This window comes from Cibotium barometz, chromosome 41 (genome assembly GCF_041138505.1).
Source record: "Cibotium barometz isolate CiBa-2024 chromosome 41, ASM4113850v1, whole genome shotgun sequence".
Classification (NCBI taxonomy): domain Eukaryota; kingdom Viridiplantae; phylum Streptophyta; class Polypodiopsida; order Cyatheales; family Cibotiaceae; genus Cibotium; species Cibotium barometz.
In genome coordinates this window covers 9,277,803-9,349,891 of record NC_141086.1, presented here as the reverse complement: position 1 = coordinate 9,349,891, position 72,089 = coordinate 9,277,803, and the positions used below count along the sequence as shown (strand labels likewise).

Here is a 72,089-nt window from a genome sequence, read left to right as displayed (position 1 = left end):
TGGATATGGAGATGGGAGTGTGGATGTATGAACATGAAAATGGATATATGCATGAAGATGTATATGCATAGATGTAAATGTGGATGTAGATGTGGATGTATAGATGTGAATGGATGTGGATGTATAGATGTGAATGGAAATGTGGATGTGGATGTATGTGAATGTGAATGTAGATGTGGATGTATGTGAATGTGAATGTAGATGTGAATGTGGAATGTGGATGTATAGATGTGGATGTATGGGAATGTGGATGTGGATGTATGTGAATGTGAATGTAGATGTGGATGTATTGATGTGAATGTGGAATGTGGATGTGGATGTATGTATGTATGTGGATGTAGATGTGGATGTATGGATGTGTATGTATGAATGTGGATATGGGATGTGGATGTATAAATGAGGATGTGAAAATGGAGGTAAGCATGTAGATGTGGATGCATGGATGTGGATGTGGATGTGGATGTGGATGTGGATGTGGATATGGATGTGTATGTATGAATGTGGATATGGGATGTGGATGTATAAATGAGGATGTGAAAATGGAGGTAAGCATGTAGATGTGGATGCATGGATGTGAATGTGGATGTGGATATGGATGTGTATGTATGAATGTGGATGTGGATGTGGATGTATAAATGAGGATGTGAATGTGGATGTGAATGTGAATGTGGATGTGAATGTGGATGTATGGATGTGGATATGGATGTGTATGTATGAATGTGGATATGGGATGTGGATGTATAAATGAGGATGTGAAAATGGATGTATCCATGTAAATGTGGATGTATGAATGTGAATGTGAATTAATGTGTCGTCGATATGACGAAATGGATGAGAATGAGTACACATTGAATGGAATGTGGAATAAGTAATGTGGACTAAGGAGGGATAATGTGGAAAGACGAGAGTTTGATTTAGAAACTGTATTTTGTGACTGTTTGTAAATGACTGTTTTATGTCAAGAATGCTGGGGAAGCATTTTGACCATCTTGTGGATTAAGGTCATGAAGACCTAACTGTTAAAGTTGCAACTGCTGACGGAGAGTCAATGGAGGACGTCTCGCGTAGCAAGGTCGACCGAGGTCTTGACCAGCCTCGGTTCGATTTAAATGGTGAGCTTCCGGTACGGTGGATGAGGGACCAAGGAAGCGGCCTATGAGTGAAGCGCTAGGTCACCTGCGAAGGATCCTAGAGGGTGCTGACCATACGGTGCTCGGGCTCTGGGTCGCCCAGGATACCCACGCGTGCGTCGAGGAAGATATTGGAACAAGGAGTAAGAGTTGTTTTGTGAAACCGGGCATGGATCTGGTTGACTGACCTTGCTGGTCCTCAACGGATGAGTCCATGGCTCTTTTATATGGATCTGTTGGTTGATCTTGCTGATCTTCAACGAGAGTCCATCTTGATAAGTGATTATATTGCCGAGTATTATGGGCTAGGAACTATGGAAACGGCCTCTGTGTGGACAGGTGGTGAGCGTTCTAGTTGCCAATGATGCCATAGATACTCTGATGAAGGAATGATGGGAAATTATGAATCAACTGGATAAATTGGGAGATTGTGATCAGTGGTACTATGGTTTCATTAAAGGATTGTTTTAAAGTTAGCTGATGCTAAGAAAAAGGCAATTTTCATATTGGGTGTGTAAGTGGTGTGGCTAGTTTTATGTTTGCATGAACTTCCGGCTAGGGGGCCTTGGAACTCTTTTCCTTGGTACCCGGGACAAAACCTAACCAAATTCCAAATTGGATCCCATCACTACAGTGGTTGGGCGGTTGGCTAACCCATGGGATCGGATGGGGTTAGGCTGGACTGATGGATCCGTAAATCGAGACTCAAACTTTTGTTTTTACGATAGATAAAATAAATCCCGGACAGTAACTGTTCTATGGATAGGAATCAACGGCTGTGCCTCTTGAATGGGGAAAAAAGCGTTGATCCCAATGATCCAAGTGCAAGTTTCTTCCTTAATCTGACCATGTATCTTATAGATGCAATTGGATCAGCTCGAACAGAAATGTTCTTGACTACGTTAGAGTAAAAAGTTATCCAGGTGGAATCGCCCGTACTTTCCGGTAAAGGAAGTTTTTCCGGGTTCGGTTTTGGAACAACCGACGGATTAGTCTCTTATCCGGATATCCGTGGGTGAGGCCCCGAATGTGGGACCCCTGTCCCGCGCGAGAAGTGCTACTTCCGCTGCCAGTATCGTGAATCCGTTGCTCGGTGGGAACAGGGATCTCACAGAGATCCCTGTTCCCACCGAGCAACGGATTCACGATACTGGCAGCGGAAGTAGCACTTCTCGCGCGGGACAGGGGTCCCACATTCGGGGCCTCACCCACGGATATCCGGATAAGAGACTAATCCGTCGGTTGTTCCAAAACCGAACCCGGAAAAACTTCCTTTACCGGAAAGTACGGGCGATTCCACCTGGATAACTTTTTACTCTAACGTAGTCAAGAACATTTCTGTTCGAGCTGATCCAATTGCATCTATAAGATACATGGTCAGATTAAGGAAGAAACTTGCACTTGGATCATTGGGATCAACGCTTTTTTCCCCATTCAAGAGGCACAGCCGTTGATTCCTATCCATAGAACAGTTACTGTCCGGGATTTATTTTATCTATCGTAAAAACAAAAGTTTGAGTCTCGATTTACGGATCCATCAGTCCAGCCTAACCCCATCCGATCCCATGGGTTAGCCAACCGCCCAACCACTGTAGTGATGGGATCCAATTTGGAATTTGGTTAGGTTTTGTCCCGGGTACCAAGGAAAAGAGTTCCAAGGCCCCCTAGCCGGAAGTTCATGCAAACATAAAACTAGCCACACCACTTACACACCCAATATGAAAATTGCCTTTTTCTTAGCATCAGCTAACTTTAAAACAATCCTTTAATGAAACCATAGTACCACTGATCACAATCTCCCAATTTATCCAGTTGATTCATAATTTCCCATCATTCCTTCATCAGAGTATTTATGGCATCATTGGCAACTAGAACGCTCACCACCTGTCCACACAGGGGCCTTTTCAATAGTTCCTAGCCCATAATACTCGGCAATATAATCACTTATAAAAATCAAGATGGACTCTCGTTGAAGATCAGCAAGATCAACCAACAGATCCATATAAAGAGCCATGGACTCATCCATTGAAGACCAGCAAGGTCAATCAACCAGATCCATGCCCGGTTTCACAAAACAACTCTTCCTCCTTGTTCCAATATCTTCCTCGACGCACGCGTGGGTATCCTAGGCGACCCAGAGCCCGAGCACCGTATGGTCAGCACCCTCTAGGATCCTTCGCAGGTGACCTAGCGCTTCACTCATAGGCCGCTTCCTTGGTCCCTCATCCACCGTACCGGAAGCTCACCATTTTAATCGAACCGAGGCTGGTCAAGACCTCGGCCGACCTTGCTACGCGAGACGTCCTCCATTGACTCTCCGTCAGCAGTTGCAACTTTATCAGTTAGGTCTCCACGACCTTAATCACAAGACGGTCAAAATGCTTTCCCAACATTCTTGACATAAAACAGCCATTTACAAACAGCATTTACAAACAGTTTACAAATACAATTTCTATATTAACTCTAATTTTTCCACATTATCCCTCATATAATCCACATTACTTATTCCTCATTCCATTTATATGTGTACTCATCCAATCACATCATTTTCCATCTCTTCACTTCAGATTCCTTCACATCACATATCATATATTCACATCCATACATCCACATCCACATCCACATTCACATCCATACATCCACATCTACACGCTTACCTCCATTTTCACATCCTCATTTATACATCCACATCCCATATCCACATTCATACATACACATCCATATATCCACATCTACATCCACATACATACATACATCCACATCCACATTCCACATTCACATCTATACATCCACATCTACATTCACATTCACATACATCCACATCCACATTCCCATACATCCACATTCCACATTCACATCTACATTCACATTCACATACATGCATCCACATCTACATGCTTACCTCCATTTTCACATCCTCATTTATACATCCACATCCCATATCCACATTCATACATACACATCCATACATCCACATCTACATCCACATACATACATACATCCACATCCACATTCCACATTCACATCTATACATCCACATCTACATTCACATTCACATACATCCACATCCACATTTTCATACATCCACATCTATACATCCACATTCCACATTCACATCTACATTCACATTCACATACATCCACATCTACATTCACATTCACATACATCCACATCCACATTCCACATTCACATCTATACATCCACATCTACATCCACATTCACATACATCCACATCCACATTTCCATTCACATCTATACATCCACATCCATTCACATCTATACATCCACATCTACATCCACATTTACATCTATGCATATACATCTTCATGCATATATCCATTTTCATGTTCATACATCCACACTCCCATCTCCATATCCACACATCCACATACATACATCCATTTTCACATTCCCATTTATATAACCCCATATACTTTCACATCTAATCTTTTACATCACATCCATTCTCGCCCTATCACAACCCATATACATCTTATCCTATCACATACACTTCTTACCTCATCCCCCCATACACATCTTAATTCATCTTATCACATCCTAACTTATTTCATAAGCATCTTATCACCTCTTATCACACCTCTTATCACATCCTATCACTTTCCATACGCATCTTATCAATTCTTATCACATTTCATACACCTCTTATCACATCTTATGACATTTCATATTTTTTTTTTTAAAAGAGAATTCTTTTATTTGATATAAGATTTCTCTACACATTTATTTATACATAAATTCCATTTAAGGAGACTAACACTTTCGAAATTAAAATCAATCTTTTATGCATCTTCTTATGCATGATTTCAATTTGGTAGGAAATTATACTTTTAGAATAAAAGAATTTCTCTTATGCATCTAAGTTAAGCATAAAATCCATTTATGAGGAAAATCATACTTTTAGTATAAAAAGAATATCTTTTATGCATACCTATATGCATGAAATCCAATATGATAAAAGTAACACTTTTGATATAAAAATTTTTCCTTTATGCATACTTCTATGCATGAAAATTAAAAATGATAAAAGTAACACTTTTGATATAAAAATTTTCCTTTATGCATACTTCTATGCATGAAAATTAAAAATGATAAAAGTAACACTTTTGATATAAAAATTTTCTTTTATGCATACTTTTATGTATGAAATAAAAATGATAAAAGTAACACTTTTGATATAAAAATTTATCCATTATGCATACTTCTATGCATGAAAATAAAAATGGTAAAAATAACACTTTTGATATAAAAATTTATCATTATGCATACTCTTATGCATGAAATAAAAATGGTAAAAATAACACTTTTGATATAAAAATTTATCCATTATGCATACTTCTATGCATGAAATAAAAATGGTAAAAATAACACTTTTGATATAAAAATTTATCCATTATGCATACTTCTATGCATGAAATAAAAATGGTAAAAATAACACTTTTGATATAAAAACTTATCCTTTATGCATGATATTAAAATTCAATTTCTCCATGATTGTAATGAAATTCTTTCAATTAATCTAGGATGACAATTCCTAGAATATGGTAGGAAGTCCTCTTTTTATGCTTTGAATGAGATTATTTTATGCATAATTTTTATAAAAATTTTGCCATAGCTCCGCTGCTATGACTGATAAATCTCAATTTTTCTAAGGGATAATGCTTATCATTAAGGAAATAATTAAAATAATCTCTAATTGGATTATTAATCCATAATGGATTGAATCATTAATATACATAAACTAAAAGCGTAGAAAAAAGCCATTAATTTGGCCTCAAGCATAGCTTAATCTGGGGTTAAGGAAAGGCTTTATGAAAAGCTTGATTTGGATTGAGAATGGGTCATGAGTATGACCATTTCTTGAGTGAGAGAGAGAATTTACATAAAAATCATTAGAATTTAAACATAAATGAAAATTAACTTCAATAGCATTATGTAACTCTTCACTACTATTCAAACTTCAATAGCATTTAAAAAAAAACCATACCAATTAAACTTCTCAAGCTTGAGAGGGGTTGAGAAGAGAGAAACATTGAGAAATTATAGAAAGATCAATATTCACTAATTACCTTACAACTTGCTTGATTCTTTGTTCACGGTAGAGGCCCCCAACCAATCAATTGGTTAAGTATGTTGATGGAGCCACTAATGGGAATTGAAGAAAGAGGGAAGCTCCAAAAACTAGTGAATTATTAAATGAATTCACAGTTCTTGGCTTAGGTGGAGTAGAGTAACGATGCATAAACACTATCTATTTTTCAACAAGGGGGAGGCTTCTATTTATAGGAAAAATTGAGCTCCTAACCAAACAAACTGATTCTAGAATTTTCTAAATCAGTTTGGTCAATATTTGACCATTTTTAGGTCAGTTAAGCTAACTTTTTGGAACTAGACTTAAATGAGGAGAGAGGAGAGATGAAATATCTCAATTTTTATGAGTTTAAAACTCATTCAAGCATGTGAAATATGCACCTCCTTTAAAGAACTCTCTTTCCTTACATATGTGTCATAATGGAATCATTTTAATATTGCTCATAGTTTTTTTACTAATAAATCTTGTACATTTTCAACTCTTCATCTTATGTGAAATATGCACATCCTTTAAAGAACTCCCCTTCCTTACATATGTGTCATAATGGAATCATTTTAATATTGCTCATAGTTTTTTACTAATAAACCTTGTACATTTTCAACTCTTCACCTTATGTGAGCATTTACTCATTTTTGGGTATCTTCTTTTTTTCAAATTGGATTTATCTACTCCCTACACATGGATTGATGCTATTGGCCCATAGGAACCTTAATTGGACCATAGTCTAAAGATTTCTGAAAATCTAGACCCTTAGACTAAGGTTCTTTATACCTATTTCCAATTAATTCCAATTGCACATTCGAAAATTCTTTTTGAATTTCTGTTTCAAGGGAACTCATCTGAATTATAAGAGATATTTTTCTATCCAAAAATATTCAAAATCTGAATATTCTCTCTCTAGAATATTTTCTCTCTCTAGGCTAAAATAGTTAGAAACAAGGTCTTTATATTTCTGAAGAGGGGTTGATTACAGGGGAAGATACTAGACATCAAAAAGGGGTTGGGAGAGGAATCTTACATTCTACCCCACTTAAAAAACGCGAGATGTCCTCATCTCGCAGGTGGAGTATGATTTCTTTCATCACATCTTCTTCTTCTTCAATCACATTCAACTTTACGCCTTGGAAGTGGACGGTCAATTTTTCTCTGGTATTCTGCTGGAGTATGGATGACTTGAGAAGTGTTTGTTAAGTCCTTGGTTTTTCAATTGCAGTAAAGATCTGCCCTTCTTTCCTCTTCTACTTCTTCTGAAATTGTGACTGCTCTGGCTGCTGCTGCAGTCTGAGGTGGAATTCTTTCTCTTTGGTTGCCCCTGTTCTGGAAAGGAGTTCTAAGGTTATTCTGGGTAGAGGTAGATGGTTGATTTGGAGTTCTTCTGGGGTTACCCTGGCTTGGGTGAGACGGACCCTGATTAGACTGGTATGAAGGAATTGGTCTCTGAATTCGGGGTCCTAGACTTCTCTGTCCCCTTGACATGGCAGGAGTTGGGCAGTCTTTTAACTGATGACCAAAACCTTGGCATCCAAAACACCGGTTCTCACTTCTGGGTTCATTGTTCTGCATCCTTAAAATAGATGGTCCTCCTGAGAAAGTATTTTGGGGGAAGGATCTTCCTTCACTTTGGAATCTTCCTGCATCTTGATTCTGAAACGGTCCTTGCTGCCTCTTTGGAGGTGGAAAGTTTGAAGTACCTTCCTGGGCTTGGAATCTTTTAAAGTTAGAGGGTGCAGGTTTTGGCGGGACCTTTACTACAAAGGCTTTGGCAAAATCCTTTGCCATTTTTACTGCTTCAGCCATGGACACTGGTTTGGCATTTTTGACCAGTGTGTCCAAAGGTTCGTTCATTGCCCGAATGAACCTGGCCATGAGATGTTCTTCATCTAGAGGTGGTGAGTATTTGAGTAGAAGAGCAAAGGCTTGGTGATATTCTTCAATGGTTTTGTTCTCCTGCTTTAGTTCTAAAAATTCATTCATTTTGGTTTCCAAAAATCCAGGGGGACAGAATCTCTTTCTCAAATAGGTTTTTAGGTCATTCCAAGATTGGGTATTTCTATTTAGACGGTTGGTGTCACAGTCGATGGATATTCTATGTTCCAAAATGATGTGTCCTAGAATCAATCCATGTTAAACCCAAAAATGGTAATTTTTAGAGGGTTCAAAGAGATTTGATATAACCCACATCTCTCTAATACCTTTTGTAAGAACCAAAAATGTTCTCTCCATTTTAAATTGATGCAACATTTATCCATGAAGACTTCAAGGATTTAATAAAGATTGCTATTCGGAAGCTTGTGGCTTGGAAGTGGGAGATCAAACATAATTGGCCAGATTACCATCAAGAAAGGAAAAAGGGAACCCACATCTCTCTAATACCTTTTGTAAGAACCAAAAATGTTCTCTCCATTTTAAATTGATGCAACATTTATCCATGAAGACTTCAAGGATTTAATAAAGGTTGCTATTCGGAAGCTTGTGGCTCGGAAGTGGGAGATCAAACATAATTGGAAAACTGGCCAGATTACCATCAAGAAAGGAAAAAGGGAAGTCAAAGTGTCAATGTGGTAGTCAAGGATGAGTCAATTCTAGCTAGCAGATCCCTGAGGATGATGAGGAAGAGAAGACCCTAAGGAAGAACCTAGGCTTGGTCTCTCATTATTTAAGTGGATGCAAAACGTATCATCCTGAGGTATGATTCAAAAATTTGAATCATACCTGAGGATGATGAGGAAGAGAAGACCCTAAGGGAGAACCTAGGCTTGGTCTCTCATTGAGTGGATGCAAAACGTATCATTATTTAAGTGGTCTCTCATTATTTAAGTGGTCTCTCATTATTTAAGTGGATGCAAAACATATCATCCTGAGGTATGATTCAAAAATTTGAAAGTACAACCAAAAAAGATGCTACGTGCTCAAGAAAGTCAAGAAGAAATAACTGAAGAAGAAACACAAGACACTAGAGAATGGCATAAGGAGCCATCTGAGTAAGACCATATAACCCACATCTCTCTAATACCTTTTGTAAGAACCAAAAATGTTCTCTCCATTTTAAATTGATGCAACATTTATCCATGAAGACTTCAAGGATTTAATAAAGATTGTTATTCGAAAGCTTGTGGCTCAGAAGTGGGAGATCAAGCATAATTGGAAAACTGGCCAGATTACCATCAAGAAAGGAAAAAGGGAAGTCAAAGTGTCAATGTGGTAGTCAAGGATGAGTCAAATCTAGCTAGCAGATCTCTGAGGATGATGAGGAAGAGAAGACCCTAAGGGAGAACCTAGGCTTGGTCTCTCATTATTTAAGTGGATGTAAAACGTATCATCCTGAGGTATGATTCAAAAATTTGAAAGTATAACCAAAAAAGATGCTACGTGCTCAAGAAAGTCAAGAAGAAATAACTGAAGAAGAAACACAAGACACTAGAGAATGGCATAAGGAGCCATCAGAGTAAGACCATATAACCCACATCTCTCTAATACCTTTTGTAAGAACCAAAAATGTTCTCTCCATTTTAAATTGATGCAACATTTATCCATGAAGACTTCAAGGTTTTAATAAAGATTGCTATTCGGAAGCTCGTGGCTCGGAAGTGGGAGATCAAGCATAATTGGAAAACTGGCCAAATTACCATCAAGAAAGGAAAAAGGGAAGTCAAAGTGTCAATGTGGTAGTCAAGGATGAGTCAATTCTAGCTAGCAGATCTCTAAGGATGATGAGGAAGAGAAGACCCTAAGGGAGAACCTAGCTTGAAGTGGATCCAAAACGTATCATCCTGAGGTATGATTCAAAAATTTGAAAGTACAACCAAAAAAGATGCTACGTGCTCAAGAAAGTCAAGAAGAAATAACTGAAGAAGAAACACAAGACACTAGAGAATGGCATAAGGAGCCATCAGAGTAAGACCATATAACCCACATCTCTCTAATACCTTTTGTACGAACCAAAAATGTTCTCTCCATTTTAAATTGATGCAACATTTATCCATGAAGACTTCAAGGATTTTTTATAAAGATTGCTATTCAGAAGCTTGTGGCTCGGAAGTGGGAGATCAAGCATAATTGGAAAACTGGCCAGATTACCATAATTGGAAAACTGGCCAGATTACCATCAAGAAAGGAAAAAGGGAAGTCAAAGTGTCAATGTGGTAGTCAAGGATGAGTCAAATCTAGCTAGCAGATCTCTGAGGATGATGAGGAAGAGAAGACCCTAAGGGAGAACCTAGGCTTGGTCTCTCATTATTTAAGTGGATGTAAAACGTATCATCCTAAGGTATGATTCAAAAATTTGAAAGTACAACCAAAAAAGATGCTACGTGCTCAAGAAAGTCAAGAAGAAATAACTAAAGAAGAAACACAAGACACTAGAGAATGGCATAAGGAGCCATCGGAGTAAGACCAAACCATTCTTGCATTCAAATAGTAGGAAGAAAAGGGGAATAGGCACAATGTCAAAGTGTAAGAAGATACGCTGATAGAGATCAACTTGGGTGATGATTTAGGAGCCATGCATGGTCAGAGTTATTGTAGAGACAGAGCCAACACATGAACTGCAAAGTTGTCGACTTAATATAAGAATGTGTTTGCATGGAGCTACATAGACATAAAAGGAATTTACCCAAGCTTCATTAGAATAAGATCAATCTAAAAGAAGATGCAATTCCTATTAAGCAAAGCATATACATGATAAATCCAAACTATGTAAAGTAGGAAGAAATAGATATGTTGCTAAAGTTGGATTCATCTATCATGTAGACAAAATAGACGATGAAATTTATGAAACCCTAATCAATGGCTATGGAAGCTAACCCTAATCACGTTGATTAAGTTAATTTAATCCTATGAAGGATGAAGCCTAATTATAAACATAATGATGATCCAATTAAACTAATAAAGCTTGACTCAAGTTTAGTTAGGCTATAAGATAGAAACTTGTACTCATAGTAAGACTTGAGAGTAGCTTGTGTTCATTGCTTGAAAATGACCTCTTTTATATGAGGGAGGCACACCTCTTACATATGTTTTCATGTGGGATAATGTCCAAGTATGATGTAGCTGCATGCTCCTGATCTTGGTCCTCTACTCATGCCTTGCCCTCAATGGCACCCTAAATCTCAACACCCCCCCTTGGTGTCATGATGTATAGGCTATTGCAAGGTGGTTGGATGTGAGTTACAAAAGATCCTCACTCCTTCATGTGACACGCTACTTAAGGTAATCAAGTGTGGTATTACAATATGTCATCACCCCCTGGGTCCATAAGTTGCTACTCTCAGGTGGTCATGTGTGATAAAAAACAAAAGACTAGGTCTACCATTTGGTGACCTTTTATAATTATGGGCTAAGGTGGTGAAGCTTTTCGATGTAGCTTTGGTTTTAGAAGAGATGCTCGTTTTAGGGGTCTTCTCTTTTTGCTGATGAAGACACCACGTAGTTGGCTTCTTGGTTCTTCAAGTCTTCATTCCTCTTCTTTGTCTCTCGAGTTTTTTTGCTGTGTCCACATTTGGGCTCGTGTTTGAGTCTGCACTCGCTTTTGAAGTGTCCTTTCATTCCGTAGTGGTAGCATTCTTTTGTGCCCTTGTTGGTGTGTAGAGTGCTTCCCTTGTGTTCCATTGTTTAGCTGCTTCTCTTCTTCAAGTAGGGATGAAAAATACAACCCTCTATTGATTCAGGTAAATTCTTTAGAGTGGTCACTAGTGCACCATATTCCTCAGGCATACTTTTTAGGAGTATGGCAAGTGCATCCTTTTCACCTATCTTTGCATTAATGCCATCTAACTGGATTATCATGCTTTTCATTTTGCTCATGAACTGTGCTAGTGACTCATGAAATTCCATCTCTAAGCCATAAAATTCTATTTTCAAATGGATTTCTTGATTTTTGGCCTTGAAACCAAATATTAAATTAAACTCATCCCATGCTTGTTTTGCTGTGGTTTTAGAATTAATGTGCTGAATGAGGTTCATGTCCAAGTGCAATCCAATTAATGATAGTGCTTGTTTACCTATTTTAGTCCAATCCTCAGTTGGATTAGCAAGTATAGTCTCCTTAATTAATGATAGTGCTTGTTTACCTATTTTAGTCCAATCCTCAGTTGGATTAGCAAGTATAGTCTCCTTAATTAATGATAGTGCTTGTTTACCTATTTTAGTCCAATCCTCAGTTGGATTAGCTTTTTGTGCATGAAAAGATACTTTATTTGTGTGGCCAGGTGTGAAACCCTTCCCCAAAGAACTTCTCAACATTTGTGATAATGCCTAACATCATTACAAAGATCTTATTGGAGTTTGACTCTCAGCAGTGTGTAATTGCTTAACAATTTAGCAATGTAGTGAGTGTAAACACATGTAATGAAGTGATTTGAATGCGTGTGATTTGAATGCATGTGAGTATTTGCAAGTGCCAAATACAATCCCCTCTTATAAGTTACAGCATCAATGTCTACTCAAAATAGCTAATTGAATGCTAATTACCTTGATTATGTCTTAATTATAGTGATTAGTAGGGCTAATTTTTTGTAGGATTAAATTGATCTTAAAGAAAGAAATTTTGATGGGGATTTTTGCATAGCCCTCTTTCCCTTGATGACGGGAAGTGTTACACTTAAGATCTCTAGCTTAAATCAGCACTAGGATCCCAGATTTACTCCAAAATTGACGATTGATTTTTTGATGAATATGACTCAATAAGTGCACTCAAATAAGCCTCCAGAGGAGTACAACTCCATGAAACTTCGCATGACTCTCCATAAGTTTCACCCAACAATGGCCATCATGTCCTTGCTCCATTCCTTACATTGGAGAGGCTGAAGGATCACGTACATTCAACAACTCAAAAGCCACGTTATCATTATAGATTTGAGGAATCTCTTCTACTTTCTCAATATGTGTGCTTACTAATAACATTCTACGAAGAACACTAACATGAGATTCCTTAGACAATAAGTATTTGACCACACTCTTTTGAAACGGTGTACTTGTGGGAGAATCTCCTATTGTAAGATCAATAATGACTTCTTTTGGGGTGCTTCCTGTAGTGTTGCTTGACTCTCCTATTATTGGAATAACAAGGTATTCTGTTGTTATATCTTTATCAAAGATATAACATGGTTTCTCTCCAACGGTTCTACACAATCATCTTGTGGTTTGATTGCAAAAGCTTTCAATCTAGAGTGAGGACATAGAGTGAGGACATAATATTCTATTAAAATCATTAGCTTTAGTAATATAAAAACGACCCTGTACAGTTATAACAATAGGATCACTCTCCAAACCTCCCACAAAAATGTGAAAAGAAGTGTTCTCTATGGCAAGAAAAGCTCTTAGAAAACCAGCTCACAAACACACAACAAACTAATGACAATGAATTCAAGATATAGACACTAATTCTATACATATTAAATTTATTAAAAAATTATACTCATTTCTAAAAAATAATAATCATTCTAACAAACATAAAAACATTCTTCAATCATTATAAATAATGTCATTAATACACAAAATATAAAATTTATTTTCAATAATTATACTATATAATAAATGCTTACATAACTAACTCTCCTTTAATGATTATTCCATAACTAACTCCTATATAATGATTATTTTAGAACTAACTCCCATATAATGATTGCGTAACCTTTATATGTCTTTTGTGATTCCAATTGAAGCTATAACCTTACTGCTATTCCTTTTTATGATTCCATCCATTTTTATTTGAAGTAAAGAGTACATCCTTGTATGGTTCTTAAGCCATTGATTTCAACCCAAGTAAAGATGTGCTTGGAAAGAGTGGGTAGTCTAGGCATTGCTTGGAAAGAGCGGGTAGTTTAGGCATATGCTTGAAAAAAGTGGGTCTGTCCATCCTGCACAAAGTTCCATAACTTGCTGTGAAAGGCACAACTTCCTAGCACAAGAGAATGCTTATGCAATGTGACATGAGAACAATGCTCCTCCATCATCCCATGGAGTTGATACTGGACAATAACATCATACGTGTGATTGATAAATTAATTAATCGTATGTGTGTGTGTGAGAGAGAGATGTATTAAAGTGTCCCATGACCCCCCACCCTCACTAAGAGGGAAGATCACCCTTAGTGAAAGTCCCTACCCTTAATAAGGGCCCTCATTAAGATGACGACGATCGCCCTTAGTGAGGGTCGGTGGTGGCACACTGTGAGACCCCCACCAACTAAGGCGATAGTTGGTGGATTATATATATACAAACAGGGCTTGTCTTGGCTTGAGATGTGGATCACACGCTTTGTTGTGGTGGTGTCTTTCCCCGGATCCCCTCACCTTCGGATTCAAGGGTGCGGGCAGCACCTCTACCAACTGCAGTGGCCCTCCGCCTGACCTACCTCCTTAGCTTTGCTACGGCTTGGCCACATCGCTCTGGGTGACCTTCATCGAAGGCATCATCATGTTCAAGTAGGTCTCCTGGATTTTTTTTCTCACTTTTTGGAATGTTTAAGTTCTCCTTTCTTGTTCTAATTCATGTATCAGCCACGTGCTTGGCACTTGAGAAAGACGGCATGAAAAGAGAGGAGGGGCACGCTGTGGTGACGTGGAGTAAAGGTAAAGAGTAATGGAGGCATGTGAAAAGCAGTGAGATGGAAGGCTGGGAAGGGTAAGTTGCAAGGATGGTGTAGGGAAAGGGGGGCGGTCCTCCTTTCCCTGGAGGAGGGAAAGGCAACCAGGGAAAGGAGGGAAAGGCAACAGCTATCCTTTTTCAGCCGCCATGGCCCGGAGAGGGGGGAGAGATAGCGACAGGAGGTGCTCGAGAATTTTGCCACATCAGTGTTCCTAGAAAGGCAGCAATGCTTACTGGATTGATAGCGATAGGAGATGCTCGAGAACTTTAACACATCCCTGGGAATTCATTGTGCATTGTTGAGTTGTCGTGATCTCATGCACGTTCTGGCACGTGCACATTTTCTTGAGTGTGACGTGGACATGCTTCTCCACATTGGCCAGCTCAGCCGTCGAGTACGTGGATGAATTTATGTGCCCGTAAGGACTATTGTGCCAAATCTTTGTAATATTGTCCAAACGCCCAATGAGTAGTCTATTGTGGACATAGTTATTGGATTATTGTGTGAACACACCTAGTTGGACATTATTATTAGGGTTCGTAGAGTTGGTAGCCAACTCACCAACATTAGACATTATAAATAGGAGTCTAGGCTTTAGCCATATTCATTCACATTGATCATCATTGAGTCATTGACAACTCAGGAGCAGTGCTACCATTAAGTATCTCTATTAAGCATTGTATACATTTCATGTTAGCAATACATGGTAGATTAGGTGATCTCTTTCTATTATGTATTGAGCATGAAGAAGGAGCCGTTGAACATGGGTTTAAGTCTTTGATTAGGTGCTATCGCAATCAATCAATTCATAAACACACTTCCGCAAGCACCCATGTTACATTGGTATGAATGGTAGAAAGGCTGCAATTTTTTTTCTCTCATAAGTGTGTGGAGATTCATTGCAAAGAACTCCATCATATTTGCTTTTTCACTCAAGTTTATGTTTTTTTTCCATCAAGGCTGCATTTTGCGAATTCCTTATGAGATAGCTCTTGTGTGTGTAAGGGGCGCTCAGCCAAAGGGCAAGAAAGAGGGCCAAACGTACCAAATGGAGGAAGCTGATTTTGGAGGATGAGCCCATGGAGCAGACACTACCAAGCTTGGAGGTAATCCAGGCAAATGGAGAACCACCCATCCCGGAGTCTATTTTCGTGGCGGAGAACAAAGAGGAGTGAGTAAATGAAGTTCGGATTTCTCTCTCGAAATCCATTGAGGAGAAGGATGAGATGAGCAATTTTGCCATGGTGTCTACCATAGTAACTGAGCATCCAGAGGTAGAGGGGCTGGTTCGAGTGTTCGCAGTTCTTGGGGAGGGAATGGCGTAGACATCATTGGAGACAACAGGTCTAGTAGCCATGCTATTGGGTTTAAGACTTGTGTGTGGAGCAGAGTGTGAGTTCGCTAGAAGATCTGTACCGGGGTGGAGCAGTGGAGCATTAGTTGCATGTGTGCACCAAATTAAGCAGAAGGGGATGTCACGGGTACACTCTCGCGAGTGTAAGGTGGACATGCTTCTACCCATTGGCCAGCTCAGAGATCGAGTAAGTGGTGAGATTTATGTGTTTGTAAGGGCTATTGAGCCAGATCTTTGTAATATTGTCCTGGTGCCCAATGAGAAGCCCAGTGTGGACATAGTTATTGGATTATTGTGTGAACACACCTAGTTAGACATTATTATTAGGGTTGGTAGCTAACTCGCCAACATTAGATACTAAAAGTGGGAGTCTAGGTTTTAGCCATATTCATTCATTGATTATCATTGAGTCATTGAGAACTCAAGAGTAGTGCTACCAATTTGAGTATCTCTATTCAACATTGTATACATTTCATGTCTGTAATACATGGTAGATTAGGTGATCTCTCTCTATTATGTATTGAGCATGAAGAAGAAGCAGTTTGAACATGAGTTTAGGTCTTTGACTAGGCGCAAATCGCACTCAATCAATTCATAAACACGATTTCGCAAGGACCTGTGTTACATTGGATCAAGAACATCAGGTATTTGATGGTAGAAAGGTTGCAAATTTTCTCTCTCGTAAGGGCCTGGAGATCCATCGCGAAGAACCACATCACATTTGCATTTTCACTCAGGTTTGCGTTTGTTTTCATCAAGGCCGCATTTTGTAAATTCCTTACTAGATAGCTCTTGTGTGTGCAAGGGGCTTTCAGCTAAAGGGCAAGAAAGAGGGCCAAACACACCAAGTAGAGGGTGGGGATAGAGCACACAAGCATGGTAGTCTGTGGGTGCTTCAAGCACAGCCAGACGAGAGTGAAAGAAGGCCCATCGGGGGGGTCCGGTGGTAGACACTCAAAGACCAGATTTGGGAGAGCATAAGGGTGGCCAGATTCGAAAAACAAAACGCAGCATAGCAAGCTACAGGACAACACACTGAAGGGAGTGAGATTTGGCAATCATTCATTCACATCCTGATTCACAACACATCACATCACATCTCATCCTTTCACATCCCATATCATTGTGTTTTTTCATTGCTTTCACTTTTTTTCAGGGTATATGTGGCTTTCTTGCTCGAGCCAATTGACTACACCCACTCTTCTTCCATCACATAAGGATAAAACCTTTGCCTAGTCCTTGACCGCAAAGGTGTGTTTATTTTCTTCAAGTACATCTGTGGCAGGCATATATCATAGTTTCTACTATTGATGTCGGAGAGCTCTTTGGTTTCTTGGGAGAAAGGATGGTCCATCAACCTGAGGTTGCCAGAAAGGTTTGAAGGGAGGAAGTGGTATTGGTGTAACAGAGTCCCCAAGTAAGGAGTAGATTTTGGAGGATGAACCTGTAAACCGGCCTTCAGAAAAGCAAAGGGCGGTGAAACAAACATTTGCACATAAAACACTTCAACACCATTGAGGACCTAGAAAAGGAAAACAAACAGGGGGAGCTAGAGTGCTCCTGCAAAAAGTACACGGACACCGATTGGCCCCAAATCGCAGTGGCGCCCCTTGCGGTATTTCTTTAATTGAATATAAGAGCTTTGATTACAATATAAGGCTGGGACATAGTCACAGGGGACGGCGGAAACGGTGCCTAGGAACGCGGGGACGCCGACACGGGACGGCGCAGGGACGGGGACGGACGGACGTCCCCTGACTGGCGTTTCAAACCGGGGACGGCGCAGGGGACGGCGCAGGGACGGGGGACGGCTGTCGGGGACGGCCTGTGCGGGGACGGCAGATAGCCGTTGCGCCTGCGCCCGTTTCTGGCCGTTGCGCCTGCCTGCCGCGTGCCTGCCACCACTGTAGCCGTTTATGGCTGTTGGGCCTTGGCCCTCTCTCTCTCTTGCCTATCTATATAAGAGCCCACCTCTACAAGGCTACAAGCTGCCACACACAAGTTCATTGCTCATTGCTCAAGCTTCTTGAATCTTCTCAAGTTCTCTCGAGTCTCTTCCAACTTCCAAGTTCCAAGCTCTAGGGCCTAGGCTCTCACCTCTCCCTCAAGCCTCTTGAGTGAACTTCCAAGCCTCTAGGCTCTCTCTCTCTCTCTCTCTCTCTCTCATTCCTCAAGGCTCTCTCTCTCTCTCTCTCTCTCTCTCTCTCTCTCTCTCTCTCTCTCTCACTCCTCAAGGCTCAAGAGTCAAGCGGCAAGCCATCTTCAACCATGGCATCCTCCTCACGTGCCGGGGCTTCTTGTAGAAGGACAACGGGATGGACATGGTGGGAGGAGGTAAACTACACCACATCCGTTCATGGAGGCGGTTCTCGGCCATGGGTATGCAAGCTTTGCCCGTACCGGCGAACGGGTGGCGCCGACAAAGTGCGAGGCCACCTCTTGCATGAGAGTGGGCATGAGGTGAGGTTTTGCACGAATGTCACGCCCGAGAAGAGACGGGAACTTCTTGACAAGCTTAGCGTCTACGAAGCGGTCGAAGCGACAAGAAGGACACCACGAGTGGCCGTGGATCCCGCGACGATGGGGAGAGGAACTCAAGCCTCTACCATGGAGTCATGTGGTGGATCGGGATCATGCACACCATCACCTTCGCCATCAAGTCGGAATGTTACTCCATCCACGACACCGGCATCCTCCATCTCCACGGCCTCTCAATCATTACGTGGCCCACGGCGACAATCTACACTTGGGGAGAATTGGAACCCCAAGTTGAAGGAGGAGGTGGATATGGCGGTGGCCCGCTTCTTCTTCCACGACCACATTGCCTTTCAAGCGGCTAGGTAAGTGCAATCGATCATTGCCAATTCATCATTCATGTTTTCATCATCCTAGTCTCCTTCTCATTAGTAAATTACTTTCTTGAATAGGTCGGAATACTTCAAGGTAATGGTTAAGAAGATTGGGGAGTATGGCTCAACCTATACGCCCCCCTCATCCGAGAGCTTGCGCACTACATTGCTCGACAAGGAGAAGCGCATTGTAGAGCAAGCGGCCGACAACACAAAGCGGCAATGGGAGAGGAACGGAGTCTCCCTCATTGTGGATGGATGGAGTGACACCCGCAAGAGGAGTATTCACGGCATGGTTGCATATTCCCGTGGAGAGATGTACTTCATCTCATCTCATGATGCATCCGGCACTGGGAAGAGCGCGGATGTGCTTGCGGCGGAGTGGGCTACCACCATGGAGATCGTTGGCCCCGAGCATGTAGTGGGCTTTGTTGCGGATGGGGAGCCTTCCAATAGGGCGGCGGGAGCTATTCTCCAAGGTATGTATGGACATGTCACGGTGTCCTTTTGTATGGCTCATTGCCTAAACAACCTCCTTAAGGACATCGGGGCATTACCATGGATCAGCCCGCTCATTGAGGAGGCCAACACCATGGTCTCCTTTGTCCTCAACCACCAAAGACTTCGGCATGAGTTCAACAAGAGGTCCTGTCTCTCTCTTTTCAAATATTCTGACACCCGGTTCGCCTACAACTTTCTCATGTTGGGCCGGTTGAAGGATTGTAGTGGTGCTTTGAGGGGGCTTTTCCTTAGCGACGAGTTTGTCGCCATGCAAGAGTCCCATACAAACACTGGCCAAGAGTGTAGGCTACGGGCGGATGACGCCTCTTGGTGGGAGCGTGTGAAGACCACAGATGCTATGGTGAGGCCCATAGTCCACCTGTTGAGGATTGTAGACGCTATGCAGCCATGCATAGGCAAGGTCTACGAGGCCATGGATCGCATGATAGAGAAGTTGAAAGACTTCGTGCCTGACGAAGACAGATACGAGGAGATCCATGCCTTGTGTCTAGGAAGGTGGAATTCCTACTACTCTCCATTGCATGCAGCAGCTTATGTGGTGGACCCAGAATTCCAAGGCAACAAGCAGGAGAGCGACCGGGAGGTGAGCGCTGGATGGAGGATCATCTTGGATCGTCTTGTGCTTGATGCATCGGTTAGGCGCAAGATCAGGGACCAGCTTTCGATGTACAGGTCGTTTCATGGCTCCTATGGCTGTCATGATGCACAGGTTGACCGCTCCAAAGTTGGTGCTGCTCTATAGTGGGAGGACTTTGGTTCAGATGGACCGGAGCTGCAGCAGCTTGCCATCCGCATACTTAGCCAGGCCGTCAGCTCCTCTTGCTTGGAGCAACTTTGGAGTACCTACAGCCACATTGCCTCTAGGAAGAGGAACCGACTCGGGGTAGAGCGTGCCAATGACCTTGTCTTCGTCAGCGTGAACTTGCGAATGCTTTGCAAGAGCATGACTAAGAAGGCAGATTCCTTCACCGAGTGGGAGATGAGTCAACAAGAAGAGCAACGGGAGGATGAGGTGCAGGAGCAGCATGCCAGTGAGGATGAGACTGAGGATGAGCTTGATGCTTCTTTGGCAGCCGCACAAGCTACCCATGACCATGAGGCGAGCACTTCACGTGGATGATCATTCATGGATCATGATTCATGGGCCTTACTACTTAGCTCTAGCCTCTAGCCTCTAGTCTTCAGCACTTTTTTGTCATTGACTCATTTGAGTCCGTCCTTGTATTTTGCCTCCTTAAGGCTCCTGAGTCCTGACTCTTGAGTCATGACTCATTTTGTATCTACTTAATTATTAATATGACTGAAAATCTTAGCATTTTAGTGTAAATTTGTGCTCATTTTGATGTGCTTCCAAAGTAGAATAAGTGCAGAGTAGAAAATTTAAAAAAAAAGTATTTTTTGAGTGCCGTTCCCTCCCCCGTCCCCGTTCCCTACTTATGGCCGTCCCCCGTCCCGTCCCCGTCCCCGTCCCCGTCCCCCGTTCTCACCGTCCCCCGTCCCTTGTGACTATGGGCTGGGAACTCAGCCGTCACAGTAGAACCCCTGAAGCCTGCAAAGAACCTGCATCTGGCTTCTAGTCCACACGGCATCCACAAACAAGTCCAGCCATTGTTCATATCAAAAGACTCTCTCACATTGAGTCTGCATACAGAAGCTTTCTCCCATGATGAAGGCTGCCACAACCATCCATAGCCTCTCACACTATAAACAGCATCACACCCTGACACATCCAGTGCTTCTGCATCACAACACAGACTCCCAAACTGTCTCTCAAAAGAGTATCACAGCACAGCATACCATACAGTTGACACACCTGTACAAACCCTCTCTACCTTCCAAGGGTACTATCCATCTCTGTCATGGATTCCCTGTCCCCTGTCCTATCAGTAGCAAGGCTGTACCAAACATGTGTCCATTCCTGTACCATCTGCCTGCATGTGACCTATCTCCTGGAGAAACCCAAAAACACGTTTCCTCGTCGAGAAACCTATGACCTGTTTCCACATGAAACCCTTAGGCCTGTTTCCCTTTGAAACTTATGTCCTGTTTCCATACATCTAGTTACCTGTTCCCTCATGAAACATCTGGCAACATAGAGATGCCCATAACTGTAGGTCCCACTGTTCCTTTCTAGCAGGAAGAAAACAATCTGCTCCATGGGCACGCAGCCATGCGAGCTTGCATCACTCCCATGCCAAGAAACATAACCAAAAGACCTGTGCCTGTAGCCAAAAACCCAAGCACACATAGCTGAATTTGCAGCCACACAAAAACAGCCCATAAACTGTCCCAAAACAGTCCTGAATCCAAAGCAAAGATAAACCGAAAGTTCCATCAGATGAACGCCATCGACATGATGTCTATGTTCATGGAAAACTAATCTTTGCCTTCTGTAAAAAACACGGCGTTCTCCAAAAAGCACATATATGGCATAGCTTTTTATGCGCTGCCTGTATCCTGGTGATGCGCCGCCTGCAACAGTACTCAACCTGCAGCCACCTGTACGAAAAAGTGTGCAGCTGCCACCTGAATTCAGCTGTCGTACAGCCTCCGTACTGGACTGTACCTGCTGTCCGTACAGGCCAGCAGTTACTGTTCCAGCCGCCAGCCCAAGACCTGCACAGTAGGCGCCAGAATCTACACAACCAAAATCTGCAACATGGACTGTACCTGCAGACAGCCGCCTGACCTGCCACGTGGACTGTACCTGCACAGCGGCCGTACACTGCCACGTGGACTGCACCTGCACAGCAGCCGTACACTGTACCTGCAGTCCAGCTCTTCCATGCGCAGTCAGCATGCATCTTCAGGCGACCAGCCCTCCTCAGCGAAAAAGCACTTGCGCCTGCTGTAGGGATAGGCGCCTCTTTTGCCTGCTAGCCCTCCTTTTACCCAAAAAGCACACGTGGCCCCAAATATAGCATAAGGGCCACGTTTCTTTAATGAAGGGCTTAATAAATGATTTTAAAGGTTTTTAAACCTTCAAAGCTAAAATTCCTTTGCCCCCTTTCACACATGGGGTTATCCACACATGGGCCTCCATCTTCACTCCCACTTGATGCCATTCACACTGTCCACCATGTCCCCGTGCACATCTGCATCTTGTCCAGAGAAAAACACAGGGTCGTGACATACCCCCCTCTTGAAAAATGGCAAGCGTCCTCGATTGCACTCAATGGCACAGTAAAGCATCTAATGAGCAAAGACTCCCATATGGCAAAAACAATGGCCTTCCAATGCATCTGGATGATAGAATAATCATCCTGCACAATAAGCCACACTGTGCTCTTGCTTGTTCCTTCAGAACCTACAGCAAAAGTCTAAAACCAAATGGAAACACGTTAACTGTGTTAGCCAAAAACAAAACCATGCATCATTCTACATATGACACACATATGCATTCGCAAACAATATGCTCCTCAAAATGCTCTACCTACTCCAAAGTAACAGTCTAAGGGCTGCTCGCAAGCCTTACGCCCATGGGCATCCCGTAGGACCCACGACTGAAGGTAAAACATGAGCATATGAAAGCACTCAATGCATCCAAACACTACATCTACCAAGTACTTTCCCACATATGTTCTCATGGCCATCCCGCAGGAGTTACACCCAATGGTGCATCCATGAACATAATAAAGCACTTGATGTAGCATACCAACATACATGCAGCATATGACATAATGCAGAGTATTTCCCAATGTATTCTCAATGGTACCAGGATCCAATGGCACCAGAATACAAAAATACCTCTACCTCAAAAAGTGTATGCATACATGCACAAACAGAGTTCGATCCATATTTCCATGAACCAAACCAACTCTAGGACTGCTCGCAAGACTTATGCCCTCCATAGAGTTATCCATAGTTGCAGTTATAGTTCAAGGTGCGGCCGACTATGAACCATACCCAACCATCATCTCATGTGCCTAGAACACAAGATCATAGAAGTCCCATAAGCAGATGTACTGTCAGCCTCAGTACCTTCGGGTGAATACAAAGATGTCACCAAGCGACTCCTAGATTGTCACCAATTGGCCGACCATTTGGTCCATTCCTAGCTTTTGCGTCTCGTTCACTTGAGGCCAGGCCGGTGTCTCATGTGAAGAGGCCAGTATTTTGCTGACATGGACAGGAGCCAGACTGGTGCCACCCGTGTGTTAGCAGGATGGTGTCGTATGGACGGGAGCCAGATCAGTGCCACCCGTGTATGACCTGGACTGTGTTCGATCCATGGGACTGTCACGCCATGGAAGAGCCAGTATTCGTGCCGTGTTTTACCTATGGGACTGTCACACCTAGGGAAACTCGTGCCTGGAACTGTGTCTTACCTATGGGACTGTCACTCCATAGGAAGACCAGGATTTTATGTTTTTATGTCGTGCCAGTTTTGTGCCGACAGATATTTTGTACATGTTCCATGAACGGGAGATATGTCCATGTTACTTTTGCACATGCACACATATTTTGCATGCTTGAAACTGTTTTTGCATGACATGTATTCGTGTGTTTGCCTGCCTGACGTGTTACTTACTGAGCGGGGACGCCTGCCAGTGAGTCGTGAAGTCTGCTCTGTATTCTGACGAGTTTCAGTGCATGTGAACAGGTGGTAAGTATGTTACACATGTTGTTTTAATGTTTTAAATTCTAACCCTTTAAATTATAAGGTTAGCTGTTCACATTCATTTAAAAGTGGGCACCCCCTTTGGGCACCCACTTTGGGGCCAAGGTGGGGAGCCTCACTTTTAAGTGAGTGTGGGGGTGGGCATGGTCACCTACCCCCACTAGCCCCCCCACATGCAAACGTGGGTATGACTAAAGGTTATCTCCACATGATTTTATTAAAAAAAAGAAGGGCTCTCTTCAAGCGTAAAATCAATCGCTTCTCTTTGGCGTTGATTTTCCACCAACCGGCGACTCTTCCCCTGGTACTCTGGCGCATGTTTTCCCCAAGGCGGCTGCTGAATTTTCTGTGCTTGGGCGGCTACTGGTTGCAGCCGGCTGCCACCACCTGAAGGGCTACCTGCCACTGTGCTCCAACAGGCTGCGCTGCCCCTCCCCAACTCTTCTCCATGCAGTCGCCAAAGCACTAAACTCTGCTGAATCTGCCCCTTCACAAGGTACTGCTTATGCTGCTGCTGCCTGCGCCAAACTCTCTACAGGCGACCCTCTGCTGCTGGCTGCACCTCAGCCTCTCCTGCAGGCGGCTGTCACCTCCACAAGGCCACACAGCTGCAGCTGTTTACCCAGGCGGCTGAATATTATCAGGCTGCGCTGCCCTTCTTCACTGTTTTCAGACGTGGCCACCTCCACCAGGACTATTGTGGCTGCTCTCACAGGCGGCTGTGGTCTCTCGTGGTGGTGCTTGTTCTGTTAGTTCTACACGAGACTACTCCTTCTTCAACAAGGGTGGTTTCATCTTCATCATTCCGCAAGATTTGGTCTTTTATCAACCAATTACAAGTAAGTGATTTTCAGATTTGAGTAAAGCATTTAATGTTTAAAATCTGGTAAAAGATTCGTCCCGCTCGGCCTACACCCGTTCGGTGCCGGGTTGTCCAAGCTATATGGGCGAACCTCGGTCCAAAGGTGCTGAGATCGGGAGAGCCAGGCGTTAGTACGAGAGCGCCTGTCTGTGCGTGGTCTCGGAACACAAGTGTGGTGCTCTCCGCGGAGTCCAGTGAAAGCACAGGACCGTAGCGATTGGACCACACTAGTGGTCGATCTGCTTCGAGCTTCTACATCGAAATTCGAGCTATTTGTTTAGTACTGTTTTCATATGTACATGGACATTATCTGGTTCTCAGAACCCATGGAGCATTGTATTCTTTAAATACTCCCAATAAATATATCATATATTGAGGGGGGGGTCGGCCCGTTCCGGTCCCAGTGCTGGTGTCCATCTTTCCATTTCTGTTCATTTAAATTTCAAGTTGTTTTAAGTTGTCCATTTCATATTTGTGGTTTTAAAGTTGTGCTATTAAACGTGTAGGTGTCCAACTGAGTCTTTCCCACTTGACGGGATCGGTTTCATTGGTATCAGAGCACGGTTGTTTCCCTCTTCCTAGTGGGGAAACGAACCTGTGTACTGGACATCCCGCTTTTAGCAAACTTTGAACACAATGGACAGCCAAGGCAACCCTTTGGAAGTGCCAAATTCGAGGGGTCCCTCTAGTGCTTCTCGTGGGTCTGATGCCCTGCGAGGTAGACACAAGCCTCTTGAAAGGGTTCTTGATAGTGAATCCAAAGGTCAACTGTCTCCAGGAAAGACAGTTATGCTTGAACAAGACCCTGATGCTATGAGAGCTGAAATGGAACATATGAGAAAACTTTTGCAGGCTCAAGAGCAAGAATTGAAGTTTTTGCATGAAGATCCTCATCTGCAAAGTGCTATTGAAGCCAGGAAGGCTGATGCTATGGTTGATGTAACCTTTGAATCTATGGGTCGTGAAGTGGGCAAGAAACCAAGGGAGTTGGCACTTGCCTATCTCCTTCGCAAAGGTGATATCAAAGAGGGGGATGACGGAGAGCTGAAATTCAGAAATCCACCTCGTTTGAAGCATGGAGATCCCGCATCCCAGAGGTTGAAATCTTTTATGCAAAAGGAAGAGGTGACTGTCACCTCTCGACATGCATCCTCTCCCCAAGGCACTAAGCCTGACAGATATATGTATGCCAGTGCTCATGGAGGGCACGAAAGTCACATGCATGCAAGATATGTATCTCATGGTGACAGGTCTACTTCCAGAAAAATTTTGCCTTCTGAGTTGTCTCATGGAGAGACCATGCCATATGCAGGTAAGTCACATGCATCTGAGCTTCGAGTTCGTGGAGCACATGCCACCGTGCCCCATGAAGCTTCAATGACGGCCCATGGAGCCCATGCAGACAGGGCTACCCCGTTGGATAAGGGGAAAAGAAAAAGAGAGGACCATGAGCCTCATGCCAGGAAGCTCAAGGAGTTCAAAGCAGGTGATAAATCTGTCAAATTTGATGTCTTTCATGGTGAACATGATGCTTCTAAGGTGCTAGCGTTTGTGGCACAGTTCGACATTGCTTTTAGCGATGAAGACTTTACAGAAAAGTCGAAGGTGCGCCATGCTAGTATGTTTCTGAAAGGCACTGCTGCCCATTGGTGGATCACCGAAAAGATCACCAAGGATCCCATCTCTACTTGGAAGGAATTCAAAGACAGATTTTATGCTCAGTTCTTGCCACCCAATGCAGAGCAAACTCTCACTCAAAAGTGGGACAGGCTGGAACAAAAAGATAATGAGAGTGTGCAACAGTATGTGAACAAATTTTGGAAAGTGTTGCTGGAAGTGACTCCCTTCATGTTAATCACAGAGGATGAAAGAAAGAGGAAGTTTCGTTCTGGATTGCAACCTGCTTATAGATCGGGTATTGAATTGCACCCAAAACATACGTTGCAACAACTCACAGCTTCTGCCCTTGCCACAGAGCAATTGGTGCTCAAGATCAAGCAGGATCAAGGAGGTTCCAAGGGGAAGGACAAGGCTGTCCCAAATCAGCAAAAGGGTGGACAGCCACCTAAAAAGAGCTTCCGGGAGCCTTACAAGGGTGGTAAAGCTGAAAATAACCCATCTAAAGAACAGGGCCCAAGGAAGAACAAATTTGGATTAACCCCGGAGCAAAGAGAGCAATATGCTAAGGATGGAAAATGCTTTTCTTGTGGTAGCAAAGACCACATGTTTCGGCAATGCCCAGATCGCAAACCAAAGCACGAGGACAAGCATACCAAAGCAAATGTTCATGCAGTTCCTGATGTGCAAGGTAATACAGGTCATGATGCAAAAGAGCGTATGGTTTGCAAGGCTTGGGGGCAAATCAAGGATCAGCCCGCACTCTTTATGTTTGATGACTGTGCAACTGACAATTTCATCTCTATGCAAATGGCAGCTGCATTGGGTATTGAGGTTGAAAACATGGGACCTCAGATTGAAGCTGAAGCTGCATTTATTGGCAAAGAGGTGCAGGTTACCCCTTTGATTGGGAAGTTGCGTATTCATATTCAGGGCTACCTTGACAATGAGCATTTCTTAGTTGCTCCACTGAATGGATGTGATGTATTGTTGGGCAAGCCGTGGCATCATAGGCTTGAGCCCCGCAAAGACTACAAGTCCAATATGATTTCTTTTATGCATAAAGGCCGCATGCACTTTATTGATGCTGGCAAAGAAGGGGATTCTATCCCAGTTGTATCACACATCCAAATTAATAAAGCAATGAAAAAGAGTCTTTCAGCGTACTTGGTTTTTGTGCGTGATAGTCTTGTGCCAAATCATCAAACTGTGGATGCTATGTCTAATGATAGGCTGAATTTTCTTAATGCATTCAAAGACTGCTTTGCTGACTCATTGCCAGGTGAATTACCTCCCCAAAGGCCCGAAGATCATTGCATAGATCTTGTGCCAGGTAGTTCTCCACCTAACAAACCCGCATACCGAGTGAGTGCTGCACAACAAGAAGAAATTATGAAGCAGGTAAACGAGCTTTTAGAGAAAGGTTTGGTTCAGCCCAGTTCCTCACCTTACTGCTCTCCTGTGCTTCTTGTTCAAAAGAAGGACGGATCATTCCGTATGTGTGTTGACTATAGAGCTTTGAACAAGCTTACCATCAAGAACAGATTTCCTATTCCACGTATTGATGATATCTTGGATAAGCTTGATGGCTCAGCTTGCTTTAGCAGACTTGATTTGAAGAGTGGTTATCACCAGATCCGAGTGGTGCCACAAGATGTCCATAAGACTGCATTCAGGACAGCCTTCCGATTATATGAATTCTTGGTAATGCCTTTTGGTCTCACCAATGCTCCTGCTACTTTTAATCGAATGATGGATAGGATATTCCGACCCCATCGCAAGTTTACAGGAGTCTTCTTTGATGATATCTTGGTTTTCTCCAAGAATGAGCAGGAACACAGAATTCATTTGGTCACAGTGTTCGAAGAGTTGCGGAAGCATAAACTTTTCGTCAATGCCAAGAAAAGTGAGTTTTTCCTTTCTGAAATTCATTATCTGGGACATATTGTATCCAAGGATGGAGTTACAATGGATCCTGCAAAGATAGAGACTATTCGGAATTGGCCCGAATTGCAAAACGTACATCAAGTACGTAATTTTCTGGGATTATGTTCGTACTACAGGCGTTTCATAAGGCATTTTGCTATGATTGCCACTCCTCTACATGATCTCACGAAGAAGAAAACTATTTTCAAATGGACTTCAAAGGAACAGGATGCTTTCTTGCAGCTCAAGCATGCGATCATATGTGGTCCAGTATTGATTGTTCCTGACTTGCACAAGTCATTCGTGGTTGAATGTGATGCTTGTGGTGATTGCATAGGAGCTGTCCTAAATCAAGAAGGGCATGCAGTTGCATACGAGAGCCGTCGTTTGCATGATGCTGAGCTTCATATGGATATCTATGAGAAAGAGCTCTTGGCTGTAATTCATGCCTTAAAGATTTGGAAACACTACCTTCTTGGGGCTGAATTTGTGGTCAAGACAGATCATCAAAGCTTGAGATACTTTCTATCTCAAACCAAGCTTTCAGAGAAGCAAATGAGAATGGCGAATTTTCTTCCCATGTTTCATTTTCAGATTGTGCATACTCCAGGAAAGAAAAATGTGGTGGCCGATGCACTATCTAGGAGGCCTTATGTTGCTGCAGTCTCAGTGGCCTCTCATGGAGATCTATCTGCTATGAGAGATTTGTATCATTTGGATGCTGATTTTTACCATATATGGACTGATTTGATGGCTGGTCATTCACATGCCTCTTATGTTATCAATGAGGGTTATCTCATGAAGGATAATTGCCTATGTGTGGTGAAGGATTTGCGTCCAAAGGTTATGGACGAATGTCATGCTCCACCTTATGCTGGTCATAGAGGTATTATGCCTACTACTTGCATGATTCAGAGGTATTTCTTTTGGCCAAGCATGCGTAAAGACATTGAGGCTTATGTGCGTGCATGTATTACTTGCCAAAAGGTGAAATTTGACAGGCAAAAGCCTCCAGGTTTGCTTCAGCCATTGCCTATTCCCTCGCAACCTTGGGAAAGTATCACGATGGATTTTATTATGGATTTGCCTAGATCCCAGCATGGGAATGATGCTATTTGGACTATTGTGGACAGGTTTAGCAAGCAAGCTCACTTCTTGCCCGTCAAGAAAACCATTAAAGCTGATCATATGGTAAAGCTTTTTCTTGCTAATATTTTCAAGCATCATGGTATGCCTAAATCCATTGTTGGGGATAGAGATCCCAGGACTACAAGCCTATTTTGGAGGGCTTTGTTTGATAATATGGGTACTAAGCTTGAGTTTTTATCAGCTTATCATCCCCAAACGGATGGCCAAAGTGAAGCTGCAAATTCAGCCGTGATGGATTTATTGAAATGTTATGTGGCAGATCAAAAGAGTGCATGGGAGAAGTATCTTCCACTTGTTGAGTTTGCCTACAACAATACAATCCATGCTTCCACAGGAAAGGCTCCGTTTGAGATTGTTTATGGCAGAGTGGTCTTGCCACCCATCCTTCGTACCAAGGATGAGATTTTTGCAGCTGATGAATATGTTCGTGACTTGGATGTTGCCTTTAGTCAGGTGCGGACAGCCATTGCAAGATCTCAAGATAAGCATAAAAAGGCTGCTGACAAGCATAGAAGCGACATGGAAGTCAAAGAAGGTGATTGGGTATTGCTGAAATTTGAGAAGGCTAGGCTTCGGAAGAGGCCAGGATGAGAAGGATCATATCCTAAGCTTTCTCCTCGCTATTATGGACCCTTCAAGGTGATTCATAAGATCAATGAAGTGTCATACAGGCTTGCTTTACCTAGTCATTGGAAGATTCACAATGCTTTTCATGTGAGTCTATTTCGGAAATATGTGGGGCCAGATCCTGATGAGCCTGTCACAGAAGATCCGCCAGAGATTGAAGAGCTTGAGGAGATCCTCCAGCCAGAACAGATTGTTTTTCACAAGGAGAGAAAGCTACCTGCAGGAAAGCTTTCCAGGAGATACCTTGTGAAGTTTAAGAATTATTTGCCTATTGATGCCAAATGGGTAAATGAGGATTATTTTGCAGATTATCCGCAATTGTTGCAGGCATATCTTGAGGCTTTTAAGTTGAGGTCAACTCTTTAGAAGCCCGGGGGGATGTCACCAATTGGCCGACCATTTGGTCCATTCCTAGCTTTTGCGTCTCGTTCACTTGAGGCCAGGCCGGTGTCTCATGTGAAGAGGCCAGTATTTTGCTGACATGGACGGGAGCCAGACTGGTGCCACCCGTGTGTTAGCAGGATGGTGTCGTATGGACGGGAGCCAGATCAGTGCCACCCGTGTATGACCTGGACTGTGTTCGATCCATGGGACTGTCACGCCATGGAAGAGCCAGTATTCGTGCCGTGTTTTACCTATGGGACTGTCACACCTAGGGAAACTCGTGCCTGGAACTGTGTCTTACCTATGGGACTGTCACTCCATAGGAAGACCAGGATTTTATGTTTTTATGTTGTGCCAGTTTTGTGCCGACAGATATTTTGTACATGTTCCATGAACGGGAGATATGTCCATGTTACTTTTGCACATGCACACATATTTTGCATGCTTGAAACTGTTTTTGCATGACATGTATTCGTGTGTTTGCCTGCCTGACGTGTTACTTACTGAGCGGGGACGCCTGCCAGTGAGTCGTGAAGTCTGCTCTGTATTCTGACGAGTTTCAGTGCATGTGAACAGGTGGTAAGTATGTTACACATGTTGTTTTAATGTTTTAAATTCTAACCCTTTAAATTATAAGGTTAGCTGTTCACATTCATTTAAAAGTGGGCACCCCCTTTGGGCACCCACTTTGGGGCCAAGGTGGGGAGCCTCACTTTTAAGTGAGTGTGGGGGTGGGCATGGTCACCTACCCCCACTAGCCCCCCCACATGCAAACGTGGGTATGACTAAAGGTTATCTCCACATGATTTTATTAAAAAAAAGAAGGGCTCTCTTCAAGCGTAAAATCAATTGCTTCTCTTTGGCGTTGATTTTCCACCAACCGGCGACTCTTCCCTTGGTACTCTGGCGCATGTTTTCCCCAAGGCGGCTGCTGAATTTTCTGTGCTTGGGCGGCTACTGGTTGCAGCCGGCTGCCACCACCTGAAGGGCTACCTGCCACTGTGCTCCAACAGGCTGCGCTGCCCCTCCCCAACTCTTCTCCATGCAGTCGCCAAAGCACTAAACTCTGCTGAATCTGCCCCTTCACAAGGTACTGCTTATGCTGCTGCTGCCTGCGCCAAACTCTCTACAGGCGACCCTCTGCTGCTGGCTGCACCTCAGCCTCTCCTGCAGGCGGCTGTCACCTCCACAAGGCCACACAGCTGCAGCTGTTTACCCAGGCGGCTGAATATTATCAGGCTGCGCTGCCCTTCTTCACTGTTTTCAGACGTGGCCACCTCCACCAGGACTATTGTGGCTGCTCTCACAGGCGGCTGTGGTCTCTCGTGGTGGTGCTTGTTCTGTTAGTTCTACACGAGACTACTCCTTCTTCAACAAGGGTGGTTTCATCTTCATCATTCCGCAAGATTTGGTCTTTTATCAACCAATTACAAGTAAGTGATTTTCAGATTTGAGTAAAGCATTTAATGTTTAAAATCTGGTAAAAGATTCGTCCCGCTCGGCCTACACCCGTTCGGTGCCGGGTTGTCCAAGCTATATGGGCGAACCTCGGTCCAAAGGTGCTGAGATCGGGAGAGCCAGGCGTTAGTACGAGAGCGCCTGTCTGTGCGTGGTCTCGGAACACAAGTGTGGTGCTCTCCGCGGAGTCCAGTGAAAGCACAGGACCGTAGCGATTGGACCACACTAGTGGTCGATCTGCATCGAGCTTCTACATCGAAATTCGAGCTATTTGTTTAGTACTGTTTTCATATGTACATGGACATTATCTGGTTCTCAGAACCCATGGAGCATTGTATTCTTTAAATACTCCCAATAAATATATCATATATTGAGGGGGGGGTCGGCCCGTTCCGGTCCCAGTGCTGGTGTCCATCTTTCCATTTCTGTTCATTTAAATTTCAAGTTGTTTTAAGTTGTCCATTTCATATTTGTGGTTTTAAAGTTGTGCTATTAAACGTGTAGGTGTCCAACTGAGTCTTTCCCACTTGACGGGATCGGTTTCATAGATGATAACTGAGCCTGTCCGTAACAAGGGAGCGGAGGTGCTACCCCCCTCTTGAGCATCAGGCAATGCTCCAGACCTATGCTCTGCTGAACCTGAATGAGCCGTAACAAGAGTCGACTCCAACTCATAGGCATCAAGATAAAGCTGCAAAACCCGAGGTGAATCTGCTATGTCACCCTCCTCCATCCACTTCGCATCCATCAGTGAACCTCCTCCATCCACTTCGTATCCATCAGTGAACAGCTCTTGAACTTCACAGGATAGCGACGGGAAACTTTACCCTGTACCTTTATGTGCCAGTATATGCTCAGGAATAAGAACCTCGTCAAGTTCCTCCACTTCCATCATCTGATACATCCTCAGGCACCCAAAACCTGCTTGCACTCCACCCAAGTGATAAGCACAAGTCCTCGATGAAGCATAGTAGATCACCGCTGCTAAACATAGAAAGAAACTGTCTTCCGAACCCATGAAGCCTCTATGAAGGTACCACTGGTGACAAACTGTCGAAAGCCATAGCCTTCAACAAATCTCCTGCACCATAACACTTCAACTGCTTCTTGTTCCTGGCCGACTACTTCTTGTCCTTGGTGTCTTTTCTCCTGAGCTTCATCTTCAGCTCTTGCTCTTCACCTCATATAGGCAAAGACACAAAATCCTGCACTGTGTCCTGCACTTCCTTTTCACTTTCCTCATGTTGAAGCTTTTGATGTGACAACCACGGGCTCGCCTCCTTGAGAAAGTCGACGATGTATCCCGGCAAACGGAACCTTGTAAACCGGCCTTCAGAAAAGCAAAGGGCGGTGAAATAAACATTTGCACATAAAACACTTCAACACCATTGAGGACCTAGAAAAGGAAAACAAACAGGGGGAGCTAGAGTGCTCCTGCAAAAAGTACACGGACACCGATTGGCCCCAAATCGCAGTGGCGTCCCTTGCGGTATTTCTTTAATTGAATATAAGAGCTTTGATTACAATATAAGGCTGGGAACTCAGCCGTCACAGTAGAACCCCTGAAGCCTGCAAAGAACCTGCATCTGGCTTCTAGTCCACACGGCATCCACAAACAAGTCCAGCCATTGTTCATATCAAAAGACTCTCTCACTCTCACATTGAGTCTGCATACAGAAGCTTTCTCCCATGATGAAGGCTGCCACAACCATCCATAGCCTCTCACACTATAAACAGCATCACACCCTGACACATCCAGTGCTTCTGCATCACAACACAGACTCCCAAACTGTCTCTCAAAAGAGTATCACAGCACAGCATACCATACAGTTGACACACCTGTACAAACCCTCTCTACCTTCCAAGGGTACTATCCATCTCTGTCATGGATTCCCTGTCCCCTGTCCTATCAGTAGCAAGGCTGTACCAAACATGTGTCCATTCCTGTACCATCTGCCTGCATGTGACCTATCTCCTGGAGAAACCCAAAAACACGTTTCCTCGTCGAGAAACCTACGACCTGTTTCCACATGAAACCCTTAGGCCTGTTTCCCTTTGAAACTTATGTCCTGTTTCCATACATCTAGTTACCTGTTCCCTCATGAAACATCTGGCGACATAGAGATGCCCATAACTGTAGGTCCCACTGTTCCTTTCTAGCAGGAAGAAAACAATCTGCTCCATGGGCACGCAGCCATGCGAGCTTGCATCACTCCCATGCCAAGAAACATAACCAAAAGACCTGTGCCTGTAGCCAAAAACCCAAGCACACATAGCTGAATTTGCAGCCACACAAAAACAGCCCATAAACTGTCCCAAAACAGTCCTGAATCCAAAGCAAAGATAAACTGAAAGTTCCATCAGATGAACGCCATCGACATGATGTCTATGTTCATGGAAAACTAATCTTTGCCTTCTGTAAAAAACACGGCGTTCTCCAAAAAGCACATATATGGCATAGCTTTTTATGCGCTGCCTGTATCCTGGTGATGCGCCGCCTGCAACAGTACTCAACCTGCAGCCACCTGTACGAAAAAGTGTGCAGCTGCCACCTGAATTCAGCTGTCGTACAGCCTCCGTACTGGACTGTACTTGCTGTCCGTACAGGCCAGCAGTTACTGTTCCAGCCGCCAGCCCAAGACCTGCACAGTAGGCGCCAGAATCTACACAACCAAAATCTGCAACATGGACTGTACCTGCAGACAGCCGCCTGACCTGCCACGTGGACTGTACCTGCACAGCGGCCGTACACTGCCACGTGGACTGCACCTGCACAGCAGCCGTACACTGTACCTGCAGTCCAGCTCTTCCATGCGCAGTCAGCATGCATCTTCAGGCGACCAGCCCTCCTCAGCGAAAAAGCACTTGCGCCTGCTGTAGGGATAGGCGCCTCTTTTGCCTGCTAGCCCTCCTTTTACCCAAAAAGCACACGTGGCCCCAAATATAGCATAAGGGCCACGTTTCTTTAATGAAGGGCTTAATAAATGATTTTAAAGGTTTTTAAACCTTCAAAGCTAAAATTCCTTTGCCCCCTTTCACACATGGGGTTATCCACACATGGGCCTCCATCTTCACTCCCACCTGATGCCATTCACACTGTCCACCATGTCCCCGTGCACATCTGCATCTTGTCCAGAGAAAAACACAGGGTCGTGACAGAACCCAAGGAGTAGACACTACCATGCTTGGAGGTAATCTAGACAACCACCCATCCCGTAGAGTGCTTTTTGATGCAAACCCGAAGGCTTCTACTCACTCTACATGCATGAATGATTCTCTCCAAGTGGGTTAAGGGACTTGACTGACTAACTGACCCGCCAAGGTGAGGAATGACCTACGTAGCTTGTGCCTGACTTATCCTAGCTTGTGCCTGACTTATCTTGGCTGAGGATGTACAATGGGGTTAGGGCGTACGACAAATATCATCCTACTGGGTTCTAATAATGTACAAATGTTGCATTGCTGATGATGAGCCAGTTTGTCACCATGCACTGAGTGCAGAGTGCATGTGACACAGCCCTAGGGACATGCCAGGGGTAGCCGACAGGACATCCAACATTATGATGACTGAAGGGCAAGTGTGGGGCAGCCCAGACAGGCTGCCTAGCCCTCAGAACAGAAGTTATTCAGTGCCCAGTTCCCTAGGGAAACATGCGCCTAATGTCCAGTCAAGAAGGGAAAGAAGCGCAACATTTATTGACATTATATGATGTTTATTCCAGTCGTGGGCAGTAATTGAGACAACCACCTGGACTTGACCTAGCCGACTGCCTTTTATTGGTAGTATAAATACTTGAGCCCACAATCCATTGTGTTATCTCATAATTCACCAAGAGCTAAGGCTAATCAAGGGCCAGGACAGCCAAGGATTTGCTAATGCGAAGGGGTGAAGGACTGCAGGTCAAGGGCAGAGTTATCTTAGCCAAGAAAGATCAAGTTTTCTGTATTTTCTTTTCAGATTTGCATCATTCTTATAAAAAATACACCATTCGTGGTGGGGGTCCTACAGAGGGTATTCGGGACCCAATACTGTGTCCTCTCTAGTTTCTGCACAAATTCATTTAGTTTTGTGCGTTAATTCCGTCGCGAAAAGTGTGCTGATTTCTAAGCATTGAAGTTACCGATCTCCCCTGAAGCTTCCGCATGTTACAGTGGTATCAGAGCCTACTTCAAGTGCAAATATTCAACAAAGGAACCAAAATTTTTTCTCGCTCATGTGGTTGGTTTTCAGACGCCAGTGGACTACCCCTTTCGGAGGGACTCCTGTCCCTCAAAGGACGGTTGGTTTTCTGTAAAATGATTTAGATGAATTTTGATGCAGCAAAAGTTTTCCACAATGGAATAGCACTCTAATTTTTTAATTTTGCCTTTGGTTCAGCTCAATTTTTGGTAATATAGCAGTAATGATGTGCTTAATCATGATGATTAGCAGGCTGATTTTTTGGAGGCTTCAATTCAGCTTGTGGAAGCTACCATTGAAGGGGATTTTTAGCAAGGCTTATTTTCCTTGGCTAGGAGCAAAGATTTGACCATGCCAATGAGCTCAAAAAACACGAAAAAAGGCGGATTTATACAGATTGGTGGTGACTGGTTTTTGGGCTCTCCTGCGTCGTACAGTGCATCAATGCTCACAAGATTCAAGCTGTAGGATGCTTATAGTATGCTCTAAGCTTGGCTAAGAGCATTTGCTTCAATTCGAAGCGTAGAGACGGAATGGCGCAAAAGACCAGGTTGTTGAAATGCGCCGATTTCGGCCGGATTAGAATGAAATTGATGAAACCCTCCCGGTTGTGGTTTAGCCTAGGGTTGAGCAACACTCTCCTAAGAGGACTTGGCTAATCATTGAGAGATAGAGAACAAGCGTGAGCAAATTTGGACCACAAGTAGAAGAAGAAGATAAGGATGTGATTAGTGACTAATGAGATGATTTGTGAAGAGATTAAACTAATGTGGGGTTAGGGAAGATGAATGCTAAGCTATAGAGAGCTTAAACCAAGCTTTGATACCATGTTGAAACTCATGGATCAAGCTTCCTAATCAACTATCTAATTAGATCCTAATCTTGATCTAATCCTACACTAATGACAATACTAATCTAAGGTGGATAAAAATGAACAATACTCATGGTGATGAGTGTGAGCTAATTAAGTTTAGACTCAAGTTCAATTAGGTTACAAGATGGAGACTTGTACTCATAGAAAGACTTGAGATGTTGTGCTTGTATTCCAATGCTTCAAATGTCCTCCTTTTATATGAGGAAAGTACAACAAAGCTATGATAGCTCATGTGGGATAAACTTGGCTAGGTGACTTTGCACTCTAGCATCACTCATTTCCACATTGTGGACATGTATGTGTACTGAAACTGGCCTCTGATAGAAACCAGAGTGCGGTAGACTAGCAGTCACCCATCCACTTGTAGTCTAGATATGAAAACAGAAAAGATTGGGGCTAGAGTGCCCAAATCTGAAAACAAAGCGACACGTGTTGGTCCCAAAACTTGGCGCCCCTTGCGGTATTTCTTTATTCAATTCCAAAAGTATGTAAGGCTGAGTACAACCAAAAAAATCAGCCAAGAGATTACACCTGTATGTCCAATCTGACGGCCCACAATACCTCTTAGCACAGAGGATCCATGCACACAGATCTGTGTTTCAAAGCAACACACTGTGCCTCCCTCTGATCAGCCAAGACCACTAAGCAGGGCAGCCATGAGCATACATCTGGCATAACTCAAGCACATGATTCAACATCTCAGCTCATACAACATGTACTGTTCAACCTCTGTCTCCACCCTTGTCAATCTGCCATACCCCTCCTCTCACAAGGGGCCAGATAACTCAAATCTGCAATAGACATCAAGCAGTAGAAAGAGAGAGAGATGAACAGATGCGGAGCTTACCAAAATCAGCCCGTGTATCTGCACTGGAGGAAGCAACGGTACCAATCTGTACTTGCAGGCACTTGTTTCCACAACCCTGCTTCACACGTGTGTATGTACTTGTCTGTACCCTCCTCCTTGTGTCCACCTCAGTGCTGTACCTGTCTGTACAGTCCTGAAAAACAGCCCTGTACCAGTCTGTACTGCCTCGGGATACGTGCCAGAAGCTGTCCTTGCATACGCTGCCTGCAGCCAGCACCTGTACACGCCTGTACCTGCGCAGCCAGATCTGTCCAGAACCTGTCTAGCGCCGCCAGCAGTAGTACTGCTGTACTTGAAATGTTCGTACACTGTACGGCAGTCGTACAGTGCTGTACCTGCAGTTGTACTTGTCTGCACAGCCTGTACCAGCAACTGCAGCCTGTCCAGAACCTGTGCGCAGCCTGTCCAGCAGAGAGATAGGCCCGCAGCAACTCCTGTGCGTAGCCTGTACCAGGAGAGAAAACCTGCAGCCTGTCCGTACAAGGCTGTACGGCTGGTTTGCTCAGAGAACACAGCAGCCAGAAAGATTTGCAGCAGCCGACTTGCTCCCTTCAGCTTTTCCACGCTTCCCCACAAGGGCATGTAAGCTCCACGACTCTTTTTCCCAAAAAGAAGAGAGAGAGAGAGGAGAGAGAAGCACACACTCCAAAAGTGGAGTTGCTCCCTCTCCATAATAATCCTAGGGCCCCCCACTTTAATTATTATTAAAGTTCCCTAGGGGCCACTAAGGCCTAGGGGCAACTTTAATAAAACATTAAAATACTAATGTTCTAGTTCCCCCCTTCACACCTAGGGATGTCCACACATCTTTAACTCTGTCCGGGCACCCCCCATGTGAATCATTCAATATGCTGACTCAGCAATCACCATGCCCACACTTGTGCTGTTCCATTTTCACAGGGCCATGACATACCCCCCTCTTGAAAAATGGCAAGCGTCCTCGATTGCATTCTGGTGATACAGCCAAATATCCAAAGTGAAATATACAGTATGGCAAGATCAGCGTCCCAATCTCTCTAAGCCATGCACATGTAACATCATTCACTGCAAACCAATGGCGTAGTAATAGTCCAAGTTGTATACCATTGTGAACCATACATATCCACAAAATCCCATGTGACTAGTACACATATATCATAGAAGTCCCATAAACAGATGTACTGTCAGCCATCAGTACCTTCGGGTGAGATAAAAACTGCACCAAGCGACCTCTAGATGTCATCTGAGCCTGTCTGTATCAAGGGAGTGGAGGTGCTACCCCCCTCTTGAGCATCAGGTAATGCTCCAGACCCCTGCTCGGCTGAACCTGAATGAGCCACAACAAGAGTCGGCTCTAACTCAAAGGCATCGAGATAAAGCTGCAAAACCTGAGGTGAATCTGTTAAGTCACCTTCCTCCATTCACTTCGCATCCATCGGTGAATAGTTCTTGAACTTCAGAAGATAGCGACGGGAAACTTTACCTCGTACCTTCCTTTCTTTATGTGCCAGTATCTGCTCTGGAATCAGAACCTCATCAAGTTCCTCAACTTCTGGCTGAGCCTCATCTGATACATCCTTAGGCACATCCCCACGGAAAGGTCTAAGAAGAATCACGTGAAAAGCATTGTGAATCCTCCAGTGATCTGGTAACTTCAAACGATAGGTTACCTCACCAATCTTTTCCAAAACCTGAAAAGGCCCATAATAACGCATGCTCAATTTAGGGAATAAGCGCTCTTTATCCTTCATCTTCTTGAGTCTAGCCTTTTCAAAGCGCAAAAGAACCCAATCACCCAATGCAAACTGTAAATCACGTCTGTGACGGTCTGCGGCTTTCTTTTGCTTCTGCTGAGTTTTCTGGAGTGCCAACTTAACCCTCTGATAAGCTTCATCCAAACTCTCCACATACTGATCAGCCTCAAAGATCTTATCCTTTGTATATGCAAGATGGGTGGTACCTTCTTCCCTCCTTCCACAATCTCAAAAGGCGCCTTGCCTGTCGAGGTATGTACAGTGTTGTTATATGCAAACTCCACCAAAGGAAGATATTTTTCCCATTGTTGCTTGTGCTCTGACACATAACACTTGAGAAGATCCAATACTGTAGAGTTAGCCTCTTCTGACTGACCATCTGTCTGTGGATGAAATGACGATGAAAACTTGAGAGTTGTACCCATGTTGTCAAACAACCCTCTCCAGAACAATCTCGTCATCCGAATGATAGACGTAGGCAAACCATGATACTTGAAGATGTTCGCCATGAACAACTTCACCATATGATCCACTTTGATCGTCTTACGCACGGGAATGAAATGAGCCTGCTTACTGAACCTGCATATGATAGTCCAGATGCCATCATTTCCCGTTTGTGTCCGTGGAAGATCAAATACAAAATCCATGGCAATGCTCTCCCAAGGTCTATCTGGAATAGGTAAAGGCTGTAATAACCCCGGTGTCTTCTGACGGTCAAACTTTACCTTCTGACATACGATGCATTGCCTCACAAAGGCATCAACATCTCTTCTCAAGGTTGGCCAATAAAAGAAAGTCTCCACTGCTTTGACCGTGGCGTCAATACCTCTATGACCTGCATACGGTGGAGCATGACTTTCAATCATAACCTTGAGTCGCAATGGCCTGGTAACACACAGTCTGCCATGCATCAATAAAAACCCATCTCGGAGAGTATAGTGCTCATGCCGCTGACCCTCAGACATCTGATCATACAACCTTTCAAAGTCCTCATCATGGGCATACTGCTCTTTCATTTCATCAAGCTCATGATGATAAGCAAGTGAAACTGCAGAGACCTGTGGCTTGCGTGACAAAGCATCTGCCACTACATTCTTTTTGCCTTCCACATGCACAATCTGGAAGTGCAACATTGACAAAAAGTTTGCCCAACGCATATGCTTCTCTGAAAGCTTAGTCTGCGTGAGGAAATAGCGCAAGGTCTGATGATGTGTCCGCACAGTGAAATCAGCCCCAAGCAAGTAGTGTTTCCATGTAGAAAGAGCGTAAATTACAGCCAACATCTCTTTCTCATAAACCTGTAAATGCTTCTCAGCATCTTGCAATATTCTACTCTCATAGGCTATGACATGTCCCTCTTGCACGAGAACTGCACCAATGCTACTTCCACATGCATCACACTGGACAACAAAAGCCTTTCGGAGGTCCGGTAACACCAATAATGGATCCGAAGTAAGCTTTTCTTTGAGCTTTTTGAATGCTGTAATTTCCCGATCAGCCCATCTAAACGGAGTTGCCTTCTTTGTCAAGGCATGAAGAGGCGAAGCAATTTCAGCAAAGTGCCGTATGTACCGCCTGTAATAGGAACACAATCCTAGAAAGCTGCGTACATCATGCACGGTCCTCAAAGCTGGCCAATTAAGTATTGCTTCCACCTTTGCTGGATCCATACGGACTCCTTGCGCAGATACAATATACCCCAAGAAATGTATCTCCTGCAAAAAGAACTCACTCTTCTTGCCATTAACAACCAGCCTATGGTTTCTGAGTTCTGCAAACACAATGGCCAAATGCCTTCTATGCTCTTCCTCAGTTTGTGAATGCACAATAACATCATCAAAGAATGTGCCCACAAACTCTCTATGAGGCCTGAAAATCCTGTCCATCATTCTGTTAAACGCGGCAAGCGCATTTGTCAAACCAAAGGGCATAACCAAGAACTCATACAACCCAAACGTGGTTCGGAATGCTGTCTTATGCACATCCTCGGGTCTAATGCGTATCTGATGATACCCGCTTTTCAAGTCAATACGACTAAAGACTGTGGAGCCCTGTAAGCGGTCCAAGATGTCATCGATCCTCGGTATGGGGAATCGATTCTTAATGGTATTCTTGTTCAGCGCCCTGTAATCAATACACATGCGCCAAGAACCATCCTTCTTCTGCACGAAGAGCACAGGTGAGCAAAAGGGTGATGAGCTAGGCTGTATCAACCCTTTATTCAAAAGCTCCTGCACTTGACTCATAATCTCTTCCTGCTGGGCTGCACTAACACGGTACGGCGGTCTATTCGGTGGAGTACTACCAGGAATCAGATCAATGGCATGATCTTCTGGCCTCTCAGGAGGAAGTTCTCCTGGCAATGACTCGGAAAAACAGTCTTGAAACCCACATAAGAAATCAGTCCTGTCCTTATCTAACATAGACAAATTAGACTTAGACTCATCATCCTGTGCATCCTTTACATAAACCAAGTACTCGGAAAGATGCTTTTTCATTACTGATGAAATCGCGGAAGCGGATACAATAGGTACAGATTCCCCTTTGAGTTTTACATCCAATACATGTTCTTTCCCTCTATGAGTCAGAATTTCCTATTGTAAGTATCCACCACCGCATGTACCCTGTGGCACCATGGCATCCCCAACAAAACATCACAGCCATCAAGTGGCATGATAAAGAACTCTTCGCTGTCCACGTAACCCTGCAAATGAAGCCGAAGCTTCCCAATGATAGGAGTAACGGGTTCTGCATATCTTGGACAAGCCATATTAGCCTCATGTAACGGCCCCATCTCCTCTGCGCGAATCCCCAATCGGCCAGCCAAATCTGGTGAAATGAAGTTGGCTCTAGCACCTGTGTCAAAGAATATCAAGGCATTCGGATCTCTCACTTTGCCCCATGCCCTACACAACTCTGTTGCTTCACCACCTGGCTGTTCCCCCCACAAGATCAGGAACTAAGCCTACAGAAGGTTTTGGTTTCTTTGACTTGGGCTCTCCTTTATTGTCAGAGTCCTTTTGGGACTTCCTCTTGGGACAATTGAATGACATATGCCCCTCTTCAGTACAGTAAAAACACTTATGAGCATCTCTCAAAGCCTGTCTTTCTTCAGAAGTCCTCTTGGGCATTGGCAACTTCTTATACTTTGTCTATGAAGACCCTTTAGCATCACGAGAAGCATGCCCAGATTTTTCAGCTTTCTTGCTCATGTTCTTACTGCCTTTAAACCCAGATGATCCACCATGAGTAACGCATTAGCTGTCATATCATTTTCAATCATCTGTGACATGTTCGTTACTCTTGTCTTGATACAATAATCTCGTACCTCTTTGGGCAGCCCACAACAATACTTCTCTACCTACTCAGATAAAGGCACCGCACGATAAGTAACCCCCCGAGTAAAGCTTCCCAAAACTTCTTGTTATAATCCTCCAAATTCTCACACTTTGAAGCATCCAACTTGTGCCATGCGGTCATAACATCCACCTCAAATGTAGATGTGAGCCATACGGAAGAGAAAACCTGTTTAAATTGGACCCATGTAGTGGGTGCTATGCTCTGCAATAGAAGAGTAGACCACCACTGCAAAGCATTGCCCTTGAGAAAAGTGGCAGCTTTCCTCACCTCAGAGGACTTTGTGTAATTCCCACCAGAAAAAGCAGCATCAAACTGTTGTAAAAAGGTGAGTGCTTTAAGTTTATCTTTGGCCCCACTGAATGTATCAAACTTCACTGCAGCTCCCCCTTCCTTGTAATCCTTCGCCTTTCCCATAGGCGTTAGATTATCATATGGAAGTGGCTTCGCAAGATTGCTGCCCCCAACATTCATGCCCATCATTGGGTCAACATTTCCCATTCCCACACCAGGCATACCATACATTCCAGCCATGTTTCCAAACATTCCGTTATGCATACGTGGCTGCATACCACCAAACATATTGCCTTGCATTCCAGGTTGCATGCCCCCAAACATATTTCCTTGCATACCGGACTGCATACCACCATACATATTCCCTTGCATACCAGGCTGAAAATTATCTCCAAAAGGCCCGTGCATACCCATGCCTCCCTGAGGATAACCCCCAGTCATAGATTGGAACACCGAGCCACCACCAAAATAACCTGGATGCATGTTCTGCTGAGGAATAGGTGGCTGTCCATAGAAGGAACTCTGAGAGTTTGCACCATAAGCATGCTGCATGTTCGGAAACTGGCCAAAAGATGGTTCCACTATGACCCTGTGGAAGATTCTTAGAACGAACCCTCTTCTTCTTTTTCTCGGGCTCTGTGCGGGATCTCATAAATTCAGCAAATCTCTCACTCTGTGTGAGTTGCATAAATACATCCATAACACTAGCCAAACGATAGAACACAATCCTAGAAAGTGATGGGGAGAAACCTGTCAATTAGGGTTTAGAGTTCATTCATGGGAGACATACACAGAGAAGCAAGGGAGAGAGAGTGAGAGTTGTGGGGATAAGTCAACTCATGAAAAGCATGAGTGTGTGACTCCCCTATCACACATGTATATTGCACTAGTACACATAGTGCACTTAGTACATTAAAAGTACTAAGTGTACTATGTACTATAACTTATGGGCTTGTACACACTATAAGGGTGGGCATAACGCCTTTACCCCAACAACCTCCCACTTAAAGGCAAAGTGCCCTTAAATGAAGGAAAAGAAAAAATCAGCATGTACATGATAATATACAAGGCCATATCAAGGCTGAAAATGGCCTCATCCAATGCCCATCAAGTGTCTGCAATGAGCAAACCGCTCCGGAGGCAAACTCTTCGTCAACAGATCAGCCGGGTTGTCATCCGTATGAATCTTAACAAGCTGAATTTGCTTGTTCTCTATCACCTCTCTGATGAAGTGATACTTCACATCCACATGCTTCGTCTTTGCATGAAAGACAGGGTTCTTTGCCAACTGAATGGCACTCTGACTGTCACAATGCAACAATGGAATATCCCCTGTATAACCCAAATCAACCACTAACCGAGATAGCCATAATGCCTCCTTGCAAGCCTCTGTGGCTGCAATATACTCGGCCTCTGTAGTAGATAAGGCAGTGCACTTCTGCATCCTGGATATCCATGACACAGCACCTCCTGTGAATGTAAATACATAACCGGTAGTAGACTTCCGGTTATCTGGATGACCGGCATAATCCGAATCCGTGTAACCATGCACTAATGCATCCTGTTTGCCAAAGCAAATGCACAAATCCTGTGTGCCCTTCAGGTATCTCATGACACCTTTCACTGCTTCCCAATGCTTCTTGCCAGGGTTGGCCATGTACCTAGAAACCACTCCCACTGCAAATGCAATGTCCGGCCTAGTAGCAACCATGGCATACATGAGACTGCCACAAGCTGAAGCATACGGAATCTTGGCCATATCAGCCCTGTCTCTATCTGACTGTGGGCTGTCCATAGCACTGAGTTTCACATATGGAGGCAAAGGAGTACTAGCTTTCTTCCCCCCATCCATATTGAACCTCTGCAAGACTTTGCCAATGTATTCCTTCTGAGACAAATACAACACATGCTGATTTCTGTCCCGAAGTATCCGCATACCCAAAATGTGATTTGCATCACCCAAATCCTTCATATCAAAGGTTTCATGCAGCCTCTTTTTCAAAGCATCCATCTCTTTACGAGATTTCCCGGCAATCAACATATCATCAACATACAAAATGAGAATCAATAGACTGCCATCCAAAGCCTTTTTGGTGTACAAGCAGTGATCTATGTCACTTCTCCTGAATTTCTGAGATTTCATGAATGTATCAAATTTATGATACCATTCTCTTGGTGCCTGTTTGAGCCCATAAAGACTCTTTTTCAGCTTGCATACAAGCTTCTCCTTTCCACTCACTGCATAACCCTCTGGCTGCTGCATATATATCTCCTCATGGAGATCACCGTGAAGAAAAGCAGTCTTCACATCCATCTGAATCAAGTCCAGATCATCATGCGCAACCAAAGCCAACACAGCTCTAAGTGTGGTCATTTTGACCACTGGAGAGAAGATCTCATCAAAGTCCACACCATATTCCTGCTTGAAGCCCTTAGCCACTAACCTGGCTTTGTATCTTGGCTTTGCATCTGGTGCAACTTTGAGCCTGTATACCCACTTGCATGGCAAAACCTTCTTGCCTGCAGGCAAAGGCACCAATTTCCATGTTCCATTTTTATGCAGAGAATCCATCTCTGACTTCATGGCACGCTCCCATAGAGCCTTGTCTGCCCTCTGTAAAGCCTCTTTATAACATGAGGGCTCCCCACAGTCAGTAAGCATCAAATAGTCAACCCCTGGAACAAACCTGTCAGGGGCTCTGGAGGGTCTAGTGGACCTCCGTACCCAATGACCATCATTTGCAGGTTGCTGTCCAGCCTGCATATCACCCATTGGTGGCTCCTGTTCCATGCCATAAGGCTGAAAAATCATGCCCGGTATATCCTCCAACTGTGGTATATCCATAGGGATATCTTCTGCCATATCTGGCTGTCCATTTGGACCATTTTCAGCACCATTTAAGGGCTGGTTTTCCTGCTGTAATGGCTGATTTACAGCCCTCTGTTGTTGTCCATGATGTCCATCATCATCAAAGATGACTCTGCCAGGCTCCTGTTGCCTTGCAGGCTCCTTATACATGCATGTTTCATCAAAAATGACATCATTGCTGCGTATGATCTTTCTATTCATGGGATCCCAAAGTCTATACCCCATTTCACCTCTGTCACCATATCCTAGGAATATGCATTTGTGAGACTTGGGATCAAGTTTGGTGCGCATTTCCCTGCGTATGTGCACGTACGCAACGCAACCAAACACTCTCAAGTGCTTGTATGACGGAGGCTTCCCTGTCCATACTTCTTCTGGCACTTTCCCACCAAGCCTCGTGTTAGGTGACCTGTTTATAAGGTGAACGGCTGTCATAACAGCTTCAGCCCAAAAACCATGAGGTAATGCAGCATGTGACAACATAGAACGGACCTTCTCCTGTATGGTCCTGTTCATCCTCTCTGCTGTCCCGTTTTGTGGAGGATCATAAGGAGTAGAGAGCTCCCTCTTGATGCCTTTAGCATCACAAAAGTCCTGAAACTGTTTGGACGTATACTCTCCACCATTGTCGGAACGCAAAGCCTTCAGTGTTTTGCCAGTTTGATTCTCAACATGAGCAACAAACTTCTGAAACACTGAGAATGTATCACTCTTCAAACGAAGAGGATAAACCCACACCTTGCGTGTGGCATCATCAATAAAAGACACAAAATATTTTGCCCCTCCCAAAGAAAGCTGAGGCATCTCACATACATCTGTATGCACAAGCTCTAACTGAGCATCTTTCTGTCCAAGAGCTTTCTTGTGGGGGCACTGTAGTTGCCTACCATAAATACAATGCTCACAAAACTGAAAACTTGAAAACTTTAGAGAAGGCAAGTAACCCAAACGAGACAATTGCTCCATTCCCTTGACACTCATGTGTCCCAACCGGCTATGCCACATAGAGATTTCCGGCAGCTCGGTTGCATTTACATTTGCATGGTGACAAACACCTGCATGCATGAAATAAAGAGTGTCCACCTTAGAGCCTCTGGCAACAACCAGTGAGCCCTTACTAATCTTCCACTTTCCACTACCAAATGTGGTAACATAATCAGCATCATCAAGCTGTCCAGTAGAAAGCAGATTCTTCTTGATCTCAGGCACATGCCTGACATCATGGAGCATAAGCTGTGAGCCATCTGAAAACACAAGTCTCACATCACCTCTGCCAAGTATCTTGCATGCATGGTTATCACCCAAATAAACAACTCCTTCATTGCCTGCAGTGTACCTGACAAACAAGTCTCTGCAACCTGTGACATGAAAGGAGGCACCTGAATCAATGATCCATGAGTGCATACCATGACCACCTGTAAGAAGTGAATGGGCATCAAGTGAAGAAGTAAATAGGACCTCATCCTCACTGCCACCTGCATGTGACACATTGATTTCTTCGATCTTGACTCCACTTTTGCCCTTTGGCTTTACATCTTTGGCTTCGTCTTTCTCTTTGTCTTTGCCTTTTCCCTTTTCTTTTTGATCATTTTTCCATTTGTAGCATTGCTTTTTGATGTGTCCCTTCTTGCCACAATAATGGCATTCCAAATCCTTTTTGGAGCGAGACTTGCTCCTTCCCCTTTCTTGGCTTTTACCCCTTTGCTGGGATCTCCCACGTGCATTCATTGCATTGGACTTTCCAACAGAGTTGTTCTTCCTGTTCATCTCTTCTTGAAGAAGAGCACCCTCAACATCTGCATATGACAGCATAGCATTCGAATTGCTAGTGGCTGTCCTGAATGTGTCCCAACTCTCTGGCAAAGTGCATAACAAAAAAGTGGCTTTGAACTCATCGTCCATTGCCAACTTTTGATTTATAACCTGGCTGACAATACCATTAAACTCATTGAGATGGGCTGTCATAGAAGCCCCTTCCTTCATCTGAAGGCCTATGAGTTTCTTCAACCAATACACTTTGCTTGAGGCACTTTGTTGGGCATACAAGTCCTGCAATCTCTGCCACATTCCCCAAGCTGTCTTCTCTTCACGAATGCTGAAAAGTAATGAGTCTGACACAGACAACATGATAGTAGATCTTGCCAGCTCATCCATATCTTCCCACTTTTCAGCTGTAAGAGAAGCGGGCATCACACCCCTTTCTTTGATAGGCTTGTGCTGCTTTTTCTGGAGCAACACATTGTAGCACTGGGTTTGCCAAATATCATAATTATGCGAGCCTTCAAGCTTCTTGATATGAAGCAATGAAGAGCTCTCACCTGTGGTTGCCATAGCAAAATACAACCTTTAATGCCTGACTCCCTGCAAATGTGCAAACACTGCACCCAAGATGTGCAAACACTGCACCCAAAGCACACAAAGTGCTCACAAATGTTCTCCCAAGCTTTATCTCCCACTGCGGAAGCAAGAAAGCTCTGATACCAGTTGATGGGGAGAAACCTGTCAATTAGGGTTTAGAGTTCATTCATGGGAGACATACACAGAGAAGCAAGGGAGAGAGAGTGAGAGTTGTGGGGATAAGTCAACTCATGAAAAGCATGAGTGTGTGACTCCCCTATCACACATGTATATTGCACTAGTACACATAGTGCACTTAGTACATTAAAAGTACTAAGTGTACTATGTACTATAACTTATGGGCTTGTACACACTATAAGGGTGGGCATAACGCCTTTACCCCAACAACGCTTTGTCAGGGCGAGTGATGCGAACAATACCAGGTTGTTGCCTGTACTCCCAGCAGCGCACAGAACAATACCAGGTTGCTGCCAGATGGAAGCTTGCTGACGGGCGCCCCCTTCGCTAATGGTCGGGCGTTGATCACGATGTCACGGTGGTGGGCGTTTGCCTTCGCCTATCCGCCAGCTTTGCGTGAACCTGCAGCAGCACGGCGCCCGTCGCACGTCTAACGCCTTGTGGCCACCAAGGCTACACGCTCACCGCACCGTTTCTGCCGGCTCGTGTCAAGTAGTAAAAGCCTTCGCTTCACCCACTTGATGGACGCCCGCCGACTACCTGTAGGTGCAGTTGATGCGCTGGCTGCTGTTGTTGATGCGCTGGCTTCTGCTGCGCTAACTGGGTGGCTGCGCCTCTTCACACACAGGCTGCTGAATGGGAAAGTTGCTGCCTGCCTGTGTCAAATGGGCACCAGCTCTGATACCAGTTGATGGGGAGAAACCTGTCAATTAGGGTTTAGAGTTCATTCATGGGAGACATACACAGAGAAGCAAGGGAGAGAGAGTGAGAGTTGTGGGGATAAGTCAACTCATGAAAAGCATGAGTGTGTGACTCCCCTATCACACATGTATATTGCACTAGTACACATAGTGCACTTAGTACATTAAAAGTACTAAGTGTACTATGTACTATAACTTATGGGCTTGTACACACTATAAGGGTGGGCATAACGCCTTTACCCCAACAGAAAGTTGCGTACATCATGCACGGTCCTCAAAGCTGGCCAATTAAGTATTGCTTCCACCTTTGCTGGATCCATACGGACTCCATGCGCAGATACAATATGCCCCAAGAAATGTATCTCCTGCAAAAAGAACTCACTCTTCTTGCCATTAACAACCAGCCTATGGTTTCTGAGTTCTGCAAACACAATGGCCAAATGCCTTCTATGCTCTTCCTCAGTTTGTGAATGCACAATCATATCATCAAAGAATGTGCCCACAAACTCTCTATGAGGCCTGAAAATCCTGTCCATCATTCTCTTAAACGTGGCAGGCGCATTTGTCAAAACCAAAGGGCATAACCAAGAACTCATACAACCCAAACGTGGTTCGGAATGCTGTCTTATGCACATCCTCGGGTCTAATGCGTATCTGATGATACCCGCTTTTCAAGTCAATACGACTAAAGATTGTGGAGCCCTGTAAGCGGTCCAAGATGTCATCGATCCTCGGTATGGGGAATCGATTCTTAATGGTATTCTTGTTCAGCGCCCTGTAATCAATACACATGCGCCAAGAACCATCCTTCTTCTGCACTAAGAGCACAGGTGAGCAAAAGGGTGATGAGCTAGGCTGTATCAACCCTTTATTCAAAAGCTCCTACACCTGACTCATAATCTCTTCCTGCTGGGCTGCACTAACACGGTACGGCGGTCTATTTGGTGGAGTACTACCAGGAATCAGATCAATGGCATGATCTTCTGGCCTCTCAGGAGGAAGTTCTCCTGGCAATGACTCGGAAAAACAGTCTTGAAACCCACATAAGAAATCAGTCCTGTCCTTATCTAACATAGACAAATTAGACTTAGACTCATCATCCTGTGCATCCTTTACATAAATCAAGTACGCGGAAAGATGCTTTTTCATTACTGATGAAATCGCCGAAGCGGATACAATAGGAACAGATTTCCCTTTGAGTTTTACATCCACGCATCCCCAACAAAACATCACAGGCATCAAGTGGCATGATAAAGAACTCTTCGCTGTCCACGTAACCCTGCAAATGAAGCCGAAGCTTCCCAATGATAGGAGTAACGGGTTCTGCATATCTTGGACAGGCCATATTAGTCTCATGTAACGGCCCCATCTCCTCTGCGCGAATCCCCAATCGGCCAGCCAAATCTGGTGAAATGAAGTTGGCTCTAGCACCTGTGTCAAAGAATATCAAGGCATTCTGATCTCTCACTTTGCCCCATGCCCTACACAACTCTCGGGCTTCCAAATATGCGAGCTCCTTTACCAAAGTCAATCCCAGTTTGCCCACTCACCTTGATGCTATAGGAAATGAAGGTTTGGTAGCATAGTAGATAGGAAGTAGGTTATGGAGGGTCGAATATCTCCATCACGTTAATGTGTGTGCAGAGAGAGAGAGAGAGAGAGAGAGAGAGAGAGAGAGAGAGAGACTAGATTGTACGACTCAAGGTTGATTGTATTGATATTATAAGCCTACAGCAGCTACATGCTTTTATAGGCTAGTAGCGAGTGCTCATCACGAAAAACTACTTTTTGAAGCAATGGAAAACATCACAGAATTCTGTTCAGTTTTCATAAAGACAAAACAGTTTTTTAATTATCTTTTTAAACTAGAAATCCAAATATGCAATAAACTATATGAGTAAAAATACTGCAGTGATATACTTCTGTACATGAGAGAAACCTCTACGAATAATAACGAGGTTTATCCATTTTTATACAGAAATTAAAGAATATAATTTTTACATATCATTAAATTCAAAGTACTAATAAATTTTTCGTCCTTTAGAACTACCTACAACTCTACCCTTGAAGTTGCATATTGGCTTTGAAAAACTACACTAACTGCTAGTTTTTGGTGAGCAGTGCCACACAGCCAGTAACCTTATCTTTTAGAGATAGAAGCAATGATCCTTATGTTTTAGAGATAAAAGCAATGATCTTACTACCACTCGAAGAAATTTAAACGCCCGAGGTTTTACTACCATTGCGAAGTTTAAACGCGCCTTCACACACACTGACTGGGACATCTGGGACATCTCGAAGTTTTAAAAGTCTGTCTGTTCTAATGGAGAGAGAGCGAGAGACACACACACACACACAGATGTTCAGGCATGAACAGAGAAGCGACTCCGCGCCCTGTTGCTCATCTGCCTTTGCATTCGTCTGTCGGCACCCATGCGGTGTTTATCAGCCATCGTGGGATTCGCATGAAGCGTGGATTTGCAAATACACTTTACTATTTCCTGAAAAGCCGTGGGATCAAAGCATTTCTGGACATGGAGGAGCTCCCAGAAGGAGACGATGTTCGCCCTTTCATGCTGGAAGCTGCCCAAAAAGCAATCATTCAAGTGCCCATCTTTACAAGCAATTACGCAGAGTCTCGGTGGTGTCTGGATGAACTTGTGGAGATGTTGAAGAGCACCAAGAGCTCTAGTAAAGCCAAGCTATTTCCAGTCTTCTATGACGACGTGAAGCCAGAAGACCTAAGAAACAGGAAGAATGGGCCGTTTGCAAAAGCGATCGAGGCCCATCGAAGACAAGGCAAGCACAACGAAAGCACGATCAAAGGGTGGGAAGATGCTTTGTGTGATGTCTCATGGCTCGAGGGCTTCCGCCTGGAGACCTTTAACCAGTACGAAACTACTTTTGATTTGCAACCGTTTTTTGTAGAGTTAATCTTCTCACTTATATCACTAATCTATGCGATATTATCTAATTATGTGCAGATTTGAAGGACGGTTGCTGGAAGCTCTCGTAGAGAGGATAGCACAGGAGATTCAGGGCAGGATTCCCGTGGAGGATGACCTCAAAGCAGTTGGTTTGGTGGAGAGGGTCCATGATGTGCTCGAACTGTTTCATTTGAAAGAAAAGGGAAGTGTGTACTTTGTGCTGCTTTGGGGCATGGGTGGCATTGGCAAGACCACTCTTGCTCGCGCTATTTACAGGAGACTTGGAAAGGAGTTTCAAGCAGCAAGCTTTGTGGAAAATTGTCAGCGTAAGACACCGAGTCAATTACAGAATCAGCTCCTCGAAGATTTGCTGCATGAAAAGAAGTTCCAAGGGGACGATGTGGGAAAGAAGAAAGGGCATTTAAAAGCTGGATTAAGGAGGAAGGAGGTCCTGATCATATTGGATGATCCAGAGAACTTTGAATCCATCGAGGAAATCATAGATCTGGCATCCCTTCAGCCGGGAAGTCGAATGCTTGTAACATCCAGGAACCAAACAGTATTTCCTCACGGCGGCAATGATTTCTCTGATGTCATCAGGGGTGAACGCTACGAGGTACAAGGCATGGACCGTGATGAGTCCTTGCAACTTTTGTGTCTGAACGCTTTCAAGAAGCCTTCGCCAGATCTAGGTTTTGAAAAGCTAGCAGAGAAAGTAAGTGAAGCATGCGCTGGTCTTCCCCTTTCGCTGGAGGTGCTTGGTAGGCATCTTAGGGTGAGGAAGGAAAAGAAATTCTGGGAAGAAGCAATCAAGACTTTAAGTAGTAGCGCTACTTCAACGTTCAAACGCATAGAGGCTTGTTTGAAGGCTAGCTATGAGTCTCTTAGTAAGCATGAGCAGGAAATGTTTCTAGATGTGGCTTGCTTCTTGATTGGTGAAGGCAGGCAGAGTGCCGAATACTTTTGGGAAAGCGATGATTTGGTAGAGGGGTGGATAAGTGGTCTAGAGAGCTTGGTAGACCTCTGTCTAGTGAAGGTGGATGAAAATGAGTGCCTGACAATGCACGATCACTTGAGGGATTTGGGGAGAGGCATTGTCAAACAGTCGGGCAAGTGGAGTAGGGTGTGGGATGATACCGACTTGACGCAAGTGCTGCGAAGTAAGCAGGTGCATATCCACTTCTCTATTTACTTCTCTGTTTTCAGCACACATTTATGTATGCAAACAATGCCGTAGGAAGTAAAGACAATACAAAAATGAAAGACTACAAAGATTCAAATTAGTTGTTGCGAATGCCCAGAAGGCAACTTGTTCCACTGTTCATCCTTAACTTTTTACTCGAGAAACTCTTCTGATTGGTCGCTTTTCCTTTTTTCCATCTTTGCACTTGCACTTGTTGTTTTGAAGCTTTTTTCTGGTGTGGAGGGTGGGTGGCTCTATTGCAGGAGCATAATGCAGATGCTTGCTACAGATCTACATTCACTAATGTAGTTCCCATCGACTCCATAACCCAGACACTCATTAAATATATGGATATTGCCCAAACATTGTAAGATCTACATGATTGATAAAACACGATCCATGCAATAATGGTTTGGTTTATGGTTGCAGGGTCTTGATCAAATCCGTGGGTTTGATCAAATCCGTGGGCTTGCCAAACGCATAGAGGCTTGTTTGAAGGTTAGCTATGAGGCTCTTAGTAAGCATGAGCAGGAAATGTTTCTAGATGTGGCTTGCTTCTTGATTGGTGAAGGCAGGCAGAGTGCCGAATACTTTTGGGAAAGCGATGATTTGGTAGAGGGGTGGATAAGTGGTCTAGAGAGCTTGGTAGACTTCTGTCTAGTGAAGGTGGATGAAAATGAGTGCCTCACAATGCATGATCACTTGAGGGATTTGGGGAGAGGCATTGTCAACCAGTCGGGCAAGTGGAGTAGGGTGTAGGATGATACCGAATTGATGCAAGTGCTGCGAAGTAAGCAGGTGCGTATCCACTTCTCTGTTTTCAGCACACATTTATGTATGCAAACGATGCCGTAGGAAGCAAAGACAATACAAAAACGAAAGACTACAAAGATTCAAATTAGCTGTTGCGAATGCCTAGAAAGCAACTTGTTCTACTGTTCATCCTTAACTTTTTACTCGAGAAACTCTTTTGATTGGTCGCTTTTCCTTTTTCCCATCTTTGCACTTGCACTTGTTGTTTTGAAGCTTTTTTCTGGTGTGGAGGGTGGGTGGCTCTCCCAGTATTTTCCATTTCAGTTGCTCTACACTGGCATTGCAGGAGCATAATGCAAATGCTTGTTACTGATCTACATTCACTAATGTAGTTCCCATAGACTCCATAATCCAGACACTCATTAAATATATGGATATTGCCCAAACATTGTAAGATCTACATGAGTGATAAAACACGATCCATGCAATAATGGTTTGGTTTATGGTTGCAGGGTCTTGATCAAATCCGTGGGCTTGCCACTTACCGGAAAAACTTGAATGCGAGTTTGCTTTCCCAAATGCAATCTTTACGATTGCTTTTTCTGCATGGAACATATCTGGAGGGTGATGATGAGGGGCTAAAAGCATTGGAAATAAGGTGGTTGAAATGGGCTCCTTCTAAAGAAATATTAGACCTGGAGTTTCTTACTGTGCTGGAATTCCGGTCCACTATGAACTTTAAGGTATATAGTCATTATTATTATTTTTAAATGTTTGATTTGATCTTCAAACTTTTGTAATTTCATGAGATCTGACTTTAAAAAGTGAACTTTAATTTTACAAGAGAGAATTCAATTTAAGAACTCCATGATTGCACACTGATGATGAAGCTCCCATCTTCCTTTGAGCAGCTGAAAATTTGATAATGTTAGAAGACTTTGGTCTTTTAAAAGTTCAGATGTTCTGAACTTTGATTCATGTACTTTACAGATGAAACTTCCTTCTTCCTTCGGGCAGCTGAAAAAGCTTCGAAAGCTTGACATGGATGAGTGCTATGAGGTGCTGCAGGAGCTACCAGAAGATTTTGGGTCTCTTGAAAGTCTAGAAGAGTTTTGTGCAAGGGGCTCAGCCATCACGAAGCTTCCTTCTCCCTTCAAGGAGAGGAGAACGCTATTGGTGCGTTGTCACATGGATGGGTTTGGGTCGCTTGAAAGACCAGAAGAGCTTTATGCACGGGGCTCAGCCATCACAAAGCTTCCTTCTTCCTTCTGGCAGCTGAAAAAGCTACGGAAGCTTTACATGGATCGGTGCTCTCAGCTGCAAGAGCTACCAGAAGAGTTTGGGTATCTTGAAAGTCTGGAAGTGTTTTGTGCAGGGGGCTCCGCCATCACGAAGCTTTCTTCTTCCTTCGGGCAGCTGAAAAAGCTACGGGTGCTTTATATGGATGGGTGCTCTCAGCTGGAGGAGCTACCGGAAGAGTTTGGGTGTCTTGAAAGTCTAGAAGAGTTTCATGCAGGGGGCTCAGCCATCAAGAAGCTTCCTTCTTCCTTCGGGCAACTGAAAAAGCTACAGAAGCTTAACATGGATTGGTGCTCTCAGCTGCAAGAGCTACCGGAAGAGTTTGGGTGTCTTGAAAGTCTAGAAGAGTTTAATGCAGGGGGCTCAGCCATCACGAAGTTTCCTTCTTCCTTCGGGCAGCTGAAAAAGCTACGGAAGCTTGACATGGGTGGGTGCTCCGAGCTGCAGGAGCTACCGGAAGAGTTTGGGTGTCTTGAAAGTCTAGAAGAGTTTTCTGCACGATGGGGCTCAGCCATCACGAAGCTTCCTGCTTCCTTTGGGCAGCTGAAAAAGCTACGGAAGCTTGACATGGATGGGTGCTCTGAGCTGCATGAGCTTCCGGAAGAGTTTGGGTCTCTTGAAAGTCTAGAAGAGTTTAATGCAGGGGGCTCAGCCATCACGAAGCTTCCTGCTTCCTTCCGGCAGCTGAAAAAGCTACGAGTGCTTTACATGGAAGGGTGCTTTGAGCTGCAGGAGCTACCGGAAGAGTTTGGGTGTCTTGAAAGTCTAGAAGAGTGTCATGCAGGGGGCTCAGCCATCGTGAAGCTTCCTTCTTCCTTCGGGCAGCTGAAAAAGCTACAGAAGCTTAACATGGGTTGGTGCTCTCAGTTGCAAGAGCTACCGGAAGAGTTTGGGTGTCTTGAAAGTCTAGAAGAGTTTAATGCAGGGGGCTCAGCCATCACGAAGTTTCCTTCTTCCTTCGGGCAGCTGAAAAAGCTATGGAAGCTTGACGTGGGTGGCTGCTCTGAGCTGCAGGAGCTACCGGAAGAGTTTGGGTGTCTTGAAAGTCTAGAAGAGTTTTCTGCACGATGGGGCTCAGCCATCACAAAGCTTCCTGCTTCGTTCGGGCAGCTGAAAAAGCTACGGAAGCTTGACATGGATGGGTGCTCTGAGCTGCAGGAGCTACCGGAAGAGTTTGGGTCTCTTGAAAGTCTAGAAGAGTTTCATGCATGGCGCTCAGCCATCACGGAGCTTCCTGCTTCCTTCCGGCAGCTGAAAAAGCTCCGGGAGTTTTACATATAGTACTATAAAAAGATATAAATCATTATATACCTTTTTACATATTGATTTGCTTATAACATTTTGTTGAATTTTTGTTCTTTGTTATAAAAATATTTATGTTTTACAAATTTATATGATAAAATTTTTACTATAAAATTTATCACATAAATTTTTACTATAAATTTTTTGTTCTTTATTATAAAAATATTTATGTTTGATAAATTTATGTGATAAATTTTTACTGGATGTTTTTGTGGACTTCATTTGGAGTATTTTGTTAATTTTTCTAGCGCAAGGTGCTTCTAGCAACGTATATAAATGCCATTGAGTGGTGCTTATAACGATGAAATGCAAAACACTGTTAAATCGGTAAAAAGCGTCGTTAATTCCTTATCTTGTTATAGTGAATATTATCACTCGTCGACTCCAAGTTAAGCGCAACAAGCGGATAAGCCGGCTAGGAAGTGTGGCCGAAGAAGAAAAGCTAAAATAATTGGGAATGGAGATCACCAAGTGAGCATTTAGGATGGCTCTGATCTAGATATAGTGGAAACCGCTTCAATCGAATCTAGTTACGAGGATAGATCAAAATATCAAATCAAAAAGAAAAGTGATGTGCCTAGTACTCCCAAGGGGATGAGAATATCCGAATGCTGAAAGAGAGAGAGAGAGAGAGAGAGAGAGAGAGAGAGAGATTAACGTTGCTAGAATACAACACGAGGGCATATACGACCAATGGTGGGACTTGAATTCGGGTGGATCATGGCCTTTATAAGGGCTCTTGTACTAGCCAATCTGCCCCACTTGTGGGTGGTAGAAAGGTAGTGCAAGAGTCCTCTTTTATTACACACACACACACACACACACACACTATGGGAGAGAGAGGTATTAACGTCGGTAGAATACAACACAAGGGCATATACGACCAACGGTGGGACTTGAACTCGGGTGGATCATTTGCCAAGGCCTTGGTTTAGCAGTGCTACGAGGAAGTGAAAAAATCCAAACAAACCCAAATAAGGTCTTCTAATACAGTCTCTCCCACACGAGGAAGGATATTGTCAAACGAACTTGATGTTGTAGAGCCAGTAAGGGAAGGAACAAACAAAGAAGTGATGAATCGAATCCTACCCTTGCTTCTTTGACACGATGGATCAAGTAGACATTGTTCCTTAAGAACCTTTGTTGTCATGTTCTAGTAATCAAGGAGTACACTTTTCTCTCATTCACCCGAAGATGTGGAAGGACTAATGTTGATCCTTTTTGTAATGATTGAAGTACCTTTAGAATCATGCCTCAAGAGAAATCCTAGGTTATGTCTTGGTCTCAAGGATTGGGTAGAAAGAGGAATCATTGCATCACGTGACCTCGTGAAAGTGACTCGCCTTTTACATTGAAGAAATAAATCAATCCAAAAGAGCAAGAAAAGAATTGTGAGATTCCAATGAGCAAAATGGGACACTACTATGAAAGTGATGACACTAATGCAACTATTTTGGTTAGCCCTAAAGGTAGTCAAGTGACGGGGCCATATTAAATGATGCAGCAATCATGGAAAAAACTGTCATTGGAAAGGAAGGATCCAATTGTGAGAACATGGTAGATGAAACTAAGACGAGACCAATGGGTGTATTGAGAAATGACAAACTCACGGTCTTTTCATATACATTTCTCCACTGTGGTCGTTATGAATGTTCTACGACAACACAACGTTATTCTAGGTATACCTTTCATGAGGGATGCCTCATTAGTCCATGATTGGTCTAGTAACCACATATACTTGCAAAAGGATTCACCTACGTTGAAAGTAAACCTACAAACTTGGGACACACATCCCAAGAGAGGCGACTGTTTGGAGATGACTAGAACACCACTACTCGAATAACCTCCCCTGCAACTTTGCAACTTAGAGGTGCAAACCCAATGTCCCTAGAAGATAGATGTATATCCCATTACTAGAACTAGTGTTCTATGAAAATTGGACATTTCACATTTTAGCTTGTCCATGTGGTAGCTTGCTAGGCTTGTACTTCATTTGGAATACTCATACTCACTCTCTACCAACTCCTATGCTCAGTGGCACCACATTTCTGAACACCCCCCCTTGGTGCTGTGTTTTATAGGCTACTGTAAGGTGGTCAGATGTGAGGTTTACAAATACTTCACCCTCTCTTAATGTAGGTTGTAGGTGGATTGACATTTCGACTTGGACATGGAACATCTGTCTCTCTGGGAGCTTGATTAGCTACTCTTAGGTGGTCAGCAGTGTTTACATTTGCATCACTTTCCCGAGGTGTTTTTTGGCTACTATTAGGTGGTAAAGCGTAAATACAAACACATACATTTTGCCTACTCATTTGGTGGCTTACAACATATGGATTGATGAGGTTGGGGTACTGGTTTGTAGTCCCTTTGTTGCTCAGTGCTGTTGCTTGCTTGAGATTTTTTTGCTTTTGCTTGATTAAGATCCCTACTTCATGCTTCATGTCGATGTCATGACCACCTTTTTCTTCTTCATGTTATTGGATGCTTCTTAGCTCTTGGCCTTTGCTATTTGGCTTGACTCTTGGCTCTTTGATAGGTTCTTTGATGTGGACTAGATGCTCTTTGTTGCATAATGATTTATACTTGATCTTCTTATGTGCCTTTGATGCATTATGTATGGATGTCGTGCTTTCTAAACATGATTAAAAGAGCATAAACAGGAATGAAAAATAACTAAAAGAGATAAACAAGATATGCAACCAAGTGGACTTACTTGATATTGCTTGAGATGAGTGGATTGTGTGTTACATTTGCTTGTTGGAAGTGACTCCCTTACTTGATATTGCTTGAGATGAGTGGATTGTGTGTTACATTTGCTTGTTGGAAGTGACTCCCTTTTATAAGAGTTGGGTACAATCCTTGAACTCATCTGGGATAAACCTAGCTTGCCCATATGGTAGCTTGCTAGGTTCGGGTACCATGGGGATGGTGTGATGTACAACCTCTACAAGAACTCCCTTCATATCATGGTATGTCCATGCAAAGTAATTCCTATAATCCTTGAGGAGAGCTACAAGTTTAGCCTCCTTGGCCTTATTTAAGTTCTTATTTCTCATGGTTCGGCCAAATCTACTTCCTTGACCTTTGAAAGCCTATCATAGACTCCTCCAATCTGACTTATGAGGTTACGTTTGAGATTATTAAACACTAACTTGCATTCCCGTATGGTGTATGATTTGCAATGCTCAGGTACTAGTAGGTGCAAATCATGCTCATTTTCCTTTCCTTCATCAGCTGCTTTAGCTATAGCCTTAGCCTCTCATTCCTTCTATGCTAGTTCACGATTTTGTTTCCTTCTAGGTGAGCGACTCTATTTTGGTTCATGAGATACTTCCACCTTATCTATATCAATTGGGGGTGGTCTACAATAGTTGACATTTTGTAACTTCTCCAATCGTCTATAAACTTTCGATGTAAGTCAAATGCACCCATGTACTGGAGCCATTGGACAGTAGTTGTTCTTACTTGTAGCCTTTTATGATGATTCACTGAATAGTGTTTACATCTCCCCCATCCTCAGAGATTCTCCTTGCCGTCTTGATGAACTTCATCCCTTTCTTCAAATTGGGAATCTGTATTAGATTCGGAGCTACTCCATGTAGTTTCTTTGGATGTTATGGGCTCTATTTTTCTTTTGGTGACTGAGGAGTTGGTGTCACTTTCAATCTCCGTTTCAGACCCCTCACCACTATTGGTGCTTGAGCTTGAGTCATCACATGTGAACTCAAGTTCACTATAACCAATCCCCTCGGTATCATAAGGTACAGTACGAATCATTTTCGGAGGGGCACAACCTTAGGGAGCTCCTCACCACTAGGTGTAACCCATGTAGATCCTCTAGCTCCCCAGTTATCGATTGTAGCCATCATATGTATCCATTTTAGATCATGTTCAGGCTCAATAGCTTATATTTTATCATCTTTATAGGGTGGCTTCTTCCCTACATCAGTCTCTTCTCTGCAAGTATAGCAGTATTGCAATGGGACTGAATAAGTGGTGGTGTCTAAACGGTTTTCAAAAAGTCCTCCACTACTCATAGGATGTACACGGCCAGTCACAAGATCAACCTTGATGATGGAATCATCAATTTGGAGGTAGACATGGTTTTTAGACTGGTCATGTACCATCTTTTCTTTTCTCATGAACGTGCATCCTGAGATCATTTTATATGATTCTTGTTGTTTGGAAGAGTCCATAACAATGAAGGTATGTTTAACTTGATATATTTGAAAACCTTGATTTTTAATTCTCGTAGCATCCCAATAGGTTAGCCCCGTTAGCCATCTTGACAATGATGTCTGAGACTTTTAGACGTGGCGTTGGCCATCTTCTTCCAACATTTCTTGGTGATTATGCTCTCTCTCGCACCACCATCTACGACTCCCATTACTGTGATACCCTTGGCCATGATTGGCAGTAGTGTGTTAGACTCATCACCTTCAAATTATTGTCCTAGTTTGTTAAGTGGAAGTTTAACCATAGATTTGGCATTTTCTTCTTCCACTGGGACTATTGATTTGGGTACAATACAAGGTGTCTCCATTGTATATTGGCGACGTGCCTTATGCATGTCAGCAAATGATGGTAATCCGACATTGAGTTCCCCATTAAGGAGAGCTCTCATCACTTCAAACAATTTTGGATCTCCACTCAATCAGGTGGTTATAGTTGTACTGGTTTATGAGGCCATAAAGTCTAACAGTTTGTGTATATTTAGTGGTGTGTTCATGACCTCATTTCCATAAGTAGGCGTCGGTGAGATTGGAAAATCCATTTTCAAGATGGTCTCAGGGTTTCTGTATGGTAATTGTCCCTTGAACTAATCAGGGATCGAGCTATGGGAGGTGGAGGTCTTAGTCTCTTCCATGATGACACTCAACACATCTTGAGGTTTGTGAATCTCAGTAGTAGGCATTAAGGTACTAGGGTGTACAATATTTGAGACTCTCACTTGCTTAGGTTTTGGTTCAAGCTCCTCTTGGGTTTTGTAACTAAATCACCAAGTTCCTGGAGTTGCTCAATCTCCTTCTAAGGGTCACATGATAAGAGCCACGTTTTGTCATGTGTGATTTAGTTTCTGGAATCGCATATTCCCGTGGGATCTCCCTCCTAGTGCTCTTGGTTTTGGAGGGTATTTCGCTAGAATCAGCCCTTGTGTCCAGGGAGGCCGAGTCCTTATCTAGGTCTAATGAAGACTGGCTCTTAAGGTGTCCCAAGATTTGTCTTTTTGGTTTCCTTTATTTTCTCATTCTTAACTGACTTTTTTCTCTAGTTTTTTTCTTCTTCTTGTTAGATTCCGCCACCTAGGCCATGGATCATAGTTGGGTGATAGCATTCAACGGTGTTTGATCTAGATTTTTTAGGATGCCTTTGAGTTTGATTACTTACCCCAATCATGTTTAGGGGTGTGATGATGGGTCCTGTTTGTGGGCTTGTCACCACAATCTTGTGGGCTTGTCCTGTTTGTGGGCTTGTCACCACAATCTTGTTGGGGAAAATCCTTAATCCAATGATCTATGCTTGACAGTGGGCTTGTACTTCATTTGGACTACTCATACTAACTCCCTACCAACTCTTGTGCTCAATGACACCACATTTCTCAACAAGGATCAACCCCAAACTACGTTAGTATAGATGATGAATGATCAACTTGTAGGATTCAAATTTGAGTAAGAATAAGCATAGGAAGTAGCTCTAAAGAGTGAACTATGAAAGAGTCAAACAAACAATTCCATAGATGGATTTGAAAGAAATGCTACCGAGCTAGAAAGAACAATAAACTCGTTTGTACACATGTAGATGGCACAATGGCTTAGATTTATTGAAGCCACAAATGTTCACGAAAAATGGGGGGGATAATTGAACGAGGTTGTGGGAAAAGGTTTTAAAAAAAGCTTGAAGATGAAAAATTCTCGAAACCCAAACTGTCTTGGTCAGCCACAAAAGAAAGGCTAATAGAGCAATATCAAAAATTGAGAGGGTTGCCAAGAGAGCTTTAGCTACCAACATGATAGAAGAATAAGGTGAAGATCTAAGGCGAGTACTTGAGCATTTCAAGACTTATAATGTTGATGAGAGAATGGTGGCACGCCTTAGAGCACAAATGTCCAAGGAAGGACAAGCATCTTATGATGGACCAACAGAAGTTAAGGAAGTAAATATAGTGGAGCTTCACCAAAAGCCAAAGATCGTGTATATTTCTATGGACTTAACTACTAAGGAAGTAAATATAGTGGAGCTTGACCAAAAGCCAAAGATCGTGTATATTTCTATGGACTTAACTACTAAGGAAGAAGAAGACCTGATTAAATAAATCAAATAATTAGAGGATTGTCATTAGGAAAAATTTGGACTCAAAAGGGGGCTGTTTCAGACTTCTATATAATAATAACCACATGGGTTCGGTGGCAAGAAATCCTCCCAATGGGCTTCATTGGTGGTGGGTCCTCTGTACAAACCCACCCAAAACGTGGAGATACTCCAAATCTTCAAAAAATATTAACAAAACCTGCGTGTCAGTCCTATGATAATTTTAAATTCTTCTGTCACGCCTGCTATCTGCCCCTCATATTATAAAATAATGTTTATTAGCTTTGTTTGTCAGACCTTCAGCAATATAAAAGTATTTTCACCACACTCAAACTAACGAATTCGTTACATATATCCACAAACTAAGTCTGAGATTACTTTTGTTGTACTTACAGCTTGACGTTGGCCCTGGACGCCCGCCATTGAATTTGTGAGGTACACCCTTGCTGCTTGCACGTCAACGAGTACCAGGCTCCAATGGGAACTGCATGAGTAGGGATATCTTAGTTTATTTCGATATGTGGCGGGAGGAATAAAACATCACATGTCATGGGTATGCCATCTTCCAAAAAAAATACTCACTCTTCGAAGTATGCAAAAAAGAAGACTCAGGCGGTGTCCCTTCCTCCTTACAATGACACTGCGTTGGCCAACAATCAGCCTGCAGGGCCTCATCAATCAGGCCACCAATGAGATTGCCGTGCTGGGTGGCACCGGCGCCTTCAGGGGCGTGCGAGGCAAAATTGAAATAAGATAGCTGCACAACAATTGGAATCAGCATCAGAATACCATTGCTTGAAGAACAGGCCCAAAAATATCTGGATTCATCACAACAACGCGAGTTGAACCTTACGTAAAATTAAACACTATCTTTCTCGCGTTGTCATGAATCGTGTAAGTTACAAAGTGTAAGTTACAAAATGTAAGTTACAAAGTGTAAGTTACAAAAAAAGGGGTTGGAGAAGGTGAGCTTTATCACATACCTCAAAACACACCGCAAGATTTTGTCGTTCATCTCCTTGTGAGGATCATTCAAAATCTGGACTTCTTCGTCCAGCATGGGGAATAAGCATTCTACACCTCAAACTTGTATTCCCAAATTGAATCGTGGTCCGAGGACGGCGAGAGATCCCATGTTTATCTGCCGGAGCGCACGAATGGTCTCTCGCCTAGAGGCCAGAGCTTGAAGATCAAGACCCCTTTCATCTTCTTTCAAAAATGTCGCCCAAAGATCTCATCAAAGCTCGACGTGTGCTAAATCAATGTTTCATTGAATGTGCAACAGATTCAAAGGTGGAGGCGGAGAGACACTCATTGAAATGGAAGGGGAAATGAGAAACAGGCAAGCTATTTCGGCTCAGAAATGGAAAGAAAGGGTGGAAAAGAGATAAACCCAAAGAGCTTCCCGCTCAAAAGAACTAGGATTCCCGCCATTGGAATAAGTTATTACACCATGTCAGCCTTGAGAATAAACTAATACACCACATGTCAGGCATTTGAATAAAAAATTGGGCCTTTCAGAGGGATCCAAGGCTCCACAAGCAAATATTATATTCAAAAGTATTCGCCTTTTGCTTACACGTCCCCACCACATGGGCTCTCTTACACGGCCCCTTTTTGAGTCCATATTTTTCCTAATGTTTACATGGTCATACACATGAAAGGAGCGTCCCCATCAGTGATGTAACCACTGTACCTACAGTGGAAGGATCACTTTACTAAAAAATCAAAATACACAGCAATTATAAAAAGGAAATTGATAAACACAATGATTCAAGATTCATTAATGAAATTAAACACACTGATTGGGTATATCAAACCACCCAGTATATGAAGTCCCATTTTGACTTTTACTAGAACTTCAGTAGCTTTTAAAGCCCTAGGTTTGTGCACATGCCAACTTAACTAGTTAACTTAAAATTTTTAATTTTCTAATCTTATTTTCTCAGCCTCCTAAGTCTCTCCTATTAAATTCACACCTTCTTTAAAAAATACATTCTCTCACTAAAAAGTGCACCTTAGTTATAAGCTCGGAGATTTCCCGTAATCATTTTGCATAGGACAAAATACATGGCTTAAGAAGCTGTTGTGCATGGAGTAATGTTAGCCAATACCCCTTCCCTAATCACGGTTCCATCCTTGAAATTGACAATGAAGCTCCATGGGAGGTTAGTGGTAAAAGCCACTGAAATTGTAATAGAAGTCAAAGTGGACTTCGATTGTGGGAATCTGTAGACCTTGATATTCATGCTATAGATATTTTTGTGCTTGGCCTCTTTCAAATTTATATGAATGTTAAAAAGTTTATGGAATTCAATTCTATTATACATGTCCACTAGCTTAATCTACATAATCATTAACACTATATGTCTACTATTCATTTTCTCTGTCCTTGATGTTTGTGTACTCTACCCCATTGTTATTAAACACTTCCCAATATCCTTAAGGAGAAAATTAAGCGTGTGAGCTGTACGTGAAAACCATGTTATCTTTGGATGCTTTGTCATTACATTTTGTCTTGCTAATTTGTAATTTGATGCATTATCTGAAACTACTGCAGTTACATTTTTACACCCACCCACACGAGATATTGTGGACCATATGTAATTACACTGAGAATCAGAGATCAAGCTTACAAACTTTTACTTCCTCCGATCGGGAGCACATGTTGCACTTGGATTTATGGGCCTACATACAAGGTGGCTACTATTGGACATAAAGTGGTAAGGTGAGGTGGCACGGTGCTTATGTGGATCCTCTCGAAGCTCATGTGGACATAAAGTGACATGTACATTTAAGATTTGTGCCCACCCAAGGCTCACACATGGCATGATCTCTAGGATTTGTGCCCACCCAAGGCTCACACATAGCATGATCTCTAGGATTTGAATATTACCAAGCCTAGATTTCCAAACCTAACTAGGATTGGTTTTAGACTTGAAAAAGGGAGAGTAGACAATATGGAAATTTTCACCTTGGAGGATTGAAAACGGACCTTTCCATACTTAAATTAAGCTAAAATCCACAATATTTTTCATGTTAATCTACTGAAGAAGTATGTCTCGGATACTAGTCATATATTGGATGATGAATAAGTTTCTTTTCCTACCTAAGGATAAGTAGAATTGGAACCAGAAGCATTTTTAAACATGAGAGAAAAGCCTCTCAAAAACATGATTTTAGAAGTGTATATAGTCAAGTGTAAGTTTTTCTCGCCTAGGGATGCCACTTCATAGAAAGAGGAAGAATTAAAGAAAGACTATCCCCAATTCATGTGAGATGAGGAAATCTCATATCGTCAAGTGGGTGATGCCAACTAAGGATGCCACTTAGTAGAAAGAGGGCGTATTAAAGAAAGACTATTCCTAATTTGTGTGAGATGAGGAAATCTTAGATCTTCAAGTGGGGGAGAATGTAAGATCCCTCTTCCTATGCCATAACTATGGTTCTTTTTGATTCAATCCCACTTTAATGGTTTTATTTACAAGTCATATTGAACATGGAGATGGACTCACTATAAGATGGATGAAGTATCTACATTTGGTAAAGTTTTCTTATAATGCCTCTCATCATTAAAGCATCAGAATGAGTTTCTTTAATAATGCTTTTCATTATTAAAGCATCCAGATGAGTCCATTTAAGGCACTCTATGGACAAGATTTCCTAATGCTATTGAATTGGTCCAATCCACTGATCAAAGAGTGGAAGTGTCTAAGTAGATGTTAAATAAGATGGATTACCAAATATGGTCTATAAAGAAGGACATTAAAGCTGCCTAGAACATACAAAAGAAGGACATTAAAGCTGCCTAGAACATACAAAAGCAGTATACTAACCTGAAGCGATCTAACAAGAGTTTAAAGAAAGTGATATCATTTTTCTTGTATACAACCCAAGAGAAATTCTCTCTCCTTGTTGGGAAAGTACAAGAAGTTGTCACCTAAATAACGTGTTGGAAGCTTTAAATATATTATTGCTATATAGATAAATATGAATAAAAAAACATAATTTATATTATAATATATTGCTATTTCATGATTGTGATATATACCAAATGTGCTATATAGTGATCATGTTTACATGCACATATCACGAACGTGCTATATTATGATAAGCAAAAATGTGCAATGCCCCGATAGTGCTATAAAAACATGAACATGATATAATATGATAGCGCTATAGAGAGAAGCATGAACATGCTATATCAGGATCATAGTGATATGCAAGGAGAAGCACAAACGTGCTATATCATAATAGTACTACTACAAAAACATGAACGTGCTATATCATGATAGTGCTACAAAAACATGAATGTGCTATATCATGATAGTGCTACAAAGAGAAGCACAAATGTGCCATATCACAATACTGCTACTGGAAAGAAGCACGATAGTGCTATATCACAATAGTGCTATAGAGAGAAGAACGAATGTGCTATATCACAATAGTGCTACTACAGAGAGAAGCATGAATGTGCTATATCATGATAGTGCTACACAGAGAAGCACAAATGTGCTATACCACAACAATAGTGCTATAGAGAAAAGCATAAACATGTTATATCATGATAGTGCTACACAAGCAGGAACATGCTATATTACGATAGTGCTACATAAGTACAAACATGCTATACCAGTATTATATCACCATAGTGCTAGAAAAAGAACAAACGTGCTATACCACGATAGTTCTACAAAAGCACAAAAGTGATATATCACTATAGTAAAACATGAATGTACGATATCATGATCGTTATATATATTTTCCATGATGTGCTATCTACCACGATCATGGCACGTATATGTTTTATTAAAGTTTGTTTATTTTGTATGTTTAATTTAAATTTGTATATTTTTCGTGACATTCTTTTCCATGCATATTGCTTATACAAAATTGAAGACATTTCTACTGAAGTGAGATAACATGGCTATTGCGAGTCTGGTTATCCTGCTTTTTGTAGGCAACAAATACCACTTTAAATGTGATTAAAGTTATGTATGCTGATTTTTTGGAGATGAGGGAGAGAAACAAAGGTAATGCAAAGGGATATAGTAACATACCATTCTTTTTATTCGTCAAGATACAATGAGGTAGCACAAAAATGACATATGCATCTCAAACGGTTTAGAAAAGAGAAGTATAGTGTTTGCTGAAAGGTACTCTTCATCATCACAAAAATGACATCAAAAGTCTACAAAAGACTAACTATATTACGCATCTCAAAAGGTCTACAAAGACATATACAATGTTGTTTGAAAAGTACTCTTTATGATCATCCGTGTCCTCTTCTCCTTCATTTTCTAAACGATGTCCTCTTCTCCTTTGGCATCAACTCATCAAGGAGGATTAGTGTCCCTCTCTACTTACAAGCTATTGGTCAAATAATGGAATAGAGTATTAGCAAGAGAAGTTGTAGCAATTAAACTTTTCTTACCATAAAAGCCTCAGCCCAGTTGACACCTACAATGCACTCATTTTGCATCCAATTGAGGAGAGCACCCATGTTGGTGAATGGCATAGTCACAAATATGTGTTGGGGTGAATGAGGTTACCAAGATTCTACAGAACTTACGAAGTAAGCAAAGAAGAGCCCCAACCATCGCTACCAAGATGCGAGATGAATGAGCTATGGCTCCTTGCCTCTTTCTACTACTTTTCTACTTACTAGGATCCTCATTGGATACAATCCTCCAATCATGCTCACTGATATGCCAAGATGCTTGTTCTTACCTTGCTTCTTGCAACCCTACAAGTGTGAGTAGGTGATGTTTCATCGCACCAAGCATCCATTTTTTTTCAAATCGTTTTGCATCTACTACTAAATATTCCATGTGGAGCTGTTCAATAATGTAATAATTCTTCTTGTGAAAGTGAGATCTCCTTCCAATGCATCATCACCTCATTTTGAAAAGCTAGCCTTAGCAATTGCCTCATCCGATGTTCATGACCCCTTTATCAACATCATTAAGGAGGATCACTCCCCAAGCATCATCAACATTATAAGGAGGTAGATTAGAAGCACGCAGCATATGAGGTGTAAAAGTTGTGCACACCTGGGTTTCCTCACAAGGATGGGGGGATGGCTACTTCCGGAGTAGATGATGTGACACTTTCTTGTGGGGTAGATGGGATATTCATTTGTAGGCTTGATGCCATAGCTGTGTGTGGGTTTCATTATGGGGTAATAAGATCTGGAGTGAATAATGGGTTTCAAGAACTTGAAAGCGATGGTGTTACTGCATCCATTCCAACACATAGGCTACCACAATCACCACCATTGCCACCATGCGCACTACTTCTACTCTAACAAGGTTGACCATGTCTCAAGATGCTGGATGCATCACTGTAATGTGATGCCCTTAAATCTTGGATCATCAAGAGCGACTAACAGAGTGGCCTCCAAACGTAATGACTTATTGCTCTCGCGAGAGATTCACAAGAATGTCTTACAATTATTCATCAATGAGATGATCTTGCAAGACAAACCTCCTATACTGGAATTTGTCAGTGGTGTGGCCATAGAAAGAAGGCACATTCACACTTAGTGTGGATGCATTCGGCTCCTTAATCTTGTAAAAAGACTAAGAAAAATCACAATGAGCAAATATGGAGATAAAGGGAGGGATAAAAATGATAAAAAGGATGAGAGAGAGAATGTTTCTGACATCTTCTTGTTGCATGATAACAATCAAGAGCCATTATTGAACAAGTGACTCAATCTTATAGGTTATTGGGGTTGGTTGTATCCCAATTCTCACAAAATATGGCGACTGAACCACCATGATGGATCGAGAGAGAGAGAGAGAGAGAGAGAGAGAGAGAGAGAGAGAGAGAGAGTAAGATTCCTTCCTCCAGCTTTTGAGGTGTACAGGTGTAAGAACCTTCCCTTCTGATCTTGTAATTGTTTCCCTCTCTGAAATAGAAGAAAGATCCTGTTTTACCGTGTTTTGGCCTGGAGAGAGAAAATATCTAAAGAGAGATAATCTAAAATTGAGATATTTTGGATATAAAAATCCTCCTAGTGTTTAACATGGTTTCCCTAGAAACAGAAATTCAAAAAGAACTTTCTGATGTGCAATTGAAATTAATTGAAAATGTGTATAAAGGACCTTAGCCTAAGGGTCTAGATTTTCAAAAATTTTTGGATTGTGGTCCAATTAAGGTTCCTATGGGCCAATAGGATCAATCCAAGTGTGAGGAGGAGATAAATCCAATGAATAAAAGAAAATACCCAACAATGAGTAAATGCCCACATAAGATGAAGAGTTGACTGAGTATAAGGTTTATTAGTTAAAAACTATGAGATATTACTAAAAAAATGAGATTTTGTTATAATGATACATTTTTGACACCTTGGTAATAAGGAGGGGGGGAGACTTCAAAGAGGTGCCTATTTCACACGTGGTAGAGTATTTAACTCAAAAAAATTGTGATATTTTTATCTCTCCTCTCTCCTAGATAATCAAACCAAATCAAAAGGGAGCCAAACTAGATCTTGTCCAAATTCAGTCAAACTGAACTTGGAAAATTCTAGAACTTAGTTGGACTTGGTTAGAGGCCTCCCTCACCTATAAATAGATCCTTAGTCTTTTGTAAAAAAATCTGTGAATTATACCATGCCAGTATTACATTAAAATAATGATATTTTTATTATCCCTTAAAAATCCTCTACTTTTGGAGAGAGTGGAGTCTCTCTCTCTCTTCAACCATCCTTGGAGCTTTCCTTTCAACACACTAACCAATTGATTGGTTGGGAGCTTCTTCTAAGATAGAGAAGCAAGCAAAAAAACAAGAGGTAAAGTGTAATTTTATGGTTTTTCTCTACAATTCTCAATGTTTTCACTTCTCAACCCCTCTCAAGCTTGAGAAGTTTCTAAATTAAGTGTTTATAATGCAAATCAATCTTTTCTTAATAAGAGTTGTAATGAATAATTAAGAAAAGTTTACATTTATGCTTAATAAGGATGCTTTTTATGTTTATCTCTCTCCCCCCCAAAGAATGGTCATTCCTATGACCAATTCTCTATTCAATTGATGCTTCTCATGGAGAAATTCTCAATTCACAAATCAAACTCTAGGCTTGTGAAGCTAGAGGTTAAGAAAATGATTTTTTATACTTATATGCTAGTAAATAAGGTAATCTTATGAGTTAAATCCATAAATTGGATTTAAGGTTAAAAGATAGTTATACTATTATAATTCCTAAGTCTTATTCTTTTCAAAAATATTAAAAATTATCAATAATAGTAACGGAGCTATGGTAAATTTTTTAAGAAATTGATACATAATTCATTCTTATGCATAACGTGAAAAGAGGACTTCCTACCATATTCTAGGATTGAATATCTTAGGCTAAAAGAATGATTTTCATCACATTCAATGGAAAACTAATTTTTAAGATTTATGTATAATTAAATAATTAAGAAAAGAGAAAATTATGGTAATTTTATTTAAATGATAAAAGAAGAATTCCCATGACATTTGGAATTCAATCATTTAAATAGGAAGAGTGGAATTCTTAGCATATTGAAATTAATGGATATTTTATTTAAATTCAAAGAGGAATTTTAGATAAATTTATTTTATGCATGAAAAATATTTAAAAAAGAGGAATTTTCATGACATTTGGAGTTCAATCATTTTAATAGTAAAAGTGAAATTCTTGGCATATTGAATTAATGGATACTTTTATCAAAGAAAAGAGAA

General features: G+C 42.7%; 1 protein-coding gene across 1 annotated transcript; it reads left to right on the top strand.

Annotated features, from left to right (window-relative positions):
* Positions 1 to 14,411: 14,411 nt before the first annotated feature.
* LOC147614672 (TMV resistance protein N-like) lies at positions 14,412 to 57,093 on the top strand. The gene is made up of 6 exons (XM_086779775.1): positions 14,412 to 14,663; positions 51,975 to 52,497; positions 52,592 to 53,702; positions 54,147 to 54,470; positions 54,983 to 55,213; positions 55,461 to 57,093. The coding sequence occupies exons 2-6, from the start codon at positions 51,977 to 51,979 to the stop codon at positions 57,048 to 57,050; spliced, it is 3,777 nt and encodes a 1,258-aa protein (XP_086635901.1). The 5' UTR covers positions 14,412 to 14,663; positions 51,975 to 51,976; the 3' UTR covers positions 57,051 to 57,093.
* The last annotated feature ends 14,996 nt before the right edge of the window (positions 57,094 to 72,089 follow it).

What these genes read in the sequence shown, in the direction of transcription:
- LOC147614672 (XM_086779775.1), top strand. Translation starts at nt 51,977, where the DNA reads ATGAACAGAGAAGCGACTCCGCGCCCTGTTGCTCATCTGCCTTTGCAT. An exon ending in CGCCTGGAGACCTTTAACCA is followed by an intron (nt 52,498 to 52,591) that starts GTACGAAACTAC and finishes AATTATGTGCAG; the next exon opens with ATTTGAAGGACGGTTGCTGG. An exon ending in GGTCCACTATGAACTTTAAG is followed by an intron (nt 55,214 to 55,460) that starts GTATATAGTCAT and finishes TGTACTTTACAG; the next exon opens with ATGAAACTTCCTTCTTCCTT.